General features: G+C 34.0%; 2 protein-coding genes across 4 annotated transcripts; one reads left to right on the top strand and one right to left on the bottom strand.

Moving 5' to 3' along the window:
• The first annotated feature begins 6,029 nt into the window (after positions 1–6,029).
• LOC127083802 (glutathione S-transferase DHAR3, chloroplastic) lies at positions 6,030–9,228 on the top strand. 2 transcript variants are annotated; one of them, XR_007788539.1, is made up of 7 exons: positions 6,030–6,349; positions 7,266–7,356; positions 7,503–7,646; positions 7,827–7,944; positions 8,041–8,181; positions 8,627–8,779; positions 8,895–9,228. XR_007788539.1 is itself a non-coding variant. In XM_051024140.1 (6 exons), the coding sequence occupies exons 1-6, from the start codon at positions 6,136–6,138 to the stop codon at positions 8,711–8,713; spliced, it is 795 nt and encodes a 264-aa protein (XP_050880097.1). In that variant the 5' UTR covers positions 6,030–6,135; the 3' UTR covers positions 8,714–9,228. The 2 variants fall into 2 exon arrangements, 1 of the variants encoding a protein (XP_050880097.1); XM_051024140.1 differs by having other exon boundaries at positions 8,627–9,228.
• A 36,344-nt stretch (positions 9,229–45,572) lies between these two features.
• Positions 45,573–51,338, bottom strand: LOC127083801 (TATA-box-binding protein). 2 transcript variants are annotated; one of them, XM_051024138.1, is made up of 10 exons: positions 51,048–51,337; positions 50,720–50,847; positions 49,958–50,045; positions 49,577–49,648; positions 48,691–48,741; positions 48,563–48,607; positions 48,363–48,455; positions 46,389–46,490; positions 46,224–46,297; positions 45,573–45,888 (listed from the first exon to the last, which is right to left on the bottom strand). In XM_051024138.1, coding segments are annotated over exons 2-10 (603 nt in total). In that variant the 5' UTR covers positions 50,797–50,847; positions 51,048–51,337; the 3' UTR covers positions 45,573–45,887. The 2 variants fall into 2 exon arrangements, with proteins under 2 accessions (XP_050880095.1, XP_050880096.1); XM_051024139.1 differs by lacking the exon at positions 46,389–46,490 and having other exon boundaries at positions 51,048–51,338.
• Between the last annotated feature and the right edge of the window lie 20,751 nt (positions 51,339–72,089).

The raw sequence follows: 72,089 nt of genomic DNA, 5'->3' as shown, positions 1-72,089 counted from the left end.
GTCATTAGTGAGTTTTGTGGTGTAAGTGCAAAAATGATATTTTCTCTCCATGCACTCTCATGCACGTGAACAGTGCATGTTCAAGGTCAAAAATGCCTAAAAATGAGTTCATGCACATGTTGGAATTGGTTTGGTATGCATATGTTCAACCAAAATGAGTTTATGAAATTTCTTCCAAAAAATCTTCATGAATGAACCAATGCCATGCAAATGAGATTTTATGTCAAGTGATGGTATGCTTGGAAAATACATGTTACAAGGATCAATATGCAAAAAGAACCACTCAAATTGGGGTTTTGGTTTGAAAGTTATGCTCATTTGAAGTTTGAACCACACTTTGCCATGATTGAACCATATCTCCTCAACCACACATGAGAAATTCATGATCTTGGACTTTTTGGAAATGGGAGAGAAAGATCTTCAACTTTCATGTTGGACAAAATTTCATTTGAAGCTTTCTTGATGATGTAATCTTGAGTTGAAGTTGGTCCAAAACCTTTCCATTTTTGGAAAGTTCAAATTACAGGTCACTTGCTATTTTTGGAAAGTCTTGATCTGACTTCAAATCCTTCAATGTTGATGTTTGAGAGGTCAAATGAGACTTGTTTGCACATGAATGAAGCATCACTAACCATTTCCCATCTCCAAATCCATAGTTGACTTGACAGTTGACTTTTGTTGACTTTTGTGGGCCTTAGATAATTTGTACATGGACTGATGAGTTCTGAGCCTTCAATTCTTGGTCAACCCACTTCAAAATGATCCTTGGGTCATGTGAACCCCTTGTACCAACCTAGGGCTTTGATCTCATGGACAATGTTCTTTCTTGCTTGCACAGTTGAATCTCCTGACCAGTCTTGTCTTGCCTGATGACATGATGGACTATGCAAATGATAATGCAATGTTAATGACCTAAACATGAAATGTATATACAAATGGGAGGTGCAAATTTGAGGTGCTACACTCAGTCATGAAGTTGGGATTAAATCTTTCTCCGATTGGTCGAAGACCAGTAATTGCAGTTATGCCGAAGAGAGTTGGAGTTAACATTCCATAAGGAAAATGGAAGTTTTTATGGGTATTGTCCCAAAAAATATAGAGAGGTTATTAAAATGGTTTGGAAATAACTAGGGCCAACCTTCGATAATTGAATCATGTTGAAGATTTCCATTTCCTTCTATATTTGGCTTTTTTGTTTTTCTATTTTTGCAAGCCAAGATAGATATTTTTCGGGTTCTTTAAATAAAGGGCAAGAGTGAAACACTCTAAGATTAGTACTCAAGTAATCTAAAGTAATGGTTGTTTTTGTAGGCTCGGTCCAAGGCTTTGCCTGGGTATCAATTGTAGTAGTTGGTTCTGCACCTACAACTTCATTTCTAGACTTGGGTTTTCTCCCAACAACTATGGGTTTGTATCGGTGGTATGTTGGGAAGTATTCTTTAAGTTTTATAGGATTAGTACTAACATCTGGTAAAGGACCAACGATAACATGAGTTTTTCCATAAATAAAGATTGGGATTAATACCTAGGATTGATAGATGTGCCTTTTCTCTTTTTCAAGAGGAGGTTATGGGATATACTATTGATTTCCAACAGCTTTTGGGCCTAAGATTTTGTGAACAACAGGGAGAGATGATTGTTTCTTGAAATATTTAGGATATTTGCTCTTAGACGCCATTGATGGTGAAATGAAGAAACCTTGCTTTATGGAGCTCGCTTAAGCAATGAAGGGTTTGCTTTTGCACTTTAGAAAGAAGAAAAGATTTCAAGATACTAAAAAGTAGAGAGGGAAGTGAAATGAAGTATTTGTAGTGGAACAAGGAAAACGTTTCATTTTAACCATTCTGACAGTTGTCAAGATCGTGGGACATGTGTTGATCGGATAAGGAATGATGGGACGATCACAATTGGTGTAGCCCACTATCTCATAAGAAATAGGGTTGTGATGATTAAGTTTTGGGTTTTTGCACATCTCGATGAGACATATGAAGCGGCGCGGGACTTTGACACATTTCAAAAAAATGTCTTCTTCTCCATACAGTAGAAAATGACATTTTTGGGGGGCAATTTGTAGGCTGGGATTTCTACATGCATAAAAATGCTAAGAATTGGTCATAGGATTCAAAGAAATATTCTAAAGAAGAATATGTTGACTTAGACAAAGAAATTTGTGGTCTAGAACTTAGAGATGTTTTGGCATATATTGGATTTCGACGAAGCGTACTTGGAGTAGCGTTCGACGTAGTATAACTCAAATTTGAGGCTAATAACTATTTTTTGGCCTTATCCGTTTCTTAAAGAGGTGTGGAGAGCTTTGAGCAGCGTGATGCATGCAAATTAAAGACGTGGCATCTTATGGAGGAAAGGACCGTTGAATAGAGGTTATTTTCAATTTAATATAAATAGGACACTTAGTCATTAGGAAAATGGTGTTTTCAACCTTGTACAAAAACTCTAAATTTACTCAAAGTACATGTGCGTGAGAAATAAGTGTTCCTGAGTGAAAATGTACGTGTGAATACCAGATTTTATTCTTCTAACCAAGTCATTTAAAATTATGTTATTTACATTTACTACAACAATTTCAATATTTAAGATTTCGTCATTTATCTTGAAGTCATTTACTTTATAAGCCTTTACTTCTGCATTTTGTTAAAGAATTTGTAACATTCCTTTTAACAACTTTGAAGAATATTGTCGAAATATTCATAATTAACAAACCCATAAACTAAATAACAACACCTGTCCTAGGATCAATCTAGTCGATCTTGTAAGTAACCAAAGAAAATATAGAATTTGGAGGACTAGCGCTTGTTTAACAATTTCGACGGTAAACAAAGGGAAAGGAAATGAGAAAGATGAAGTTCATGTAATAAAATTTAGAATTTTTGGAATTTTGGTTGATGTTAATCAATTGACATCATGTGTTAATCGATTGCATGCATATAATTTTGGGAAATTTTTTGGAAAATCGAACTATATCAATCGATTGATTCCCTGAATCAATCGATTGCATACAACCAAAATATGAAAATTTGGAAAGGAATAATGTAATTAGGATTGAGGTCAATTGATTGCACCCCGGTGTCAATCGATTGATGCTAGTGTAATTTTGAAAAATTGCTTAACTGAAACCTAGTATGTTGTTCGATTGTTTTTTCCCATAACTTTAGTTCCGCAAGTCCAAATGAGGTGCGGTTTGGAGTGTTGGAAAGCTAACGTGTATGGTTATCCCATAATCATGAATTATGATGATAGATAGGTGCTAGAGTTTGTAAAAATTGGTTGTTTTATTGGTTATGCACTACTTAGAGATAACAAATTATTATTTGATGCAATCGAACGAATTAATGATGAATTGATGTTAAGATTATTTAACCTGATTGAGTGCTTTGGTGATGTTCTATGGTGATTAATTATATATTATTGATGTGTACTATTGTTATTATTGGTGGATAGTAATTCAGAATGGGGATTACTATTGTGTTTCAATGCATGTTGTTTATGGTCAGAATGGGGCCGTAAGCATTATTATTGTTGTTGAATGTATTTGAATGTATTTGTATGGACATGCATCATTGTGTCGTGTAGTTGAAAGAGGCATGTTCGCTAGTTCAGAAGGGGGACTAGTGGATTGTCCCAAGCTCGGAAGGGAGGCTTGGAACTTAGAAGGGGGGGCTCATGGGTTTAGGGGGGGGGGGGGGGGGGGGGCTTGTTCTAGAGAGAGAGAAATGTTAAGTTTGTACCACATGCATATTGTCACGTTGTGTCGTGAGTCACTTTATATATAATTTCATATTATTGTGAATGGGTTTGAGACTATGATGATGTTAGTTGTGTATCGAATGTATGACATGTTGTGTGTTCTCTACCTTTGTATCCTTTACATTGTTTATATTGAAGTTTATTTCTCACACCTTTTGCTTAATGTTGTCCACCATAGACATCTTGTAGATACTCAGGAGTAAAGTTGTTGTTGTTGTGTGTGGAAGATGGTTTATTAGAGTTATTCTTCGTTTTATTTATTGCTTTAGCGTAATGTAGTAGTTTTAGTGCTTTGATCTTGTAACATCGGGAATGGGGAATTTGTTATGTTTTGAGTTAATATTGAATTTGGTGTTTTAAAAGTTTAATACTTTTTTTAGAAAGTTGTTATGAAATGATTTTCTGCAGCGTGTTGTCGCGTGTTTTTGATGAGTTTGAAGGGTTGTCGTTGGTGACACCTTAAATTAGCCTTTTTTATATACGTTTTGGGGTTTAGGGTGTTACATCAGCGCACTACTTTGAATAGTGTCAAAAGTCTTTTAAAAAAATGCCACATGCCTCCATCAGTGAAGACTCGGTCGAAAGTAGCATTTTTTTTGGGTAATTTGTTAGTCAATATTTTCGACATAGGTAGTTTGACGAAGAAAGTTAATGTCGAGAAGAGATATGGTCATGCTTAAAGTTACTTGGTGATATTTTGTTCGACCAATGATTGGTCAACTTCAACATGCTTGTTTTCACATTTGTGGGACTTAGCATATTTTGGCAAATGTTGGAGGACGGCTAACTTCGACTACGAAAACTTACAAAAGGATAAGATCATGTAACTGCTATCTAAAGATTTTGGATGTTGAAGACATGTGGGAGTCAACCATTAGCCTCGAGACCACGTAGGAGGTTACGTGTTAAGCATGCAAATCACAACCGTTGAAAACAGTTATATCTTAACTAGTATAGATATATTCTATGTGTAGGGATTAGGGTAACAAATCATATACAAAAACTCAATAGAAATTAAAGTACTCGCGTCAAATAGAGAAACAAGTTTTTAAGGCAATGTATGATTTTGTACACCAGTTTTTTATTCATTGTGAAACCATTTACAGCATTTCTTGAGCATTTACTTTGTTTTCATCGTCTTTACATTTATTTTACTACAATTCTTGTTTTCAACCTAGTCAGTGTCTTTACTTAATTCACAGTTTATTTGTCGAACTAATGAACATTCAAAAACCACTTATATAATTTACGCACAATATGTCATAGGATTCTATAGTCGATCCTGCAAGTAACAATCTTTAAGATTGTCGTCTATTTACCAAAAATCACAGTAAACAATAAGAGTCCAAGCTTTTCCTTTCATTTTTTTTGTTTTCTAATCATTTAGTCTTATTTTTTGTTTTTTTTATAAACCACTAATATATTAAATAAAAATAAAAGAGTACAAAATACTAAGGGGGAAAAACCTGACTCAGTAAAACCATATCAAAAGTAGTCAATATTTCAAATAGAATACAACTATTACAACAATGATCCAAAAGAAGAAATAAAAACACGCAAAGTACATACGCTGCCTAGCGAACTTGCATACAAGGAAGAAATTTAATAGCAAAAGAAAAGGTATTTTGTGGGTCTTCATAATCTTTAATAAATGGTGAATGAATCAATCACCAACACGGACCAATTCACGGACCAACAACTCTCTGTAATAAATTAGGTAAGCATACAAGTTTTTTCAAGCTAAACAAACTTATATCACAACAGACTTTAACAAAATACAACACTATGACGACAAGGTTATGAAAAAGAACAAAATCGTTTTTGTGATAGCATCAACCCGAACACTTTGATAACTTTAGATCTCAACAAATTTAAAACGAATCAAAAATCAAAAGCAAGACACACCATCCCCCATTAACGAAATCAAAACAGGAATCGATGAAACCGAAAAAAACCTACACGACGTTGAGTCTAACACTAGCCAATCTGCAGACAGGAATCGATGAAACCGAAAAAAACCTACACAACGTTGGGTCTAACACTAGCCGATCTGCCTGCGGCGGATGTTTGCTGGAACCAAATCATTAGAAACAAAGGGACCAATCCATCAGAAAAGAGCATAGAGCGAGGTTTCTAAGGACCACCGATGTAATTGGGAGAGGTGATTCCAAAGTTCAAGTTTAGAGACCTCTAAAAAAAAACTTTCATTTATTATACTTTTTATTTTGTTTTAAAAATAAAATACTGTTTTTATTAGCTATGCCGTGGAAACATGGTACGATGACACATAAACATTTGCTAGAACAAAACACAACCTCATCATCAGCTTCATCTTCTATTCGAAGCTACAAACAAACGTAACCGTTTTCAATGTCCGCTGTCAGAATTCAAGTTTCAGCGTGCGCTCTTTCCGCCACCGTCAACCACCTTCGTTATCGTCCTAACTACGTCGTTTCAACAAGCCGCTTCAACAACCATTTCAGCTTCAGACCCCTCAGAGTTTCAATGTCTTCCGTTCCTCCTTCCGAGCCCTTGGAAATCGCTGTCAAAGCTTCTCTCACCACACCCAGCAAGCTCGGAGACTGTAAAAAAAAAACTTACCTATTCACTTTTTTATTCATTTTCAACGTTAAGCTTCTTTTTTGTGATATCTGATTGAGATTGAAATGAAATTTGCATTTGAGACATTGATTGTATAGATATTAGATAGAAAGAGCAGAGTAACATGGTTATGATAATGTTTAGGAATAAAAATGAGGAACAGAAATCATGATGTATCTAGACTTGTAATGTGTCCATGTGCATTTTCAATTTTCACTAAATTTGTCAATTTTTTTTTAATCATAAATTTTAATATTATGGTGATACAAGCTCAAATTTAGATTATTAGCTCATATTTTTGTGTATATATGTTTAAGACAGTATTCTCAAATAGCGGCTACAGCATAGTGGAATTTGAACATTCAACTATTGTTCCGTCGGTAATTCGCTATTAAGGCTCTCTTTGGTAAAAATAGTTAGATAGCTGATAAGCTAGCTGGTAGCTGAGAAGCTAGATGGTAGCAGCTAGCTGATGGCTGATAGCGGTTAACTTATAGCTGATAAACTATTGTCAATATGCTATTTAGTATAAACTACTGTCAAATGGAAGCTATAGCACTTCGGTGTAGTGGAATTCGGACAAACCACTATTATTGTCTGCGATTTGCGATTGACAATACTAAGATTGAAGTAAAATTGTATAGTTTCTCATGTCTGCAAAGTTTTGAGCTGATATTGACATAGAAATTGAGTTATTGATTTTCAAATTTCTTGTAATTTGTTTTAATTCTAGGATGTAGGTAATGGCAATAAATCAGTCTTTGTCTTGGAATCATATAGAGTTAATTATGCATATATTCTCTATTTGAGAAAACAAAGAAGATTTATGTTTGCATTTGAGGCTTAAACTTGAAGTATCTATAATCACTTTGTGACCCTTTGTTAAATTTTCTATTCAGGCCCTTTTACCCAAAGGGTATTGCTGACATTGGAGGAAAAACATTTACCTTATGAGACGAAATTGGTGGATTTAAGGAACAAACCAGAATGGTTGGTTATCTTCTAGTCCATTTCTTCGTGCTAAGTTTTTTTCCCTCTATCGTTGAGAGTCACTTAGTCCACAACTTTTTCTATCATGATTCATCGTACTGCATTAGTATTTTGTTTCCTTCTAATAATTTGTTTTGGTGATTCAGGTTCCTCGAAATCAGCCCCGAAGGTAAAGTTCCTGTAATAAACATTGATGGGAAGTGGGTTCCTGATTCAGATGTAATCACACAAATATTGGAAGAGAAGTATCCTAGCCCACCATTGGTGACTCCACCAGAAAAGGCGACAGTGTATGTTTTTCGCTTATAAATTTCCTCAATGTCTGGTGATACTTTGAATCTATAAATTTACCTATCTTGTACATGACTGAGTTTTTTGAAAAATGAATGGTGATTCTTTAATGTTTACTTTACATGGTTATATTGAATTTACTATGATCATGTGATGTATGCGAGGGTTTTTGTCTATAGTGGATCAAAGATCTTTTCTACATTTATTGGATTTCTCAAGAGCAAAGATCCCAATGATGGAACAGAACAAGCATTACTGGATGAACTAAGCATCTTCAACGATTACCTCAAGGAAAATGTATGACTTTTTTCTGCTGTTTTTGTCTTTCTGCATTTTGTCGGCGACTTTTTCCCTATAAATCTTAAAATCTATGCAAAATACTTCTTCTCACAGGGTCCTTTTATCAATGGGAAAGACATATCTGCGGCTGATCTGTCACTTGGACCGAAGTTATACCATTTGGAGATTGTTTTAGGGCATTATAAGAAATGGGCAGTACCTGATTCACTTAACTTTTTGAAATCTTACTTGAAGGTACGTTCACGATAAATCTCCCCAATCAACAATATCTATCATTTTCTTGTACTTTTAGATTATTTTCAAATCTAGAGTTGAATGCAGAACATAAATGTGAATTGTTGATTAAATTTGTGGAAATCACGTCCAAAAGATGTTCTGCATTGTCCATGCTTAAAGATCATCATAAGCTAATGAGTGAAAATGGTTTATCAACAAGGAAATCTTATTTCAAATGTTTTCACTTTTCAATAATGTGCTTTGGCCTTTGAAAACCTTTTTCTTATATAAGTATACAAACTTTGGCCCGGGTCCGGTTTTGCAATTTTGTACTTCTTACTCAATACTCAAATGTATAACAGAAGCCCTTTTGTGCAATTACAAATTACTAAAGGGGCGCTGCACAACAGTCACAGCGGGTAAAATACTAAATTTGCAATTGCTAACAATGTTGAACACACAGGATATTTTCTCGAGGGAATCATTCATCAACACGCGTGCATTGCCGGAGGATGTCATTGAAGGTTGGCGTCCTAAAGTGGAGGGTTGATAATATCCTCTCGGACTACCCTTTTCTTTCACTTGCCTGAGACCCTTTAAGTTACATCCAACTCTAGTTGAGTATATATTCAGCAGCATTTTATTATAGAGTTGAATACCGATATCGCTATGTGTATTTTAGCCTTGATTATTTATTTGCCATGAACTAAAGCATAATTGTTGTTTTATAGTTGGTCAGAGATTGTAACATGTTAGGGAGAGGCCATGAAGACTGCGTGTAGAGCAAAATAGTTGCAATCTGCAAATAGAAACTAGAATTGCATTCCTTAAACTAGTGCTGCACTATGCAAGAAATAATTGTGCAGTTGGGAATGGGATATGATGTGCCATTGACCTTGGTCTTAAATAAAAGGAGGTAACTTTCCCTACCCTCAACATCACTTCAAAAGTTTGCATTTGATAAATAAGCAAATTTTATGTGACTGTTGACAAAAAACATGTATCTAAGAACAATGGTCCAATTAAAATTTCGAAAGTATGAAATATCATATATTTTTTAGCGTCTCTAGTGAGGAGAACGAGGATAAAATAGAATAAATATTTATTTTATTGTGTTTGATGCACACAACAACAATTAAGTCTTATTCCATTAAGTGGGGTCAGCTACATGAATCAACTTTTGTTATAATTTTCTATCAATGACCATGTTTATATTCAAATCATTAATCACGAGATCTTTCTTAGTAAGGTTTTCATCTTTCTCTAGTTGTTTGACTTTTCTTCATCTAACTCTTATTATATAATCTACAAATCTTCTCTTTATATACACAAACCATCTAATTTAATCTTTCACCATCTTTTTTATTATAGGTGTTACTCCAACACACTCTAATATTTTTATTTTTAACCTTATCCTGTTGAGTTTTATTATACATCTACTTCAACATCCATGTCTCTGTTACACTTATTTTATCATCGTGTTGATTCTTAATCGCTCAATATTCTGTCTCGTACAATATTGTAGGCCTTATCATAGTTTGGTAAAAAATTCCTTTCAATTTGAGCGGTGCCTTTGCGTCACATAAAACACCTGAAGTTCTTCTCTATTTTAGTCATTTGATTTGAATTCGTTGGATTACATCTGAAGGTTCAAGAAACACAAGAAAGGGAGATTTGAATTAGGTTTCTCGATTAAAAACTTTTAGCAACCCAAGAACTCAAACAACAAAGATAAGACAAAAATAAATAACATAAGTATTTTTATCATAGTTCACTATTAACGAATCTACATCCAGTCCACCCACTGGAGTGATTTCGCCTTCTCAATAAGGACTTAATCCAATAATCAAACTGATTACAAAACTCAAAGACAACTTGTCTAAGACTTTTTGAAAATTCTGACTATAACCTAGTCTCTCAAGGAAATACAACTCAAAGACTAACCGTCAAATAAGGGTGTTCATGGGTGCGGATCGACCCACAAACCCGCTGACTCAAATCAACCTAATCCATAAATTACCCGAACTCATTCATTTACGGGTATATCCAATCCAACCCATAACAACTCGTATAGTTTTAGTTCGGGTATCGGGTTAGAGTTTTGCAACCCGCAGGTCTGTTGACTCATCTCATTGATGTGGATTTTGTAATTTATTATTATTTTTATTATTATTTTAAATAAAAAAACTAAAACTAATATCTCACTAATAACCATAATTTTTTCAAAAAAAACTATTCTCCACCAATAATACTACTAGACCAATGAGTTTACGTAATTCTAAGATTAAATGTTATTTCTTATTTTATTTTGTATCATTTTCAACTTATGTATTTTATGGAAATAACGTGTCTTGTTGAATTTTATACTATTATAAAGTGTTATGTCGTATAAATGAATTTTATTAGATATAATATGATGTGTTTCATTGAATTTGAGTGTTATAAATAAGTATGATTATATTGAGTTGTGTTACATTATTTTAAAACCGACAAAAAGAATCATAAAAAAATATATTTTTTATTTAAAACCCAACCCAACCCAATCCATTGATGAACGAGTCGGTTCAGGTCGATTTTGACAATGAAATTGTGGGTTAGACGACGGACGCAATCCATTAACGTTTGAACGGGTTGGGTAACAGGTTAGGTCAAACCCGATCCAACTCAACCCACGTACACCCCTACCGTCAATAACTTTTTGAGAATTATGACTGTAACTTAGTCTCTCAAGAAAATTAACCATAGGTTAAGATACACAAGACTGTGTTTACAATATGCTTCTAAAAATAAGCAGATAAACAAGTTACAAACAAGTATTACACTTAAGAAAATATTTCAATAAAATGTTTTAAGTGTTAGAACGATAGAGTTCTTAGCGTGAAACACTTTTCTTTTTCTTTCTCATGTATGAGTGTTTGATCAATATGTTTCAGTGTTGTGTAATATCATTATCCTTCCAAGCTTCCAAGACCTCTTTATATAAGAAAGAATAGATCTGTTGGAGGGTGAAGTTAAAATATCCTCAATATAACAGCTATATGAAGGTCACTTTATTCTACAATATTAGAGTGGCGCTTGCAACATAGAGTTGGTAAGGATGATGGGACGTGAGGAACCTACGAGGTAGAGAGTACAATCTTTTCATGCTTTTCAGTGGAAATGCTTTTGTACTTCTGTTACTTATTTCAGTCGTTGACTTTTAGACCTTAACCTCTAGTTAGCGGCTTCACATATAAGTTCATGAAGCTTGAATAAAGCTAGAGTCTGGTGAGAATAAGACTTCAGAGTCTATAGAGTTAAGAATCCCAAGACTTCAGAGGCTTGAATTATCAGAGTCATTATGAATAGTTTCTTTGCAGAAGCGTTGACTTGGTAATCCAGATGCTTGACTTGTATTTGAACATGCATTTGATCTTCCTTTGGTTCAGAGTGCGTCTATAGTTCAGAGTCCAAAGTTGACTTCTTCAGAGTCGGAATCTATTTTCAACGACCTGCGCACTTAACAAAATAGTTTGAATACAAAATTGTTCTCTATACAAAATAAGCTTTGTTATCATCAAAACTCAAGGATAGTTGCAGAACCAAACTTGTTCCAACAATCTCCCTTTTTTATGATGACAAAACCATGTATTTTGATGAATAGTTTTTACTTGGATAGTCAAATCTATAGAGCATAGGAGTTAGGTTTGTAAGCCCTCCTGAGTTTTATACTTATCAAAATTATTCTTAGCTTCTTCAAAGTGAGGTTTGAAAGTTCCCCCTGAGATTAAGACTAGAAAAAAATTATTTTTCAGAAGTATTAATCAGCATTTAATAAATCTCAATAAAAGTTCAAGGCATGATAGCATGGTTGGGGTTTATTATGAGTTTGATATATATCAAAATCATATTCTTTTTCTCTCCCTTTGTCATCAATCAAAAATAATAAGATGTAAATCAAAATAAATTTTTTATAGATTGAAGAACAAAGAAAATGCAGGAGATGATGATGAGTGAGAGGTGAACATGGGTTTAAATAAAGTTAGAAGGGGAGTTAAAAAGATCAAGAAGAAATAGGGTAGAAAGCTAAAAAGAGGGTAGACTCAACAGTTATCTATAAAATCCACAATAATAACGTTTAAGACAATGCATACAACATAGCACGTTTGTCAGAAGACATTATTACAGAACATTGAAAAAGAACAACAATAAAAACTTTTAAAAAAGAATTTTGAAAGGACACGTAATAAAAGTAATTTTGAAAAATAAAATAGTGATAAAGTGGCTTGAATGGTTAATTACATCTCTTTAGTTCTCAAGATGGTCCAAGTAGGCAACAGTCAAACTTGGGAAGATGTGTGTTGAAGACCAAAGATTATCTCTCTCTTTTGTTCATTGGAGCTCATTAAATACAACAGGCTTTGCTTAATTCCAACGCTCTCTTATCATATACCCCAAATTTGCTCTACCTCCTCATTCAATTCACCTGACTTATAGATTTTTTATTTATTTTCATATGTTCCTATTAATTATTCATTTTAGGTAAGTCATTCATTCATTTATATATGGTGACATTTAAAGGTTCATGATGTTTAGATTTCGACTAGATAAAGTGGATTGTCTCAGCACTTGGACTATTGATGGTTTGATCTGATGATTCTTTTGGATTAGGGTCCTTTTATTGGTAATCAAATGAAACCACACATTTTGTCTTGTTGTGCTTACTAGTGAGAAATCCATCAATTCATCATATGAAAGTATGGAATTGAAAGGAAAGAGAGATAAGAGGCATTTGGATCACAAGTTGATTTTTGGTCAAAGTCAACTATGGAAGGTTGTCTTTTTGACCAAGTTACCTTGACTTTCACATTTCACTACTACTCTTTTAGCTGCATTGGCCATTGATTAAAGCATGACATTAAAGATTTTTATTCATGGAATTAGAGAGAAAAAAAGCAAAAGGTCATGTATTACGTGGGAAAAAAGTCAACATACAAAGTCAAAGTATTCAAATACAAGTTTCATTACAAGAAAAGTGTGCTACACAAACCTAAAGGGAAGGTACAATGAAAAATATACAATTTGATACATTTGATTTTTTGGTCAACTATTGACTTTAGGTCAACAGTTGGCCAATGGCCCTAAACATTGGAACATGACCTCTAGTGACTCTCATCTCACTCCTTTCATCAATCCAATTGGGTTCTCTTATCCCTATTCAATCAGCGTAAGTACAACAACTGCCATAGGTCCAACAGATAGACTAATGGTCAGTATTCCATATGTGCCCAAAATCATATTAAAAAGTATCTCACATAAAAAGCATTATGAACAAGAAGCAATTGAATAAGATTATAGATCAATAGGTTCATACAGTGGTTAAATGAATATAGAATCCAACAATTGAGAAACATGTTTATCATAATACAATCTAACCTAGAAGAATTTAGTTATTCATAGTGTAATTAAAAATACCACAATTGATAAACAAAGATAACATAAGAAGTCCGTTGAAGAAATGGCCTTCAATGTCTTCAAATGCTCCAAATATCACTACTTGTGCTCTATAATCCGTGCTTCAATCTCCCAAAATCATAACCCTTGTGAAATTGTAGAAAATCCCCTTTTAAAGTCATCAGAATGGACCAGAACATGTCAGAAAAAGGCCTAGAAAAGTGACAATCGTGCGTGTGATGCAGTTTTTAATGCTCTATCGCGTGCGCGATGTTACGCGATGGTGGATGTAATTATTTTTGAAGTTTCACTCTGTTTTTCTCATTTTCACTCAAATTTTCACTAAGTCCATAATTTGCACACTTAGTTATTTTTCCTTTATTCTTTGGTTATTCTTCCTCATATTTTCTCGACTTTCACTTGTTTTGCTCCAATTCTTCGACTAAATATATGCAATGAGGGACTATTATTACAACCCCAAACTTGAATTGTTGCTTGTTCTCAAATAATTCGCCTGCAACTGCATATTTCAACAGACAACAAGTCGCACAATAACAATCGAACATCACCAAATTAAATATTTATTTTACCTGACCATTGTTCTAGCTCCCAAATTTTATCCGACGAATTTGGAAAAAAGTCCTCAACATTGACGAGTACTCAACCAGTCTCTCAACTAACTATAACTCACTCAATGGATAAGGTTATCTCTCAATCATTATACAAAATCAATTAAACTTAGCTTGATCATGTTCTAATAGAGTTCATCATAGAAATTACAACACACATATTAGAGGATTTTTCAGGTTGTAACTTGGCTTATGTTAGGGTAGGATATTTTTAGGAAAATAGGTTTAAACCTTTGGATTTAGGTTCCTATTTCTCCTTCTACCATCATACGTCTTTGTTCATTTTTTCTAGTACTAGAGAGTTTCGATCATTCTTATCATATCATTATTTTATTTTCTCATTCATTTTTTGAAGAAGTGTCTTTTTCACTTCTATTTTTACAACAATTTTTGAAATTTTGGATCATATTATCTAGTACCCAAATCCCAAACTTAAAATTTTGCTCATTTCCAAGAGCAACTCAAAACTTAGTTTTTTTCATATACTTTAAGACTATACTTCTACCTAACTCTAAAGAGATGGTGGAAAGAAAAGATCTTTCGAGTAATATGGCTAAGAATTTTAGACTACATTGCCGAAAGAAAGGCTTAGGATCAAAGTGTTTAGAATTGGATATACCTATTACTAAATGATGGTTTACAAAGGCTCAAAGTTATAAACAAAAAATTGCCTCAGTGTATTGTTCAAACCAGATAACTTAATCGGAAATAGATCAAACCAGATAAAAGAATAATGCACGGATACACTCATAAAGAAAGAAAAGTGAACAATGAAAATATTTAGCTCAAACCTTACTGGATGAGGTATATGTAGGTTGAGTACAAGTCCGTTGATTCTTTTCTCATCATTCGCCTTCAAGTTACTAGTTGCTATTGTGATTATCAAGTTTCTTTTGGATCCTCAGTTCAATGCTAAAGTGCAAAACTTGCAATCTGAAAGAAATAAAACAACTACAAACTTGTCTATTAAAGATACTTGAGATTTTCATGGAAAATTTATGCTTGAATAGTTACTTCCTCTTGGTATAGTCTTGAATAAAATAAAATAAATTATGTAAAACAAAAACTAATTAAAAATAATGGTTGCCTCTCATCCAGCGCTTCTTTTCCGCCAATAGCTTGACGACTCATTCTCAAAACACGTCAGGCGCAAGGGATACCCTCACACCGGTAAAAACTCCTTTTTTCATTCTCTTATGAACTTTACTACCTTTCTCTTTCAATTGATAGCATGTCTCAAGATCTTTCACATATAAAGTCCATTGATATGCATTAAACACCACTTATCCTTATTAAACTTTAAAATCAATTCACATGTCTCTGCATCTATTTTTGCCTTCCTGATTGCCAGGAATGGGCGCCCGAGAATTACTGACCCTTCAGAATCATTTTTCATGTCGATCACCACAAAGTTTGCAGGGAAGGTCAAACCATCGACATGAACTAGAACATCTTATACAATACCAAGCAGGCGAGTTGTAATATCCCAGATTGTATCAAAGATATTATTTAAAATGCTATTAGAAATGCGGCTGTTTTTTTTCTCTTTAATTATAAGATGGAATAATTATGACGATAATTAAAATAAAATTCAGAGAATAATAGAATTGATAAAATTTAGAAATAGTTTGTCTGAAATTCCTAGCGGAAGGACATCCATATCCTCATTTCTAAAAGAGTTCAAATACTAACAATAAGTGAAATAAAATAGTGTATCGTAACGACTTAATTGTGAAGGTCAAATTCCATATCCACTTTGAATCATACTCACCATAAAAAAATATCATAAAAAAATATCATAAAACAATAACAAAACTTCGCCCATCAAAATATATTTAACATTTTTTTATGTAATTGTTTATTTTATGAGGGATGAAATGTGACCAACAACACTATATGAGACAAAAATGATTTGGATATGCAAAACTCATTCCAATGGAGAATTATCACACAAGTTCCTGCCACAAATGCCTAAAAAGTGTCAAATTTACCACAAAGGCTACTGCCAAAAAGGTAAAAAAATATCAAACTTACCATAACGACAAAACACATTGGCTCTAACAAATCTTATATGATGCATGTCTCAAAGGTATAAAACTAATCTCCGACAATATTATTTACCAGTAACTAGTCTATTATATATGCATTTATCGATTTATATTTCACTTAGGTTATTCCACACAAGTCACACTTATTCATATATTATATACAAGTCACACTTATTCGTATATTGTTTTATTTTTCATGCACCTAAATGTAATATCATGATTTGTACCATACATATAAATAATAGCCTAACCGTGAGTGACGTAACACTCCATTACCATCACTAACCACGGATCGTTATTCATAGTAATAAATTTCCTTCTTTTTCTTTGTTTAGAATTCAACGTTACATCAATATATTTTAAAATAATTATTATTGACATAGTAATCCAAACAGAGTCTTCGCACCCAATTTTTTTTTAAATTAATAGCAACATAAGGGTGTACTCATAGTGGAAACGAAACCAGAGTAAATTAAATTCAAATTAATTTCACACAGGTTATAAACATAGTGGACAAAATAATTTCACACAGGAAATATTAATATATTAATGCTTATATTTTTCTTATAGTTATTTTAAGTTTAATAGTGGACAAAATATGTGATAGTGAGGAGAATCTGACTATTTTGTGGTATATCATTTGTGGATTGGAAAATTCTAGACCGGATATTTTGTTGTGTGAAAGAGGAAATTGAGTTAAGAGATATTTTTATAAAGTTGAAAGTAAAGAGAAAAGAGGACGAGAATTACACCGGTTAAAACAATTAGTCTGAAAAAATATAGGAACAACTGTGACTTTTTCTATTCACACTTAAGCCAATCACCCACATTTTTAGGAACCAATACCACTTAGTCACCAATTTAATTTTTCCACTAGCACCCACGGATAATTATAATACATTACTAACTATTTTAATTTGTGTGGCCTATAATATTCAACACAAATTTCAACCTATACTATTAAATTTATTTTATTCAAATTTACTCATATGACACTAATTCATCAACATCACCTTATTATCATTATTAATAATATTATTATTATTATTATCATATTTGATTAATTCACGTATATCATTATTATTATTATTAACAATAAATTGATTGATCAATCAAGTTAATAAATTAATAATATTTTCATTAACACTTAATTTATAAAATAACAACACCATCTATGATTATATTTTATAATAATTAATATATATTCATTCAAATTTAATTTAAAAGAACAACAACAACACACTTGCTCTTAACTTTAAGATTATCTAATATATTCATTCAATTTAATTTCTACAATGCTAACCATGGCAAGACACAAATTCTTAAATTTTAGTTTATTAAGAATATGAAGTTCAACTTAATTAATTAAAATAAAGGATGTTACACAAGTCACTGATGAATCGGCCAAAGTGAGTGTCATATTGCTCGGTACGATCTCTCATATCTCCAATTCTTTAAATTTGCTCAGTGGTATGACATTGATGCTCGATCCTAAGTCACATAAAGCATGTGGTATTTTCATCCCCCAATGGTGCAAGTGATGTTGAACTCCCTTGGATCCTTCATCTTTGGTGGAACTTTCGACGATTTTGTTGTCTCCTCTTTCTCTGTCATGTTGACCATTCCTTGAGTCAACTTTTGCTTTCCACCTTTCACCAATACTTGCATAAACTTAGAAAATTTGGGAATTATCTCTAAAATTTCATAAAAAGAGATACTTACATGAAGTTGTCTCAACACTTCTTAAAATTTTTCAAACACTTCAATCTCATCCTCATGTACCAGTTTCTTCTTAATGATGGGATATGGTAGTTTTATGTAATCTGGTAACTGTGAGTTTAGTTTATTCAGAATTTGATCCTTTGTTCTCTTTCAAGGAGAATTTTTATCTATAAATTGATCAAGGGTGACTCATCTTTCCTCTTAATCACATTGATTCTCACTCTCCTCCTTTTCAATTTCCCTTTCCTTTTCTTCAATTTTATCCTCTTTAACTTTTTGAGCTTCCTCCTTACTAGTAACCATCCCAAAAAAAAAAATCCCCAACCTTGCATGTTTCATTCTTAGGATTATCAACAGTGTTACCGGTGAATCCTGCACTTGAGCTTGGTAAAGCAACTATTTTTTTGGATAATTGACCAATCTGAGTCTCCAAATTCACGATTGATACATCATGGTTTCTGCAAAGTCTCTTCCAACTGTGATGGCTTCATTTGAAACGAAGATTGTTGGCTTTGTTACATCCCTTGGTTGGCATTTAAATTCTGATTATTATTCCAACGGAAATTTGGGTGATCTTTTCAACCCGGATTGTATATGTTTGAATACAGGTAACTCTTTTGAAAACCTGCAAATTGGACTTCCTCACTTGTCCCTTCCAACGAACATCTTCCATTCGCATGTTCTCATCCATAAAAATCACACCTAAGTGTTTGTACCTGGCTCACATTAGCTCTATAAAAAACTTAATGACTTCTCTGCAAGTGTATCGATAATTTCGAAGTAATAAAAAAGATCGAATCCACAAGGACTGCCTGCTAGCAAGATAAAATATTTGCAATTTATAAAACTAATTAAAAAGGGGGGTTCGAGTTTCAGTGTGAAAAACGAGAAAACAATGTCACGAAAGCGGTCAGGTTGTGTGTTAGAATCCCCTATTCCTCTCTTGTTGATGTTCGATGCTCTGTATGAATTATCTAATCATTATAACCTCACGGTGAATTAACAAAACCATTAAAATCGATCCCTCATGAAATAACTCACTAACCACTACTCGGAGCTTTCTATTCCTAGTCCGACATCGCAAGCAGGGTTAGGTGATGTAAAAACGTTAATTCTTTATGCCACTACTCAGGGTCTCCTATACATATTCAACCAGCATAAGTACAACAATATCCCTAGGTTCAACACATAGACTAATGGTCAGTATTCCCTATGTGCTCAAAATCAAATTAAAAGAGTATCTCATATAAAAAGCATTGCAAACAAGTAACAATTGAATAAGATTATAGATCAATAGGTTCATACAGTAGTCAAATCAACAGAGAATCCAACAATTGAGAAATAGGTTCATCATAACACAACCTAACCTAGAAGAATTTAATTACCCATAGTGTAATTAAAATTACCACAATTGATAAACAAAGATAACATAAGAAGTCCCTTGAAGAGATGGCCTCCAATGGCTTCAAAGGCTCCAAAAATCACCACTTGTCCTCTCAAATTCATGCTTCAATCTCCCAGAATCGTAACCCTTATGAAAATGCAGAAAATCCCATCCTTTTAATGGCGTCAGAATGGACTAGAACGCGTCAGAAAAAGACCCAGCAAAGTGACCATTGCGCGCGTGATAACTTACATTGCGCGTGCGATGCAGCTTTTAATGTTATATCGTGTGCCCGATGGTGGATATAATTATTTCCGAAGCTTCAGTCATTTTTGCTCCTATTTCACTTAAATTTTCAATAAATTCACAATTTGCACACTTGACTATTTTTCCTTCATTTTTTGGTCATTCTTCCACATATTTGTTTGACTTTCACTTGCTTTACTCCTATTCTTCGACTAGATATATGTAATGACGGACTGTCATCACTTATATAAATAAGTTCGTGTGTGTGAAGCCATTCTGAATGTTTTATTTTCCATCCTACATTTGTTTTTACATTATTACTTTTATTCTTTTTCTATTTCCTTTTTAATTATTCTTGTTTTAAAATGTCATTATTAATTGTTGTTGGATTTAATAATGAAAATAATTCTAAGCAACATTATTTCACTTATCTACACCCTTCATTTCATGTTACACCCCTTCTTAGAAATAAAATCAATAACAAGAATAACTTGGGCCAAGTGACCATGGGCCATGTGCCCAATTGCTATTCACACATCAACTCTTCTCTCTACACCCCTGGCATTATGGTTTTATTTATTTCTTTTTTCTTAAGAATTTCTTTTTTAATCTTTTTTTATCAAAATGACATCTAGTTATAATTAGGTTTTAGTCTTATATAAGTTTAGGATTATTTTTCTCAATTAGGACTAGATTATAATTATATTAGAAATTAGGGTTTTTATGGCATTAATCTTGATTTCTCTTCATTTCCTTTAAAATTTTCATGATTTCTATGATGGTCACTTCTTGGTTTGTATGGATTGTGGTTGACCTAGATTTTCCTTGCATGATCCCTCTTTTGATTTAATTAATTGATTAAAATCATTTTGATTAATTAATTAAGTTGATAACTTTAGGACATTAGCCATGTTAATTAATCTTTTTTATTAGTTAATTGTATGATCAAAACCCTAGAAAATAGATAAACAATTGCATGACTATATTAGGGATTTCCCATTTTAATCATGTCAAACTAAGATTCTTTTTGCAAATAAACCTAAAATACTTTAAAAAAATACTATGTAAATTATGCACCATGAGCCTTAAGAAATGGAGAAGGAATAAAGGGGTGTATTCCTATCCTTATTCTGAATATCTTTAGATACAGGACGAATGACCTAGTTGTTCAAAGTATTCACCTTCATTCATAAACTTTAGTGCAATTCAAATCAGGGAAATTTTTCATAATTAAAGGAAGAAAAAGGAGGAGGATGTAGACTCTCTCTTCTCGAATGTTCAAACACTGTAGAGCTCCCTGTCTGAATATTCATCTCCAGACTAAAATCAATCACAACCAATCAAAATTCAATTTTCTCGCCTTAGGACATTCAAAACTTTTCATAAAGGACATGTTATTTCCATTCTACCCTAATACAAAAAATTCTTAAACCTCTCACGCGCGAGTACACACGCAACGTTTAACTGCTAAAGCATGAACGTTAACATCGTTCAAAAAAAACAACCAACAAATACTTATTTTCTACACCACAAACTATGAGACTTATTTTCTAATTGTACTATGGGAATACATAGGCACATGATTTTGAAATCTTGGCGAACACATTAATTAAAAACTTATTTTTTTACCTTGATTAAAACCTAACACAAGTAACCTTTAGATAATAATACCTATCCGCGCAAAACAATCAAAATGGTTCCCGTTGAGTACAACAGTAGTGAGGGGTGCTAATACCTTTCCCTTGCATAACCGTCTTTCGAACTCGGATTTGGTTGTGATAACCATCTTCTTTTTATTTTAAGGGTTTTATCAATATTTTCCCTTTCCTTTGGAATAAATAAAGTTCGGTGGCGACTCTGTAATTTTTATGGCGTGACATCTCTATATAAAGGAGACTTCATAACAAGCAGGATCACAATCGTATCTTTTTCATGTAGTTATTTTCCATTTCTCTCTAAGCATGAGTAATTCATCAAAGAATGCTAAGAAGGGTTATTATAAAGAAATTAACAATGCCATTGGACAACCCAAAGATGTTGAGAAGAAAAATAAAAAAGATGATATGCATAAGTCCTCTGAAGGTTCCAAAACACACATTGGTTCATCTGTTGGTGCTTATGTGGGAAGAATTTTAGTTACAGGAATGAAGAACCTCAACAAGAAGAGAAATCCAATTGAAGATAGTGAAAATCAGATACTGATGAGGGATGGATGACCTTCCTTGGAATGGGTGGTTTTCATCCTAATGTAATCTGAGTGTTGTGATATTTGTAGTGATTTTTCTTGCTTTTGAAATGATTTTGAATCTTGTAATGTTTTCTGAGCAATAAAAACCTATCCTTTCCTCATATCTTTTGATTAGAGTTTCTTTCTACTAGTATATTTTGATTTATCCATTGGTGTTTATAGATATGTTTTCAACCATTTCATATGAGTTTTGTTGTGTGTGAGAAGTGAGTGAATCGTGGGTTTAAAACAAAATAATAATTAAAAAATTTGAACACACACGCAAGCTGACAAGGGAGGTGAGTGAAATGATTTTATCTTTTCCCAAGAAATATAGTATCCCAATGGGTCACTTCAAACGTTTAGATGGCTAAATGTATGACAACTATCTTAATTTAGAGTCACATGAGCAATGCTTAATTTCCACCATTAGTAACAAAAACTCAGAGTCCAGAAGACAGAAAATCCCATATGGGTTCTGACTTTGGACCTTTTGACCCAGAGAGCCTCCTAACTTTTGAGGGCTAACTGGTTCAGAGTCAAATTAACTCAAAATCATATTTTGACTCTCTAGAGTCTACACATATTTAGAAAAAAATTGTTTTATTCTGGACAAAGTTCCATTCTCAAAATTTTCAAAATAAAAACAAATTTATCTACGGCATGGGGTTTTGTGAAGATATCAGCTCATTGATGGTCTGTATCTATAAATTTTAAATTAGTTACACCCTTCTGAACATAATCTCTTATAAAATTGTGTTTAGTCTTAATGTCTTTAGCTATGGAGTGCAAAATTGGATTCTTGGATAAACAAATTGCATAAGTATTATCACAGAGAATAAGAATATTACTCTAATAAAGTTGATAGTCTTTTAGCTGACTTTTCATCTAGAGTATCTGAGTGCTGCATCCAGATGCTTCAATGTATTCAACTTCTGCTATTGACAATGATATTGTTACTATCTCTTATTGGACCAAGAAACTGACATCTTCCATTGGTGTTCTTCCTTTCTAGTCAATCTCTAGCATATTCAGTGATAAAGTTCCAAAAGATGCTATAATTGCATATGAAAAATTGGTACTTATAGGCTTTCACTAACATGTTCTAGCATTAAATCAACCAATTATCACTTAGAATTAACTTGTGCTACACAATTGGTAGTGTCCTTTGATCTTTTGATTATTGTGTAGGAATCAATGCAATCTATCAAAATGAAGACACAAAGAAACAAGATGAGTTAAGCATATTCATTAGGAGAGTAAGAAGCAAGGCCAATGCAGGTTCGCTAAGCGAGCCAAAAGAGAAACAAGGCAGAATAAAAATCAAAGTGTAGAAATTGGCATGTTCACTTAGCGAGAGGCAGCGAGTAACTAACAAAGAGAAATGGAATCAAAAGTCAGCATTCTCTCTTAGCGACGAAGTAGCAGGAGATTTCGCTTAGCGAGCCTCCTCTCGCTAAGCGAAGTTTGGCGGTTTCAAAAATACGGTTTGAAATTGCTTAAGGATGAAGAAAGGACGGTTTACTAAGCGAGACATCCTCGCTAAGTGAAAGTAGAAGGACAACATTGCTATAAATAGAAGTAGAAACTTTACAATAGGGATCTGGTTTATTATTTTAGACAGAACAAGCATAGAATAGTGAGAAGAAAGGAACGTTGTAGGATACGAGCTGGATACACATCAAATTATCGGGAAATCACATTTGTTGTTGATTCATCTCACTTCCTCCATTTTGTATCAAGCTACCATGATTATGGATAGCTAAATCATCCTCTTGTGTTAGGATTGAATGTAATTCATCGAACCGTATATATATTTATTCATCATAGTATTATATAATCCAATTGTTTATGATTATTAAATGTTATATTTATTTTAACGATTAAATTCTTGGATTAGAATTGTTATTGAAAAATACTTTCGAATCTTGATCTAGGATAACATTCTATTAAACTCTAATTGCTAGACATATGGTTAGAGTTCAATATCCACTCAAAGTATTGGTTTTAATTCTTCTTGATTGTTTAATAGATTGAGAAATCATCGATTAAACAATCTGGTAGAAATCTCGGCAGAAGTTTAGACATAAACATTGTAATGAGTGATATGTGATGATAAGAATAAACATTCAGGTTATATATAAAAGTGATCAATGAATACATGTGCATTCGGCGGATGAAATCCAATCCCAACATGTTTGATTATCTGAGAAATTCATTTTATCATTTACTGTTTCTTACATTCTATGATATTTACAAACAAAATACCTTTTAAAATTACACTTAAAACATTATTATCTGTTGAAAGGCAGTAATATCACATCAGCCCATGTGGATACGATATAACATACTTACTTTTGATTACTGAACATCAATTAGCACCTCAATAACCTACTAACTTGTACTCTTTGGATTTTGTATAAATCAAGCCAAGGTTAGTGATACCTTTCAGATATCTAAAGATCCTCTTAACTTTTGTTAAGTGTGATTCTCTAGGATCTGATTAGAACCTAGCACATAGACATTTGCTGAATAAAATATCAGACCTAGAAGCATTCAATTATAAGAGAGAATCAATCATACCTTTATATACCTTTTGTTCTACCTGTTTGCTTTCATATTTCTCCAGAATGCACGTTGGATGTATTGGAGTCTTTGCTGGTTTGCACTTTGACAAGTCAAACTTCTTCAGAAGTTCCCTTGTATAATTGCTTTGATGTATGTATGTTCCTTCTGAAATTTGGTTGATCTAAATCCCTATAAATACTTTAATTCTTCCATCAGACTCATCTCAAATTCTGCCTACATAGACTCAGAAAATTCTATGCAAAGAGTGGTATTACCAGAACCAAAGATAATATCATTAACATGAATTTGCACAATTAATATATCATTTTTGTATCAAAACAAAGTTGTATCAACCTTCCCTCTTGTAAAATAATTTTCAAAATAAAATTGCTTAGTCTTTCATACCATGCTTTATGAGTTTGTTTCAGACTATACAAAGATTTTTGAGTTTATAAACAAAATATAGGTTTTTGTGATTTTCAGAAACAGGAGGTTGATGCACATAAACTTCCTCAGTAATGTAACCGTTCAGAAATTCCCTCTTAACATTCATCTAATATTGAATGATGTTATAATTTATAGCAAAAGAAATTAAGAGACAGATAGATTCTAACCTGGCCACTAGTGCAATGGTTTCAGTATAGTCAATTCCTTCTTATTTAATATAGCCTTGTGCAACCAGTCTGGATTTATTTCTTACCACTTCTCCTTGATCGCTCACCTTGTTTCTGAAGACCCATTTAGTTCCAATAACATGAGTTACTTTGGGTCTTGGCACAAGATCTCATACATCATTTATGGAGAATTGATTTAATGCATCTTGCATTGCCAGAATTTAGTTCATGTACAAAAGTACTTCATCAATGGAAGTGGGACCTATAAGGGACATCAAACCTGGAAGCATTTCTTCAGATGGTTTGAATGAGGATCTAGTTATGATGGGTTATGTCTTATCTCCCATAATCAACTCCTCCGGATGTGCAAATCTTTTCCTATGTTTCCTCAGAGGAGCTGGTGTGTCAACAACTTCTGATTCTGATTGAGCAATCTTAGGTTGAGTGCCTTCAGAGTCTTTTTCTTTAGATTCTTTGCCTTCAAGGTATGAGTAGCTAATCTCCAGATCTACAAACTTATCAACTAGCTTTGACATTTTAACATCAAGCTTATCATCAAACTTAATATGAACTGACTCCTCAATAATTCGTGTTTTAGTGTTGTATACTATGTAGCCTTTTAAGCATTCAGAGTATCCTAACGTGATACATTTTTTTATTTGGAGTCAAACTTGTTTAAGTTCTCTTTAGTGTTTAAAATAAGACATGAACAACCAAAAGGATGAAAATATGAAATGTTGGGTTTTCTATTCTTCTATAATTCATAAGGAGTCTTACCCATAATAGATCTTATAAAGAATGTAACACGCTGTGTTGACTACTTGTTCTCATAAGTGTTTATCAACATTAGTTTCATTGATCATGGTTCTGGACATTTCTTGCAAAGTGTGATTTTTCCTCTCTACAACTCCATTCTATTGAGGATTTCTAGGGCAAGAGAAATCATGGGAAATGTCATTTTCATCAAAAAGTTCTTCAAAGTTTTTGTTTTCAAATTCTCCACCATGATCACTTATGACTTTAACAATCTTAAATTCTTTTTCATTTTGCACTTGGGAACAAAAAGTAGCAAACACAGAATGTGACTCATCCTTGTGTTTTAGAAACTTTAATCAAGTCCACCTGTTGTAGTCATCAATGATGACTAATCCATACTTGTTTCCATTAACAGAGGCTATTTTCACATATCCAAAAAAGTCAATGTGCAAAAGCTCCAAAGGCCTAGAGGTTGAAACAACATATTTATCTTTGAAAAAAGTTTTTGAAAACTTGCCTTTTGGCATGCCTCACAAAGAGAATTAGAAGCAAACTTCAGATTTGGAAGGCCTCTGACTAAGTTTAGCTTGTTTAGCTTTAAGATTCTTCTCATGCTAACATGACCTAACCGTATATGTCAAGTCCATTTCTCTTAGTTCACAGACATGAGGTATTTAACATTTTTATTTTCTAAATCAAAAAGTCTAATTTTATAAATGTTATTTTTCCTCTTTCCATTGAAGAGTACAAATCCATCCTTCTAGCTAACAACCTTGCATGACTGTTGATTAAAGCTAATATAATAACCATTATCACTTAATTGACTTATGGACAAAAGATTATGCATTAATCTTTTAACTAATAAAACATTATTAATAGAAGGGACTGAGTCATTTCCAATAGTTCCAGAGCCAATTATCTTACCCTTTTGATTTCCTCTAAAACCGACATTGCCTTCAGGCTTAAGTTCCAAACTTTGGAACATATGCCTTCTTCCCGACATGTGATGTAAGCATCCAGAGTCCAGTGCCAAGATTGGTGTTTCAACTTGGTCGTTAAGGATTTCTACAATATAGATTATTTTATCTCTAGGTACCCATATCTTTTGGGGTCCTTTCTTGTTAGTTCTCCCAAAGCTTTTCTTAACCCAGGGTTTTTGTGCAGAATTATCATGTGTGTGCCCATAAGTGAAATGGGAGTATATAGGTTTTGCTTTAGTTGCCTTCTATTTTGAATTAGGTTTGACCCTAGAATTTTTAGGTGGCATATAACCAAGACATCTCTTCCCATTTCTGCTTACTCCAGAGATCATAGAAGCCATTTTGCTTATGTCTATGTTTCGTGCAAGAAATGTTTGAAAAGTTATGTCATGTTTCTTAATGATAGATTCAGAGTCCAAGGGGGCTTCTGAAAGAATCTCTTTTTCAATTTCTTTACTCTTGCTTTTGAGGGCAGAGTATCTTTTTCAAGATTACAAATCTTTTCTTTTAGAGTGGAGTTTTCTTTCTTCAGCTCACTATGGGCTTCAGAGTTAGCTTCATGAATTTGTTTCAAATCCTTAAATTTGTTATGAAGACTCTAATATTTTTCAAGAATTTCAGTAAGACAAGACTCTACTTCAGAGCGAGTTAGGTTAGAAAATACCTCGTCAGAGTCTGAGTCTCATTCTGAATCTGATCTTGATTCAGATGCTTTTGTGCTAGCCTTCAGAGTCACATTAGTCTGCTCTTCTTCAGAATCATCTTCAGAAGCTAATAAGTCATCCCATGTTAAAATTAGAACCTTCTTCTTCTCTATGAAGAATTTCTTTTTAGGCATGAGTTTGGGACACTCATTTTTGTAATGTCTAGGTTGTTTTCACTCAAAGCAGGTAACATCCTTGCCAACTCCAGACTTTTTCTACCCATAGGTTGACTCAAATTGTTCACTTGTTCTTCTCTAGCCTCTAAACTTTTTCTATTTATTCTTCCGGAGTTGTTTGACCCTTATGGAGAGTATGGACATCTCATCTTCTTCTTCGGAGCTTTCTTCAGACTCTTATTCTTTAGCTTGAACAACTTTGGCCTTCTCATTCTTGCTTTTGGACTTCATAGCCACATACTTGACTTTCTTTTGAGGCTCATACTTTTCAAGCTCAATCTCATAACTCCTTAGAGAACTTATAAGCTCCTTCAGATTCATTTTATTCAGATCTTTTGTCACCTTTAGTGCTGTCACCATTCGTCTCCATTTCTTAGGCAGACTTTTGATGATTTTATTAACATGATCTGAAGTGGTATAGCCTTTATTCAGAAATTTTAATCCATCTATTAGAGTTAGAAAGATTAATAATATATCCTCAATAATTTCATCCTCTTTCATTTTGAAAGATTCATACTCCTGGATTAAAGCCAAGACTTTAGTTTCTTTAACCTATTCATTTCATTCATGAGACATTTTAAAGAATCAAATATAAGCTTAGTAGAGTCTCTATTTGTTATTTGTTCATACTCTGAGTAGGAAATAACATTCAACAATAAACTTTTGGATCTATGATGATTCATGTGATCCTTTTTTTGTTCTTAATTCATTTTTCTTCTTTCAAGCTTAGTACCATCTGCATATGTAGAATGCCTATAACCATCTATTTCCATATCCCATAAATCAACATCACAACCAATGAAGAAACTTCTGATTCTATCTTTCCAATATTTAAACTTTTCTCCAGCAAATATTGGAGATTTTGCAGAGTAATGATCTTTATCATTGTTTGCATATGCTATTCCGTGTTTTAAAAAAAAAAGATCTTTATCTGAAACGGTTAAGTGTTTGACACAAAGTCAATACCAGAATCGGAGCTCTGATTCCAATAGAAGGTTCAACAAACACAAGAAATGGGAGTTTGAATTAGGTTTCTATATTTAAAACTTTTTGCAACCCAAGAATTCAAACAGGAAAGATAAGACAAAGATAAATAACATAAGTGTTCTTATCCTGGTTCAATGTTAAAGAAGTTATGTTCAGTCCACCCGTCTGAGTGATTTCTCCTTCTCAATAAGGACTCAATCCAATAATCAAACTGATTACAAAACTCAAAGACAACTTTTCTAAGACTTCTTGAGAATTTTGACTATAACCTAGTCTCTCAAGGAAATATGACTCATAGACTAACCGTCAATGACTTGTTGAGAATTTTGACTATAACTTAGTATCTTAAGAAAATTAACCAAATGTTAATATAAACAATGTTGTGTTTACGAGATACTTCTAAAAATAAGCAGATACACAAGTTTAAATAAAGTATTACACTTAAGAAAACATTTCAATAAAATTTTCTAATTGTTAGAATGATAGAGTTCTTAGCTTTAAACGCTTTCCTTTTTCTTTCTCATGTATGAGTGTTCGATCAATATTATATAGTGTTGTGTAATGTTGTAATATTTCCAAACTTCCAAGACATCTTTATATAGGGAAGAATAGATCTGTTGGAGGCTGAAGTTGAAATATCCTCAATATAACAATTGTATGAAGGTCACATCATTCTACAATATTAGAGTGGCACTTGATACATAGATTTGGTGAGGATGATGGGGCTTAAGCAACCTACAAGGTATAGAGTATAATATGTTTCGTGATTTTCAGTGGAAAGGATATTTACTTTTGTACTTCTGTCGTTTCTTTTAGTTGTTCACTTTTAGACATTAACTTATATTCAGCGGCTTCGTATATAAGTTCATGAAGCTTGAATAAAGTTCAGAGCCTGTCTTCAGAATCTATGAGAATAAGACTTCAGAGTCTATAGAGTTGTGAATCCTGAGACTTCAGAGGGTTGGATTATCAGAGTCATTTTCAGAGTCATTCTAGACAGTTTCTTTGCAGAAGCATTGACTTGGTAATTCAGATGCTTGACTTGTATTTAAACACTCATTTGATCTTCCTTTGGTTCATAGTGAATCTATAGTTTCGAGTCCATAGTTGACTTCTTCAGAGTCTGAACATGTTTTCTCTGATCTGCAAACTTAACAACATAGTTAGAGTACAAAATTGCTCTCTATACAAAATAAGTTTTGTTATCATCAAAACTCAAGGATAGTTGCAGAACCAAACTTTTTTAAAACAACATCCCTTTTTAAAATTCAATGGATTACATCCCTTTTTATTTCTCTGTCATTAAGTATTATGGATCTGTCTGATTTGATGGATGATATGATCTTTAAATTTCACTTCAAAGTTACACGCATGAAAAAATGCTAACATTATTTTATTATGATAGACACATCATATTGACATGATATTTATATGATATGATTAAATGACAAATGACAGTTATCTTTGTGATATATATATATATATATATATATATATATATATATATATATATATATATATATATATATATATATATATATATATATATATATATATATATATATATATATATATATATATATAATTTCAAAATTAATCTTGTGAAAATTTTATGCATGTTTTTGCTAAATATCTTTTTTCGTCCTTTATCTTTACTTTGGTGTCGCTTTTGGTCTTTTAAATTTTAAAATGACCAATTTGATTATTCATTTCTTCAAACAGTGTCACATTTGTCATTTATGTTAGCTCTATTAGTCAAAGTCAAATATAGTAGTCACGTCATGTACACTTGACGCTGATGTGGAGACTAAATTATAAGAACACAACACGTCTAATTGAATAAAGGGAAAGACCTGATTTCTCTTTTTCATTTTTCCACTCACAAAAGGCTAGCAGAGGAATAGCTCATGGAGAAGACGATGAAAACGTTGGAGAGAATAAGTGTTTAGGCGAAATCTAAGGTGAGTAGAGCATTTTCTAGGGAACACGAGTATGAAGGCGCATTTGAAGATTCAGTTTTCAAACCGGTTACTAATTTGTATCCCATTTATAATTTTGGTTTTAGGGTTTTTTTCATTTTCAACTGTTATTAGAATTTTTTTCGTTTTCAATTGTTATCTGTTTTAGGTTTTAGGATTATTTTTTCAACTATTTAGGGTTTTTCAGGTTTTAGGTTTTTTTGTTTTCAGTTTTAGGTTTTAGTATTTATGCATAGCTCTATGTTAAGTTTTAGTTTTAGGTTTGAAGGTTATCCTGATTTTTCACCCCCTTTCTAATTATAATTTTGTTGGACATAGGTAGTAATGGAATAAGATTTTTTTTTGTTGATTCATCATGGTGGTTCATTTTTGGATAATGAACTAATTGTATATTAAGGAGAAATAGTTACTAATTTAAAACTGATGTTGACATGTAGAGGTATTTTAAGTTGGTAGGTATTGTGAAGGAACTATGTATTAGGGAAATAGATACAATATGGTACAAGGACCCAACATTTGGGATGAATATTTTGATTGATGACATAGGTACATTAGATATGTTGAACTCTTTGTAAGGTGCATTTGAGTGTTGTTATTTATATACAACATGATATGTCTGAGCCTGAGTTTTATGAGGGTTCTCTTAAGAAAGAAGAACTAAATCTTGAGGACATTATAAATCTTAAAGAGGAAGAAAATTTGCTTGCTAAACATTCTGAAGAAACAATTAGAGAGGATTGTGAGGTGCAAGGTTGTGAGGTTTAGGATGATGGTGTATAGGGTGGTGGTGTTCAGCATGGTGAAGGACAACATGATGATGTGTAGGGCGTTGGTGTTCAAGAAGGTGGGCGATAACATGATGGTGTTCAAGATGGTGAAGGGAAGGATGGTAAGGTGTGTGATGGGTTGCACACTAATGAGAGTGATGCATGTGTGAAGAATGAGGGTGGCATGGTTGGTTATGTAAATTCTAATGATATAGAGGATGAGAGTTTTAAGTATGATAGTACATTGAAAATTAAATTTGATGGTTGTGATGATAGTGATGATTTTATGGATGAGGAAATTGATCATTTAACTGATTATGACAATGCTAAAAAGGGTACTAGCAATAAAAAGAACCACAAGTGGGAAGAATGTAACCCAAATGGGAAGTTAGTGGGAGTGAAAATGATAGTCAGTAGATGGAAAGTGGATGTGAAAGTGATGAGAATAGTGGAACAACTAAGAATAAGTATCCAATTTTCAAGTTGCAGAAAGACATGACTAATTATAAGTGAGAGTTAGAAACATATTTTAGTACCAAATGTGATTTTAAGGAAGCAATAACAACCTATGTTGTCCAGTCTGGTAGGAAGCTAAAGTTCACTAAAAATGACAAAAAAGGGTTAGGGTTATATGTATAGAGGATTATGAGTGGGAAGCATATTGTGCCAAGTTGGCCAAAGAAGAATCTTGGCAACTTAGGAAAGTAATTGACACTCACAATTGTAGTAGAAATTATAATATCAAGTTGATGACTACAAAGTGTTGAATAAGTGGGTTCAAAATTACTTAAAAAATAATCTTATGTTGAAGATTATGGATATAAAGAAAAATGCACAAAGGAAGTGGAATGTAGGGATCAATAAGACAAAAGAAATTAGGGAAAGATTTGCAACAAGAGACATGGTAGATGGTTCATTCATAGGGGATTATTACAATAGAATTTATGAATATCATCATGAAACTCTAAGAGAAAACCATGGGTCAACAATCAAGTTAAATGTCCAACCTATGCAAGAAGGAATTGGTGATATAAGACCTCATTTAAGAAGATTGAACATATGTTATGCATCATGTAAAGAGAATTTCAAGTTTTGTAGACAAGTTATTGGTCTTGATTAATGCTTTTTAAAGGGTCTTTGTGGAGGACGAAAATTGGCAGCCATTGATATAGATTCCAATGATTAGATGTTGCCAATAACATTTGATGTTGTTGAAGGGAAAACAAATGATAGATTGACATGGTTTTTGGAACTTCTGTTTGATAATCTTGGAGGTGGGAATGCATGTCTTTCCTACACTTTCATTTCTGATCAACAAAAGGCATATAGTATTGCACGTTTCAATATTATTTATGTTTTATTGTAATTATAATTGTATTCCTGTATTTTATGTTGTATTACAAGGTCTTTTACGTGCTATGGATAAGCTTCTACCTGGTGTTGAACAAAGGTTTTGTGTGAGGCACTTGTATAATAACTTTAGGAAGAAGTTTTCTAGAAATATGTTTATAAAAAAAAGGAATGCTGCAAAATCAACTTATCCACGGACATGGAAAAGAGAAATGAAGACAATGAGAGTGGTGAATGAATAGACTTTTCAATGAAGACTACACCCAGGTTTTGGAGTAAATAACTGTTTATGACTTATACAAAATGTGACTTTGTTCTTATAAACATTTCATAAGCATTTAATAGTGTAATTCTTGAATCAAAGATTAAACCATTGATGACTATGGTGGAAGAAATGAGAACCTACGTAATGGAAAGATGAGATTACTAGTTATTTTATACATATAGGTGAGATTTTTAAATATTAAAATCTTAATAGTTTTTTAATTTTTAAACTTTTTAAATTATATACATTTCAAAATTACTCTTCTGAAAAATTAAGACATGTTTTGAATTTATTTTTTTACTTTTTAATATCAAATACATTTTTGTTTTTATTTTATTATATTTCATGTTTATATTTTAAATTATACTTTTTATGAATGAATTAACATTTTTTTATTATATTCAAATTTTTAATTCAGCTCATTCAGAATAAAAATGTTAGTTAAAAAATATAATAGTATAATTTTCAAGATTAATGTATTATCCTATCTTCAATCAAGTACTATATTAAAATATAATATAATACAATCATTTTATGTTATCTCTTAATCCACCACCCATAGCCAAAATTTTAAATTTTGAAAAAAGAATTGCTCTCTAGAATCCATTGGGTGCTCCTCCATCACTGTGAAAAGTCACGACTGCCTATAGAATTTGGAGATGCATCTTTGGAAGCAATATTTTTACACAATCATTAGCGTAAATTGGTGAGATACCCTTATTTTGTCAAAATTTATTTCGGAGATGCATCTCCGTATCAACATTATGATGAGTCCGAAGGTACATCTCCTTAAGAACCCTTAATTCAAAACTCAATGAGTTTTACGGAGATGCATCTCCGAAATATGATATGTTAGGTCAAACCAAAAACAATTGCATAATATTGAGAAAAAAACAGAAATTAACATTCAAATATTTAACACTATATAGATAATCGTTAATATAAATTTAACATCGTGTGTCATTACAAATGGGTGGTTCAGGATGTTGCAACATCTTTAGAATATCTTCGATCGATCTTGCAATCGTCGCATTCACTTTAATCGTACCCTTCGATAAGTGACAGTAAAATGTACTCCATATAATCTTTAAATCTTCATTTGTCTTCAGTTCAAGCTTAGTGAACCATATTTTCTCTTCGTCGTCAATCGAGGGTGAACGATACTCGAGTTTGACAACTCTTTGATTTTCTGTATATCATAGTAGACTACTTAGTTTGAATTTCAGATCGACGAGAGGTGTGCCCTCGGTGATCCTAAATTGAAATGGGGGGGTTTTGCGCCATTGAAATACATAAATGCAAAATGAAGATATGTATTCATTCTGGTGTGTTGTGTTTTTGTAAAGAACATGGGATGAAAGACCCCCTATTTATATAAGTTTTAGATCAATTTAAATCTTAGAAACATTATCCTCTCATCATAACATATTTTGGAGACGCATATCTGGACATGCCCTATTTTTTTACAAAATAAGAATTTGTTACGGAGATGCACATCCGTAAAGTCCTCTGTTTAGCTGTTTTTACAATAAAAATGGGATGTGTCTGGAGATACATATTCGGAAACACCCCGTATAGCAATGTTCATACATAACTAGTATATATGCATGGCCAAATTTTGAAATAGAATAAGTGTCTAAAAATTATCGTCAATTTCTATAACACTAATGAAGAATATACATTACGTAAGTCTCAAATTATATTGATATTACATCATTGACAATATTACATACAAAAAATGAGTTACATTGTTAGATAAAAACTAAAATTGCATCAAAATATGTATCACCACCTAAATCTATATCTATTGGTGGTTCCTTCTTTGACCTTTCCTTAATTCTCTTCCAATGTCGCTCAACTTGGTGAACTCTTCCATTATTTTTAGAAAGTGATCTGGATAAGTTTCAGCCTCTTTTGTGAAAGGTGTCATCCACTTCGGTGATGTCTTTGGTATAGGACACCCTGATTTGAAATAAAATTGAATAAAATGTTGTGTTTTTGAAAGTCACCAATACACATGATGCGTCTGGATGATTTTGAGGTGGCATACTCCAAAGTGGGAAAAATGTTTTCGAGAAACCATAACGTGTCAAATCAATACACACACTATCCATTTTTCAAACGGTGTCAGACCACTAACACAAGGAACAAGAGCACTGAAAATTGCATCGTAATTTTCTTTTTTCCTATATAGTGACATGCATGATTCCTTATGCGTTGTCAACTCTTGCATAAGGTGATGGAGGAAAAATTGGTGGTTATGCTCTCCTTTATCGAGCAAACCCAAAACAGTTCAAAAATCACAGTTGACGTCACCTTTAAAATCTACAATCTACTCAATGTATTTGTGCATAAAAAGCGGCATTTCTTCAATGTGGATGTTTTTTGGTACCGGTGGTAGAGGAGATGGTTTTCTAATGCGAGCACCCTTGAAAATAATTTTTTTAGATGTATGAGTTGAAAAGAATCCAGAAAATGTGAGTCTACATGTTCAAAGTAAGAAGGATATTGTCTCGTAGAATTTACCTTTTTAGGGGCACACTTTGTATTAATCGATTCCGAAGGTGGTTTCAAATTTGTGGTTTTCGGATAGGAAATATTCGTCAATTGCTCTTTGATGTGAAATTTCATGTTATCATCTCGTACACGCCGTCCTGAAATGCATTATAGATTCGGCATATAAATCTTATGTGAAAGAATTTATTATACCATTCTAAGCATCTATTATCTTTTCCAACATTGCGCCAAGTTTTACCATTTCTCTATCTTCACCCTTGATTTGTTTGGTGTCTACCATATATTTGAGTTGAATTCTCATATTTTTGGTTATGTGATACTTACAAAGTAATGCATATGATGTAGAAAGCACTTTTGCAATTGAATTTGTCAATGCGGTGTCGTGATCAGTGACAATTACATTTGGCATGTTTTCTTGATCCTTCAACATAGTTTTTACATTTCCAAAGCCCGTGTAATGTTGTCCTCTTTTTCGAATTCCAAAAATGAAAAACCCACTGAAAAGGTTTTCCCTGTCGAAGTAACATCAATAATTTCAAGAAGTAGAAACGAATATTTATTAGTCTTATATATTGAATCAATTATGAGCACAGTGGAAAATATGTTGAATAACTTTATGGAATCGGGATGGCTACAAAATATATCTCAAACTGTGATTTATACTCACAAACTCTGTACCTAGAAACATAGTGGTCATCATCCACAAACTTCAATAGTTATTGCATTTCAGATCTTGGACATTTTACCTCCTTGTTGTTTCGGGCACACACATTATATACTTGCTTGATATTTGAAACATTTTAAGGCATTTTCCGTTTCAAAGTTGCAAGTATGTTTTTCATCTACATCATGTTTAATGTCATGTCCGAAACAAGTTCCTTCTCCTACGAAATAAGGCGACATACAATTAGATGCTTGACTAGCTTGTGACACAAGGCATGATTATGTATACCAGAAACCACATTAAATTTACATGTATCATTCGTCTTACGGTATCCACGGAATTTAAAGAACGCTCACATTTTCTCGATCCGGTGTCATCGTGTTTCAACTTTTGAATTAGTGGTTGGTATGCGCCACTTCTTTCGCATATCATTGTTATAAATGCTTGCCTTCTATTAGAACCATTGTTAGACCTTCCGATTACAACGCCAAAACCCCAATTTCCCGGCCTCCATGCAGACCCATTGTAGCATATGTTCACAGATAATAAATTCTTGTTTATTTATAAATTATTCACGAACATCTACCTCGATAACAACCGGTCTAGCACCCGGTTTAGTATTATTTTTCACTTTATTTGGTTTAACATCATCCTTCATTTCATCCAGTTTAACATCCATCCTCACAATTGCTTTGGAAAACATATATGGGTTCATCATATCTAACATCAATCATAATAGAAAAAAATATTCAACACTCAAATAATCACGCAACTACGAAGACGCATCTTAGAAACACGTGAACCTTAGTCTAAAGATGCATATTTGGACTCAACATTCTTTTTTCAGCTCAAAAAACAGGCTAATGCAAGGAATGAGAGAACTTAATCTTAAATTCCAGTTTCTTCTACTCCCTTTGATGTGATAAAATACAAGAATGATGTTTTGGTGTTCAAAAGTTGATTGAGAATATAAGAATTTTTTTTTCAGGGTTTTGAGAAAAGAGTTGAGTTTGGTCATGAGGAAGAAGAACATGCAATGTGATGTTTTATTTAATTTCCCGCTTGATATTTCTAGATATACATCTCCGAAATTGACACTAAATCATTAAATAAACCAGTTTGGTGAATATAAACACCATAAATGAGTTCAAGGGGTTTTACGCAGATGCATCTCCAAATTCACCCATGAAATTATACAAAGATGCGTCTTCATGCCAGATTTTGAAAAAAAAAATAGGATGGCTGACTGAAATGCATAAGCTGGTGTGATTTTAGGTACGTCTAGGGATTCATCTTTGGATCAGATAAGGATACTTTTATATTTTCAAAGGTGTGGGTGCACCCCATATAATGGAATGAGTATTTCTCTTTTGAAAATAGTTATTCATTTGGGGAAACTAGCCTATCAAAATCTTTCAACCAGTTCCATCAAATTATATTTAGTAACATCAAAGATTTCACTGTTGATTTTTTACTTTCATAAAAGTTGATTGCAATTGAATCGTGACACATTTTGAAGTTTGGCAACCGAGCTAAATTCTTAGTCTTTATTTGGGAGTTTGGAAGGAATGGAAAGAAGTGTTAACTGATATCTTGCATATCACTTGTATATATATTTAATGGCTTTTTCCATTTCTATCCTTAGAGTGTGGATAATGTAATATAAATAGTCAATCATATTCTATTTTACATAGTTAGTTATCAATAACAAACTTTCTGTTATCTTCTTCTTCTTCTTCTTGGATATTGCTTGTTTTCCATTTTCTCCATATGAGCATTGCTGTAATCTGTTTTGCCACTGCACTGTTTCATATGGACATTGATATGGTATCAGAGCTTCACCAGCTCTGGTAGCCATTGTCCTTCTCCTTCCTTCTCCAACCAACTGCATTTCTGGTTTTTCTTGCAGATTCTTGTTTCCTCCCATTCTCGGTTTCCATGGCTAACCAGAGCTTCACCGATTTTTCCACAAATTCGTCGAATCCATATTACCTACATCCGAATGAAAATCCATCAATTGTCCTCGTTACGCCTCTTCTTGATGATAAAAATTATCATACTTGGGCGAGATCGATGCACATTGCATTAATCTCCAAGAACAAGGATAAGTTCGTCGACGGTACACTCACAAAACCTCCTGTTTCTGATCCCCTATACGCCCCTTGGTTTCGGTGCAACACAATGGTTCTGGCATGGATTCACCGTTCTATTTCTGAATCTATTGCTAAGTCTGTGTTGTGGATCGAAAGTGCAGCTGGAGTATGGAAGAATTTGCAGCTCCGTTTTTCGCAAGGTGATATTTTCCGCATTTCAGATATTCAAGAAGATTTATACAAATTCCGTCAAGGTTCCCTTGATGTTTCAAACTATTTCACTCAATTGAAGGTCATGTGGGATGAACTCGAGAATTATCGTCCCGTACTAGCATGTTCTTGCGCAATACCTGTTCTTGTGGTGCCACTAGTTCAATCAAAAATTACAGAGAGCAAGATTATGTTATCAAGTTTCTTAAAGGATTGAATGAAAAGTTTACACATTCCAAATCCCAAATAATGATGATGCAGCCTCTTCCCACCATTGACAAAGCCTTTTCATTGGTGATTCAACAAGAAAGAGAGATAAACTATGCAGGATCATCCATGGCCATTCCCACTATTTCAACCGCCAAAGAATCAACTGCATTTCAGCTTCACAGTTCTCATTCAGCACATGCTAATGGCAAGAATGGTCAATTTTTCAGAGGCAAGCCACAAAGTGGAGCTCGAGGACACAATCGTGTTTGCACACATTGTGGGAGAACTAATCACACAGTTGAGACTTGTTTCCTCAAGCATGGATATCCACCTGGCTTCAAAGGCAAAGGTAAAAAACCAATCTTCTAATACTTCAAATCAGAATGTTGTTGCATCTGTTCATGCAGGGTCAGACGAATCTCAACCAAGTTTTGGTTTTACACAAGATCAATACAACAACATTTTGGCCTTAAACCAACAGTCCCAACTCACACCTCAAGCCAACTCCATATCTCCATCCCCATTTGGCCTAAATTCCCATGCTTACAATGATCATGGTAAGAACCCTAATCTATGGATATTTTATACTGGTGCAACAGACCATATTGCCTATGACTTAGCTTCCTTTGAATCATATAAACACATTATTCCAGTCCATGTTAGTTTACCAGATAGTTCTCAAATTATTGCTTCTATGTCTGGTAGCATAGTTTTATCTCCCACCCTCACTCTTCATAATGTCCTCTATATACCCACTTTCCATGTCAACCTACTCTCTATTGCTAAACTTGTCAATAGCAATGACTATCATGTTAAATTCACTGCTAATTCTTGTACCATTCTGCAGAACCATTCCAAGGCAGTGATTGGTACAGCTAACCTGCAAAGAGGACTGTATGTACTTGATGCTACTCCTCAATCACAAGCCCTTCATTCTAATGCTGCTTCCTCTTGTAATCTTTGGCACATAAGATTAGGCCACATATCTAATGATGGTTTAAAATACATTTCCAAAGCTTTCCCTTTTATCCCTTATGTACACAATAATACTCCCTGTGATTCTTGTCATTTTGGCAAACAAAAGAAACTTTCATTTCCTAACAGCACTACTGTTACTTCCTTTCCTTTTGAAATACTACATGCTGACTTATGGGGGCCTTTTGCCACCACCTCTAAATTGGGACATAGATATTTTTTAACCTTGGTTGATGATTATACTAGGTATACATGGACTATATTCCTCAAAACCAAAGACCAAACAAAGAATAGCTTAATACAGTTTGTAGTATACATTGAGACTCAATTCAAAACTTCTTTAAAATGCCTTAGATCTGACAATGGAAGTGAGTTTATAGCCCTTACTAATTACCTTCTACCTAAAGGTATCATTCACCAAAAGTCATACATTGAAACACCCCAACAGAATGGGGTAGTAGAGAGGAAACACCAACACATATTAAATGTAGCTAGAACCCTTTTGTTTCACTCTTCAATTCCATTAAACATGTGGAATTTATGTATCCAACATGCTATACATCTCATAAACCGACTCCCTACTCCCCTACTGCAACTCAAAAGTCCTTATGAATTGCTACATAAACATCCTCCCATTCTCATTCACTTAAAATCCTTTAGATGTTTAAGCTATGCCACTTCATTACAAGCTCACAGAACCAAATTTGCACCTAGAGCTAGAAAAGCTGTTTTTCGTGGTTTCAAGGAAGGGACTAAGGGATATATTCTCTATGATTTACAAAACCACAATATCTTTGTGTCTAGACATGTAGTTTTTATGAAACTTACTTCCCCTTTAAAACCCCTAATACATCTGCACCTGAACCTGAAGACACAACTCTCATGGCCTGTCCCACCTATGATGATCCACCTATCCAACCTATTTCCTCTTCCACAACTCATGACAGGATTTCACCTCAATCCCATATACAGCCTGCTGTTGATACACCTTAGCAGTTGGTAATTAATGACCAGTCCCACATCAGTCCAAATTTACAATCTGTCATGAATGACCAGTCCCACATCAGTCCAAATTTACAACCTGTCATGAATGACTTTTCATAAATGTCTCACTCTAGCACTTTGTTAGATGCACATAGGTCTGATAATCAAACTATTCCTATCATAACTTCTTTAACACCTTTATCATTACCTAATGGACAATCCCATGTTCCCCCTGCTACAACTGTTTCCTCTGCTACAACTGTTTCCTCTACTGTACCCACCACAACACAACAGCCTGCTACCACTGAAGAACCACATGTCCCCTTACTTGAACCAAAGCCAGCAACTAATGTTGAGATGTTACCTAATCGAAATTCTACTAGAGTTTCTCATCCTCCAAGTTATCTTGCAGATTACCATTGCTATAACACCATACATCATTCTCCTATCTCTCTTAAAACCAAACCAAAACTTTCCACTGTTGCATATCCCTTATCCTTTGTGTTGACTTATGATCATTGTTCTCCCTCTTATAAACACTATTGCCTTGCCATATCATCTCATGTTGAACCAAAGACCTTTAACCAAGCCAATAAACATGACTGTTGGAAGAAGGCAATGGATGCAGAGTTGATTGCTCTTGAGGAAAACCATACTTGGCAGATTGTTGATCTACCTCATGGAAAAACACCCATAGGATGCAGATGGGTTTATAAAATCAAGCATAAGGAAGATGGCTCTATTGAAAGATTTAAAGCCAGGCTGGTGGCAAAGGGGTATACACAAATGGAGGGTATTAATTACTTTGACACATTCTCTCCTGTAGCCAAGATTACTACAGTCAGAGTTCTTTTATCATTAGTTGTTGTTAAAGGTTGGCACTTAGAACAGCTAGATGTGAACAATGCCTTCCTTCATGGTGATTTACATGAAGAGGTATATATGACCCTCCCTCCTGGTTTATCTGGATATGGTGAATCTAAGGTGTGCAAACTGTAGAAGTCTTTATATGGCCTCAAACAGGCCAGCAGGCAATGGTATTCCAAACTATCCACTTTCCTTATTTCTCTTGGATACATACAATCTCAGGCTGACCATTCACTTTATGTTAAGAAATCCAAACATGAATTCACTGCATTATTGGTCTATGTAGATGATGTGGTATTGGCAGGTAATTCATTGTCTGAAATTCAACAGGTCAAACACCTCTTGAATCAAAAGTTTCAAATTAAAGATCTTGGTCAGCTACATTTCTTTTTAGGATTTGAGATTGCTAGATCTCCTACTAGCATTTTTCTTAATCAAAGAAAATATGCTCTTGAACTCTTGGAAGATGCTGGTCTCTTGGAAGCAAAACCTTTTGCAGTTCCTTTCAACCCAACGTTGAAATTATCAACTAATGAAGGCAATGTTTTAGAGGATCCTTCTGTATATAGAAGGTTAATTGGCAAGTTGATTTATCTCACCAACTCCCGCCCTGACATTGCATTTGTTGTACAACATGTGAGTCAATATGTATCCAAGCCACGTGCTCCTCATTATCAAGCTGCCATTCAAATTCTCAGGTACCTCAAATTTGTCCCAGCCAAAGGCATTTTCTTCTCATCCAACAGCAAACTATAACTTTTTGGCTTTGCTGATTCTGACTGGGCTAAATGCCCTGATACTAGGAAATCAGTCACTGGATATTGTGTTATGTTAGGCTCCTCCTTATTATGCTGGAAATCCAAAAAGCAACACACAGTTTCTCCTTCTTCCACTGAGGTTGAGTATCGTGCGTTAGCTTCTATCACTTGTGAATTACAATGGTTACATTTCTTATTTCAAGATTTCCTGGTTCACTTTGAGCAGCCTGCATCTGTGTTTTGTGACAGCAAGTCTGCAGTTTACTTAGCACATAATCCTACGTTTCATGAACGTAGCAAACACATTGAATTGGATTGTCACGTCATACGGGAAAAGATCAATTCAAAACTTATTCATCTTCTTCCTATTTCGACACATAACCAGTTAGCAGACATTTTTACTAAACCTCTTCATTCACCATCCTTGAAGAACAGTTTGGTCAAGTTGGGAGTTTGTACCATCCACTGCCCAACTTGAGGGGGGTTGTTAACTGATATCTTGCATATCACTTGTATATATATATATTTAATGGCTTTTTCCTTTTCTATCCTTAGAGTGTGGATAATGTAATATAAATAGCCAATCACATTCTGTTTTACACAGTTAGTTATCAATAACAAACTTTCTGTTATCTTCTTCTTCTTCTTCTTCTTCTTGGATATTGCTTGTTTTCCATTTTCTCCATATGAGCATTGCTGTAATCTGTTTTGCCACTGCACTGTTTCATATGGACATTGATAAGAAGGTTTAAAAAAAAATTAAAAATATAAATAAGTCTTTTTAATATTTTTTTAAGTTTTGAAATACTGTAACAATAAAAATTATATTTGAACTTGTCTAAGCCCTCCATAACGCTTCGTCAATATAATTTTTTAGTTTTCAAAATTAGAGAAATTTTAGTTTTTGAATAAAAATGAATTCCTCGAAATTCTCACCATCTAAATTCTTCTATTATTTTCATTCAATTCTTATCTTCTCTTTCCAAGTCTTCTTCTCCCTTCCACTCCAAACTTCAAAAAAAAAACCTTAATATTCATTAACGTAAACAACTAAAATTACATGAATATTACTACTACAAAACTTGATTAATCATCATCTCTTTTTTTTTCTTCTAGAAGTGGTCTCATTAGATTAACTAGTTTAATAGAAAAATGGATTAGAATTACATATAATCGAGTTATCCAAAATATGTATGAAGAGGTATTCACTAGTGTGCTGACACATGGTGGAGAGACGGATAATTTTTCCATTAAAATATGTTTTATTAAGGTTCAACCTTAAATTCCTATCTTTTTACCTAAATTTTGAATGTACTTATGGAACACATCCAAGAGCTAACACTTATATTTGTATTTTTTTGCAAATGATATAGTCATACTTAAAGTGCCGAAGGAGGATTGAAATGAGAGGTTTGAGAATTGTAGGCAAACTTTAAAAATACATGATTTTCGTCTCAATAGAAATAAGACAGAGTATATGAAATATAAGTTCAACAAAATGAAAAGTGTTTCTAATTTAGAGGTGAAAGTTGAAAATCATATCATCCTTCAAATCACACAGTTTAAATATTTTGAGTCCGTAATATAAAATGATGCAGAAATAAAAGGAAAGTGTAAATCCTTATATTGAATAATAGGGTCATTAAAAAGTTTTTTCAATTCAAACTCTAAAAAGCAAAAATCCATGTATTGTCTCCAATTTAATGTTTTCACATTCATGTGGAGATTAGGAGTCGATTGTGATGTTGTTTTTTATTTGAAATTTTTTTCTATTGCTTATTACTAAACATCTCTTTTAAATACACAATTAAAATCACATTTATAGACGTTTCATACTAATACTATAAAATTGATAGAAACATAACAATTTCAAACAAGCACTACAAAACTCTAACAATACAATTTCTACCATTAACATAATTTCAAGGTCAATAAGGTAACACTATATTTTCACTCTTTTTACAATAATAAAATAAATAATAAAATTTATAAATATTTAATTAAAAAATTAACTTTTAAATGATCACCAATAAATAAAAAACTAGTAACAAAGAGACAATTCACAATTAGAGAAGGACTTATTATTTTATTAAAAATATTTATTTTATTTAATATAGTTCCTAATTTTTAGTAGTATATTCAATATACAAATATATTGTTAATAATATTTAAAAAATAAATAGTTACTATAATTAAAGTGGGGGCATAGGCCCACCCTTTCTCCCAAATATGTTGCATTTGATATTTGATGTACGGTAAGACTAGACATTATAAGATTAGAAATGAAAATATTATACTGTTAGGATAGCACCACCTATACTAAAAAATAATGATTAGAAATGAAAATATTATAAAGTGTTAGAATAGCACCATCTATACTAAAAAATAATAATTAAAATAATAGATTTAAGAGATTTGGATATATATATATAAAAAAGATATGTATATTCGGTGGTAAAGAAAATAAATTAAATGACGAAAAGTAAAAAATCTAAAAGAAAAGAAAAATCTAAAAAACTAGAAGTTATTAAACTAGATCTATCATCAAACTGACGAAAAATTTAAAGGGTAATGCTAACTTGTGCCCCAAGGGCACATGTTAAGAAACCTACAAATAGAAAATTTGCTTTGAAAAAATAAATAAAATTATTAATGATAAATTTCTAATAAATTCAATACACATTTTCCAAGAATTTGTTTCTATATTCATCTCTTAACTTGTGCCCTTGGGGCACAAGTTAGCATTACCCAAATTTAAAAACCAAAATAATCATCAAACTGGACAGATCATTAAACCATTGAATCTCTAATCAAACCGCGTGATTAAACTGAATAATTCAGTTGAATAAACCATTGAATTACTAGTCAAACCGCGTGATTAAACTGAATAATTCAGTTGAATAAGCCGATCTCTAATAAAATTATATAATTATTAAACATATCAAATCGGATAACTCGGTTTCTAAAAAAAAACACATCTACAAAATTTCAAATTTTCAAAATATCATAATTTATAAGTTAATTCTTTAAATTTAAATTATATAAATCCAAATAAATTTTGAACAATATTTAATTTCAACATACACTGAAAAACAAAATAGTTAAAAAAATTATGAAAACTGGTGTCGCTTTGTCTAAAGAAAAAAAAAAAGATTTTCCAAAACATTCATTGATTAACCATGTAACAGTACATGTTTTCCTATTACCAAATGACAACAGAACACTAATAATTGGCAAATCATCATCATCATCTGCAATTTCAAGCCTAACATTACCAACGAAAAATCTGAAATTCCATTCAATAACTTTTAACATTTTAAGTGAAAAAATAAACTAAATAATTCCAATAATTCATACTTCCTTTACAATCTAAAACCTTTTTAAAGTTGGACAGACGCTTTCCTATACTACAAATCATAGTCAACTCATGGCACTCTAATACTGTCCTCAAATCTAATTTTTTAGTGTTGGAAGAAGAGGAAGAAAAAGAAAAGGGGCTTAGCTCAACTCAAAATTCCAAATATTTGCAGTTTTAAATTTACACTTTGATTGAGCCCTTGCAAAAGACAACCTTCATAGCCGGAAAACCTTGCTCTTGCACATGACGAAGATCTGCCATTGTTATCAAACATCCAAAGACATTAGAACTCAAGATATATATTTCATGACAAAGACATAACAACCAAGAAAAATGTTCACAAGAAACATGCATTTCAGTTTACTTTTGCAGATACATCATGTTTAACATCGGCACTATTCTTAATATACAACACAACAAAATCTACATTAAATATTTCGTCTTTCCATTAAAAAATTGATGGCCAAGTCTTACTTGCAGTTACAAACTGACAGCTGATGGAAGAAAGCAAAACAAAAGTACAGTGATTTGTTCACGCATATATCCACTACCAATTGAAAAGGTAACTGAAATAGAGCTACTTCCATACCATTGTTGGTTTTTTCTGAACTCAGTAAGCACTGGATAAATGTTCTCAAAGGCTGTGTAAATCTCATTTCTCGACTATAGGAAGGAAATGAAAACATCAGTAAAATAAGTCAGAAAAATAACAAAATATAAAACTACATAGGAATATCTCAAGATCATACATTACCTTGGTTCCTTTCAGAAAAACTTTTCCAGAGTCGAATATATATAAGACTATATTTGGTTGTTTCATTTGGTAAATTAGCCACGGAAATAACTCTGGGTTATACTACAGCAGGAACAAACAAACAAGCTTTGTAACATAAGTAAGACAAAGGAAATTCTTTGGTACCCTGAAACTTGTTAGGTACCGGTGAGGCAGTGCTCTGTAGGTCGAATTAATTCATTTTTAATTTTTCAAAAATAACTAAATATAAAAATTGACATGGTACTAAATGGTTGGATGTTGGATACACACCCAACAAAACTACAGAGTATGGGAGTGTTCAGCTATGAAAAATGTCTTTTGCAATGAAAATCTCTAAGTCAAGTTTAACTGATAAAGAAAAGGAATAATGGATGTTTGACTGTCATCAAAATAAGGATTGGTTTTACACTCCGTATCCCCCAGTCTTCAGATTGAAGGCGTCTCCAACACTGATAGATGTGGTTACAATCAATTAGTTCCCTTTTCTCAAATTATTAATGGTGTCCTCACGTTTTCGTGTTTGTGCTTCGTAGGTTTTGCATCTATACTATTCAAATATTTGTTTTCCAAAGTTAGGACTGTTGGGAAAAAACTGAACCAAAACCATACATGAAAAACCAAAATTTCTATGTCAGATCAGAGTTCCAAACTGGCTTTGTTAATCTAGGTTCGCAAACTTTTAACTTAGAGCAGTTTGAAAACTGAGCTGGGAGCCACTAAACATCCACCATTACTACATTGAACATTTCCCGCAAATCCCAAATCAACTTGGTATAGTTAGCCTCAGTATGCAAAATCAAACCCTAGTTATCCTCAACGAACCTGATCGCACCATCTCCTTATTTACGAACCCTAAATTACAAACCCCCAATTCCAATCTAGACATCTTCACTGGCACAAACTCTAATGCCTCATTCATCAAACAATATGGAGGCTCTCCTCTGCATGCAATTCCCCCCACCCTAAGTGAGGTGTGTGTAAAACGCTCCTGCCGTGATTTTGCATTTTGCAAATTATATAAATTTTGCTTTTGTTTGTTTTTCTGGGTTTTACTATAATTTTGGGTTTTATTATAAGAGGTAATCACTAGTTGTTTGATGAAATACCCAGAGAGGCTAAGATTTAGCATCTTCTCATGTATTGAGAATTGGATAAATCCATTTGGGGTATTTCATCAAACAATTGGTTACCTCTTAGAGAAAAAAAACTCCGAAAAACAAACAAAAGCAAAAATATATATAATCTACAAAATGAAAAGCACATCAAAAGGATAGTTTTACACATACTCACTAAGGGCGAGAAGGGTAAATTTGCAAGCAAAGAGAGCTTGTCTCTTAAATTAATGAAGCAGTAGGGCTAGGGCTTTTGCAAGTGAAGATGAATGGTGTGATGAGGATAACTTGCTCAATTTGCATACTAAGCTAACTGCAATGAGTCGATTTGGCATTTTGCATGAAACATTCGATTTAGTAACTGATGTTTAGTGGCTTTCAGTTCTGTTCACGAACTGCTCCATGTTTAATAGTAGTCCTTTCTAGAGTACTTGAGAATGAGGTATATAATTAAAGGAAACACAAAAATCATGCAAAATGATAATGATAAGTATTGTTAAGGCTTGTGGTAAAAGAAAACTTACCAAAGGCCTCTACATGCCCTAATAAGATTTTTAAAAATAATTAATTCAAAGAAACACATAAAAATCATTTGAAAAGAAAATGAGAAGTGTTGTTAGGCTTGTGGTAAAATAAAACTCACCAGAGGCCTTAACATGCCCTAACAAAACTTCTTTTATAAAAAATCATCATATAATTGACAACAGTCTATCTATATAATAATCACATGCTCCAGAGGACCAGAAACGGATATTAATCAGTACGAAAAATTGTTGTCAATGCCAGTTTTCGATTAAATTCACCAGGTGAAACAGAAAATGATGGCTTCTTTTGTACTTACACTAGTGCAAGAGACATGGGAATTAGCAAGACGCTCAAGCCATATGGGGAACTTGACATTACAAGATCCAACAATTTCCTGAATCTTAAAATCCTAAAGCACAATACAAAAGGAATTAATCAATGAGCAAACACTGAGGAAAATGATAAACAATTTAAGGTGAAGCAGTTTTGGTGGAGATAATGCGAGAGCAGTTGTACCTTAAATTTAGTCGGGAAGCCCATCTTCTGAATAATTGCTACATACTGAAGAAGTCGGAAAAGCTTGAAGCTTTAATATACAGGATGAAAAACGAATGAGCTTAGAAAAGAAAAGAACATTAGTATACCTTACTTGCGGCCAATTTTGACTGGCTCTCACTCTTAGCTCCAGTACAGACCTAATCGTGGCAGTTAAATTTAAAAAAGCTTAAGAAACATGTTTCCACTACAAGCAACACGCTAAAATAATGTTATTGTCAGATTAGTTCAGACGTCCTTCAAAAATAAAATAAGAAAATATAGATTCAATTGGCATAAGTAGTGAAAGTGTTTGTCCATTGATCTCATCAGCATAGTTACTAAAACAAAGGATTGGAAAATGGGATTCAATAATAAAACCATACAACTCCAAATTAATATACAATATTACATAAGTGTTATCTGGGACAAATGATGGAAATGACAATAATATGGATTTCCATGACAAGAGCATGGTTGTCAAATTATGAGTTGAATAAGAATCATGAGGCCTATTGCAAAAGAGTTATGATAAACTACTAAAAAACAACAAAATAAAATTTTTCATACAGAAAACTGGAATAGCTTTTCTAGTATGCCTACTGCTTGTCTAGCACTAGCGGCTTGTCTTATTAGAGCAAAACAGCCAAGTGTCCCAATCACGGGTCTGCTACATCTCTCCATCAAGGCCAGAACATGACAGTATATATGAGCCAATTTTTGGCCACCGCCACTACAGTCCTCTATACAAAATAAATGCCAACACCAGTTACCACCTCAGTGACAGTATGCCTCCTCATCCCTCCTAAATCTGTACTACTGTAATTACAGTAGAATCATAATTCCCATTATTCAAGGACAATTCTGGTGATAGTGATATATGCCTTTATTCCGACACCAAGAAAATATCAACCAAGCACTAGTTGGTTGTGAAACTGTATCTTATGATTCCGTCAAAACTATGCAAAAGTGCCAGAAGCAACAAAAAGAACATACCATCACTCCAGAAGAATTGATTTGTGCTTTTGATTCTGGTGCCCTGATCCTCATACTCACAGAAGGATGACGCTGCAAAGATTCGAATCACAGACTTCAGCATTGCAGACAAATCACCAACTAGCATGACAAAATATCAAGCTTGTAATTATTTATTATTAATTTCAGATGACATAATTGTAGTGCATAAGTGATTGACATCAATGGTAATGCTGATGGAAAATCTTATAGATCAACCAAGCTTTTTCAAATCACATAGAAACAATGAAATTTAGAAAGAAAAAAACTCCAAAAATAAAAAGTAAAAATAAAAACATAATCAACCTACATTGAACTTGGGATTCAAAAACAACGCAATATAACTTAATAAACAAAACTTGCCTGTGGATTGTACTCTGCAGTAGGAGCTTGAAGCTTTATGGATTTAAGGTCCAACTTACAGTCCAAATTGACAGTTGACACAACATTTCTGGCAATACAAATAGTATATACATTTTTAAATATTATAAAGCACACACAAGCAATCATTAACCAGTCAACATATCTGCTATATCTACACACATAGGGTCATCAGTTCCACTCAACTAACTCCCTAGTGGAATATAACTCCCCTCCAATATGAACATGCCCATATTAAAACTCACTCCCAAAGCTTTGAAGACTTAGATTTATTTATTGGGAAAGAAAGAACAGCTAAAAAAATTACATGAATTTGCATGCTCTGACAAATACAGAAAACAAGACTGAACATTTACATAGAAGTCTTATATGCAGGACAGTTTTTATTTAGAAGTAATAGTTTCCTTTGGGTAAATTTAAAAAAAAACAGCATTTGCATAAATAATAAACCTCATCAGAAACTAGAAAAAGTAGTGAATTTCATTATCATTTGCATGTTGTATTCTCAATATCATATGCAGGGGTCACTTGGATTCTATGAAGCACAGACACCTAACACAGCGGACACTTCTTCATCACAAAATGAGCACACCAACATACCAAAAAAACTCAAGCTCATATTACTCATTTGAATCAATCAAAACATACAGCAGATAGCACAGTTATTCATCTTCATATACTTGCAATCAGAATCAAAGGCAGTGAGGAAGCATATAACTGAGTAAAAGAAAACTAGTTACTCACATAATGGTGGGCACAATCCCAGAAGGATGCTTTTCTAGATTCACAGATTGGTTCCCTTCCAATCCTTGGTCAGCCATTTGATGATACTTCTTTTGTATGCTATGCTTCAACACCTCACTGACACAAAACTGAAAATCAACAATAACCACAATGTTTCACATTTAGTCTGTGACAAAATATGAATCTTTAATAAAAAAAATTCAAACTCAGAAATTTTCGCATAATCAGATACAAAAAATTTGGGAGATAGCTGGGTATGAGGAATGAGATATCGTGGTTATATACGAATTTAATATGGTTATTGATAAGAGTGTGATGGATAACGGACCTTTGTTTTCTTGTGGCGGGGAGAAGTAAGAACTAGGGTTTAGAAGAGGTTGTGAATGCAAGAGCGAAGAAACTTGTATATACGTTTGAGTCAAACCGGAGACGATACAGAGGCGAGGCGAGACGAGCCGGAGACAAGCGACGGCGTGATAGAGGCGAGACGGTGAGGACGTAGCTTGAGAGAGACGTGATGGTGACACGACAATGGCGGTGGAAAAATAATGAAGGAAGGGAGAGGACTAACGACTGAGTGAGAAGGAAAATTTTACTCCATACCACTATATTTTTTTCAAATTTTTTAAAATTACACTCATATAACGGATTTTTTACCAATATACCCCACTTTTTCGAATAAATTCCCAAAATAACCCAGTTTTCAAAAAATTTCCCAATATACCCCACTTTTAGAGGGAGGCGCCAATTGGATTGGCGCCCCCTCTTAAAAATTGCAAGGAGGCGCCAATTGGATTGGCTAGGGCATCCAATTGGCGCCTATGTGTAATTTTTAAGAGGGGGCGCCAATCCAATTGGCGCCTCCCTTAAAAAAGCCTCAAATGAAAAAACTTCCAACATGAAAGTTGTAGATCTTTTCAAGATAATGAATTTGGATATAAATTTTGCATCATTTGGATTTTTTATGAGAAAGTTATGGGTAGTTGAAGTTGGACTTCTGAGTTTTTTAACTATTATCTGAGTCATAATGTTTTGTATTATTGCATGTGTTTCTTTTAGGAATATGAATTTTTGTCCAACATAACATTTGAAGTAGACATCTTAAATTTTCCAATGCACTTGGTCCCACCTCAAAATAATTAAAAATGAGTGAGTTATGTCCCTGCGAACTTGACCCAAAATTAGGGTTTCTGTCAAAACAAGTGTATGTGAATTTTGCGAAAAGGGACCAACTTCAAGCCCTTTAGTTTGAATGATAAAAGCCTCAAATGACAAAACCTTCAACATAAAAGTTGTAGATCTTTTCAAGATAATGAATTTGGACTAAAGTTTTGCATCATTTGCAATTTTTATGAGAAAGGTATGGGCACCTGAACTTGGACTCTTTGACATTTTATCTGTTATCTGACCTATAATGTTTTGTATTATTGCATGTGTTTGTGTTAGAGTTATGAATTTTTGTCCAACATAACAAGTGAAGTAGACATCTTAAATTTTCCAATGCACTTGGTCCCACCTCAAAATAATTAAAAATGAGTGAGGTAGGTCCTTGCGAACTTGACCCAAAATTAGGGTTTCTGTCAAAATATGTGTATGTGAATTTTGCCAAAAGGGACCAAATTCAAGCCCTTCAACATAACAATAACAAGTCCTTGAATTAGGGTTTCTAACCTATAAATTTTTGTATTATGATATGTGTTTATTTTAGAATTATGAAAGAAACCTAATGTTTGGAGTTTACACAAAGATAAATTTGACATAATACGAATTGATATTAATAAAATTTGGATTTTACACAATGAATCCTAATGGTGATGACCGGGATCACCTAACCGACCTCCGGTCCCACATCCCCTAGCTACCCTAACCCTTGGCCCTAACCCACGTTGACGATTCTGCACCGGTGTTTGTTCATCTGATGGTCCAGGAGCGTCATTACCTCCTACAGGAGAAGATCCGTTGAGGTATTCAGCCAACTCAGCATAGTCTTCAGTATTCAATGATGGTGTACCGGCGTAGCTGAGCTCATGACCCATGCCAGAGAAGTTGGGGTGTGGTTGACTCATGGATGGGCGACCAGGACGGTTGAAGGGGGACATGGGTGACAATGATGGGTCTAGGAAAGGTTGGAAAGGTTGTTGGGGTGTTTGGAAGAGATATGGTTGTGGGATGTTTTGGTATTGTGATGTTTGGGGTTCTTGGCTACGGTAGGTGATGGGGCGGTTAGTGTTTTGGGTAAGGCGACTTTGGTAGGGTGATGGTGTGGGTGCGAAGCGATGTTCGGTCGAAGGTTGATGGTCCATTTGTTGGTGGTGGTATGGGGGATGTTCTTGGTTTTGGGGTTGGGTGAATGGCATGTTTTGGTTGTATGTTTGTGTGTTTGTGGAACGGAAAGTTTGTCGGATAGGTGGTTGTGAGTAACCGGGCTGAGAATGTTGTTGGGGGTTAGATGTTGAGCCTTCTTGTGTGTAACTTGTCTGGCGTGGGTCGTAGAGGTACATATCATCGGCGATGAATTGAAATCCAACTGATCTATACCAAGCCATATAAGTACGACTTGGTTTTACCTCATTTGGCATGACTGCGTTAGTTAAGACATGGTCATGACGGTGCTTCCACTTGCGACACTCTGATCTTGCGAAGGTTTGCCAAGGGTTGTAGTTCCATTGGTCGTTCACTTTACGCATATGCCATTCTCCTAGGCTAGCTGGGGGATCTGGGATATTCTGGACCATACCAAACTGCAGCTTCACACGATCGGTGTTGTGCAGCTCCACTGTTGTGAACCGTATTATCGGTGTGCATGTTGTCCATACAGCTGTGTCTTCAGGGTTGATCTGATGCTCATGATCCATATTAAGGTATGGACGCCAAATGAACTGAAATGTTAAAGACAATAGGATTTAAATGAATGTAGAAAAAGTCAACATAATATGAAGAAATAATGTAATTATTTTGCTTACGTCTGCCGGTCGAAGGTGATCCAACAGGTTGCGATATTGAGTAATACAGTGTCTCGGACATCTGCTGTAATTCATACCGCGTGCCGACCATCTACACCAAAAAGTTAAAATAAATTAGTTATGGGTAATAAACTGTAAGGAAGGAAGTAAAGATATAGCAATTTAAACAACTTACTTTTTTGCATATGGAAAAGTGAAGGGGTTGTTATTGACCGGTGCTAGAGACGGTAGTCTTGACCATCCCCATGCTTGTAGCAAAACAGCACATCCAGAAAATGTAGAAGTATCTTTGTGGGAGTTTTTGCACAAAGAACTATAGAGATAGGCTAGACATGCGGATCCCCAACTATAACTACCTATTCTATCTATATGTCTAAGTAAAGGTAAGTACATAATATGCATGCTAGAACCACTACCTTCGGGAAATAAAAAGGATCCTAGTAACAATATAATGTAACACCTAGTTTTGATGATTCGAGCATCTTCGGTAGAATGCTCATCTAAATAAAAACTATTATAATATGACTTTAGGCGTGAAAGTAGTATACCTTGTCCCCTAGCATTATCATCTAACAAATCAGTGTTTAAAAGCTCCATGCAAATTGAATTTGGAAAGTTGGTCTTACCATTAACAGCTTTGCCTTCAATTCGTAGTCCTAAAAGCATGTAGACGTCTTCTAACGTCACGGTAGACTCACCGGTTGGAAACCAAAATGTGTGTGTCTCTGGCCTCCATCTTTCGCATAAGGCTAGAATGAACTTGTTATCTATAGACCAAGACATAATTTTGCTAAGGTGACCAAAACCGGCGAGTTCAACATAAGGTTGAATCATCGGGTCCATTGGGACAAATTCGTGGACTCGAGTGCGAAACCTTGAGACATCCTATAATAGAAATAATGTAACACTTGACTAAGTCGGTATTTCAAAATAAAATGGGGTTGGTGGAGATGAAACATAAAAAAGAAGTATAAGAAAAAACTTACGTATGTCGCGATGTTTGCAACTGTTCCTCTGTGTGCTTCGCCCATTGTGAGTAAAGACATATTGTTGGGGAGTTGGTGTAGATGAAAATGGAAGATTTTGTTGAAGATGAAATTGTAAAAGAAGTAATGTAGATGAAGTAGTGAGAAATGTAGATGAAGTAGTGAGAATGTTGGTGTGGAAGAATTGTTGAAGGAGTGGATCAATTTATAGGCAAATGGAGGAGTGCATGAAAAATTGTGTTTGCATGGTGTCTCCACCTCATTTGGCGACCATGTACAATATTAAGGAGGGGGCGCCATTCAAATTGGCGACACCATAGGGTACATGCATGCAAGGCTAGTTCTGAATGCTTGGTTTCGAGGACTGACTCCATGGGGGCGCCATTCAAATTGGCGACCATGTACAAGCCTTAAAGGTAGGCGCCAAACCAATTGGCGCCACCTTCTGCATGTCTGACACGTGGCATTGTTGTCTCCTGCATGCTGAACAAAACACTTATGGATGGCTTGCATGATTGACACATCATCTCTGACCATCTTAGGTGTCCGACACGTGTCTGTCTTGTCTCCTGTATGCTGATGACTACCTTCTTGATAGCTTGCCTGGCTGACACATCAACTCACACTGTCTTGCAGGATTGACACATCATCTCAGACACGTGGCTCTCTAGTATCCTGCATGCTGAATACTCACTTCTGTCTTGCATGACAGACACATCAAGTCTTGACTAGCTAGCATGCTTGACACATCAACTCACACTGTCTTGCATGACAGACACATCAACTCTTGACTAGCTAGCATGCTTGACACATCAGGTCACACTGTCTTGCATGACAGACACCTCATCTCTGAAATTACTTGCATGCTTGACACGGTATCTCAGACTAGCTTTAATGTGAGACACTGATACCATCTATTTAAGTGTCTTACTATCACATTCATCTGCACTTGCAAAATACTTTTCATCTCCAAAATACTTTTCATCTTCACTCACATTCATCTTCACTCACATTAATACTTATCATCTGCAAAATACTTAGCATCTTCACTCACATTCATCTGCACTTGCAAAATAGTTTTCATCTCCAAAATGTCATCTTCATCATTATACAGTATCAACGTTCACTGCAACGGTGAAACTTTTGAGTCTGAGATTCATGGTTTTTGTTTTAAAAACACTGATACCATTAGAGTCACGATGAAGAGAAATGCAACCTTTTTGCATTTCAAAAAAAGAATACAATCCTTCATAGCATCAGGTAATGTGTCAAAGATGACATATCAGAATACTATATTTTTTGAGAATGGTCAATGCAAGTTTTTCCCCCTAAAGATACGAGACGATGAAGATGTTGAAAGCATGTTTCTTAGTCATGAACATTCAGGCATGGATTGTATCGAGTTGTACATTACTCTACAGCCATGTATACCGTCTCAACAGTCTCAACTAACAGATCAGGATCCAGCTGGTGGAGATGCTGCAGATGATGCACAATGGTCAGATGAACTCAACCCAGAAGCAAAAGTAGAGGTCGACGTTATTGATGAAGAAGAAGAGGAGACTGAGATACAGGTTGATCACATCCTGAATAACGACGATGAAGATGAGGCTCAACCACCACCAATACCTCCTACTCATGCCTATATTCCTCCTCAACATATGACAAATATGGCTCTTAACGACGATGAAATGTCCGACAGTGTCTTCTATAATCCGTATCCGAGACCAGTAGGCGAATTAAAGGTGGGAGACATGTTTCGTACCAAAGAGGAATGTGTCTTGGCAATCAAAAAATACCACATGAACAACTTTGCTGACTTTACGGTGAAACGCACTGATTCTAGAAGGTATGTTATCGAATGTCGTAACATGCTTTGTAAATTTCGTTTGGCTGCATCTTACAAGAAGAAAAATGACTCTTGGGAGATCGCTTCAATAGACCCACCACACAGTTGCGTCGCAACAACCGTTGAACAAGATCACCGTAAACTGAGCACAGCTTTGATATGTCGAGACATTCTGCCATTGGTAAATAAAGACCCATCAGTGAAGGTGAGTATAATTATATCCCATATCCGAACAACATATAATTATACTCCATCTTACAAGAAAGCATGGATTGCGAGGACAAAGGCTGTTGAGCAGGTTTTTGGAAACTGGGAGGACTCATTCAAGGAATTACCACGGTTTTTATGGGCACTAAAAACTTATGTCCCAGGAACTGTGGCAATTCTGGAGACAGTGCCAGCAATGATGCCAGACGGAACCTGTGCTACAGGTAATAGAATATTTCACCGTCTCTTTTGGGCATTTGACCCGTGCATCAAAGGTTTCGCTTTCTGCAAACCTCTCCTGGAAATTGATGGCACTTGGTTATACGGAAAATACAAGGGTACGTTGCTCATGGCAGTTGCACAAGACGGTAACAACAATGTATTTCCCATTGCCTTTGCTCTTGTTGAAGGTGAAACGGCTGGTGGATGGGGTTTCTTTCTTCGACATCTCAGAACGCATGTCGCTCCACAAGCCAATCTATGTTTGGTTTCTTATAGACATGCTGCCATCGAAAGTGCCTACAACAACCATGACAACGGATGGCATGATCCTCCTTCTACACATGTCTACTGTATCAGACACATTGCACAAAACTTCATGCGTGCTATAAAAGATAAGAATCTTCGCAAGAAGGTGGTGAATGTTGGGTATGCTTTAACTCAACCGTCTTTTCAATATTATCGTGATGAGATTCGTCTGTCTAATGAAGACGCGGGGAGATGGATAAATAACATCCCAGTAGAGCAGTGGACAAGAGCATTTGACGGTGGTCGTCGATGGGGCCACATGACAACAAACATTGTGGAATGCATGAACGGGGTTTTCAAAGGAATTCGAAACCTGCCGATAACCGCCTTGGTAAGATCAACCTATTATAGGTTGGCTTCTATGTTCGCAACCAGAGGTGAAAGATGGAGTGCAGTGTTAATGTCTGGACAAGTATTCAGTGAGTGTTGCATGAAGGTCATGAAAGAGGAGAGCATCAAAGCTACGACACACGCTGTAACAGTGTTTGACCGTCAAAGACAAAATTTCAGCGTCCAGGAAACAATGGGCAACAGCGAGGGGAGACCAAATTTAGCCTACGCGGTTAAACTACACAGAAGTTGGTGCGATTGTGGAAAATTTCAGGCCTTCCGCATACCTTGCTCCCATGTAATTGCAGCATGCGCTTATACTCGTCAAGACGCTTACACCCATTTATCTGATGTGTACAAGGCAAACACCATCATGAATGTATATAGTCAAAGCTTTTCAGTACTACCAATGGAGGATTACTAGCCTCCATATGAAGGAGATATTGTTTGGCACAATGAAGAGATGCGTAGAAAGAAGAAAGGAAGGCCAAACAGCACACGTATCAGAACAGAGATGGGTTCCACAGATAAAATGATAAGATTATGTAGTATCTGTCGTCAACCAGGACACAACAAAAACAACTGTCCCAATCAAGGAGCATCATCTAGATCTTAAGATTTTTGTAACATTTTATCTAGACCTTAAGCTTTTTGTAACATTTTATCTTGATCTTATGCTTTTTGTAACATTGTATTTCTGTAACAATCAATCAATATATATCATTAAGTTCTTGTTACAACGAGTTTCATAACCAACACCAGTACAAAACATATGAAAACATAAATAATTCTAACTGATTACAACAATCAAATTAATGTCGTCTCGACCAAACATCATTTCCCTAGCATCCTTATCAGTCTTCATTCGCACCCAACCAAAGATACTGTCAAGTCTCTCAATACTTCTGATTTTTTCCCCTTCTGGTATTTTCCCGTCTAACCATCGAACCAGCTCCCTCTTCAGTTGATCTAACGTGGTGATGTTCCAAAACAGCATCAGCAATTGAGGTTTGTCTCTCGCATAAATCACCTTACCGTATCGGCGACGAACATCAAACATGATAGCCAAATGATTATATGAGTTGTGGAACAATAGGTCACACAACGCATCTATTTATAAGACAAAAAAGGCATTTTATGAGGGACTCGCCAATTGAGTTGGCGCCTCCTTTTAAAACATACACATAGGCGCCAATTGGATTGGCTAGGGCACCTACCCTAGCCTAGGGCACCTGCCCTAGCCAATCCAATTGGCGCCTCCATTCAAGTTTTAACAACAGTCGCCATATGAACAACTTTCATGTTCATCAAAAATCCATTTGAAACTTGGAAGCTCATCATTCATTTCAAAACATTATAGATCATTTTGACAGAAACCCTAATTTTAGGTCAACTTCGCAGGGACCTAACTCACTCATTTTTAATTATTTTGAGGTGGTACCAAGTGCATTGGAAAATTTAAGATGTCTACTTCAAATGTTATGTTGGACAAAATTTCATAACTCTAAAAGAAACACATGAAATAATGCAAGACATTATAGGTCAGATTACAGTTGAAACCCTAATTTTAGGTCAACTTCGCAGGAACCTAAATCACTCATTTTTAATTATTTTGAGGTGGGACCAAGTGCATTGGAAAATTTAATATGTCTACTTCAAATGTTATGTTGGACAAAATTTCATAACTCTAAAAGAAACACATGAAATAATGCAAGACATTATAGGTCAGATTACAGTTGAAAAACTCAGAAGTCCAACTTCAACTGCCCATAACTTTCTCATAAAAAATTCAAATGATGCAAAATTTATATCCAAATTCATTGTCTTGAAAAGATCTACAACTTTCATGTTGAAGGTTTTTTCATTTGAGGCTTGTTTAAGGGAGGCGCCAATTGGATTGGCGACCCCTCTTAAAAACTACACATAGGCGCCAATTGGATTGGCTAGGGCAGGTGCCCTAGCCAATCCAATTGGCGCCTCCTTGTAATTTTTAAGAGGGGTCGCCAATCCAATTGGCGTCTCCCTCTAAAAGTGGGGTAGATTGGGAAATTTTTTGAAAACTGGGTTATTTTGGGAATTTATTCGAAAAAGTGGGGTATATTGGTAAAAAATCCTCATATAACTTCTAGAATGACATCTGATGCATATGTGATGTATACCGGATGACTTGCAATTTTACTTTCTTTGGAATAACTTGAAATAAGTGTTTTGGTTTTGTGTTTATTTATTTATTTTAATATATATTTTAGTCTTTTAATTTAATTTAATATTTTTATTTTTTTAACTAAAAAATATTATAAGTTAGTCTTTTAATTTCAATTCTGTTATCTTATTTGATCAATTTTTAAAGAAAAAAAATATTAAATTCGGGTGATTTAGCGTGACAGCAAGGTCATTGGTATAAATTTGAATTAGCATATATAATTATTGGTTAAATTGCGGGAATTTTGTTTTCGGGGCAACTCCATAGTTTAAACAGTTTATCAATTTTAACTACATATATTGACTCAGATTTGTACCAATGGCGTGGTGTGATGTCACGTCACCAGAAGTTAACGTTTTTTTTGTTACAAAATAGGGTAACAAAAGTGAAGTTAAGGGCCTAATTTGTCATATTTTTTAGTTAATGGACTAAAACGGAACATTAAATTAAGTTAAAAGACTTGGTGATTAATTATGCTTTATTTTTTAATATATCGGAGAATTGGACCAATGATTTTCGATTTGAATATATTATGTACCGAAACACTTTTTGTTAAGATATCTAGTCTTTAATTTTTTTTTTATCGAAAAACTTAATGTAAAGTTATCCGTTAATCAATTTTAAAATTATTTAAATTTTTTTATGTTGCAAGTATGAAAATTCTTCTACAAATATGCGATAAAAATCAAATATGTTTAGATACCTTTTATGCATTCTCAATTACACAAAGATTCAATAGGGGAGAAGAGGTGATAAGGTGGATTAAAGAGACTTAAATTAGAAATAAAGTAACTATTATCATCACTCGCATAGTATTATACCCCAAAATTTGCCCTCCCCTTTTTCATTTTTTATCCAATCTATGATTTGAAATTCATCTGCACTCACTCATGCCTCATTCACGTGCATCATGCATACATATTAACACCTTTTCATAACCATCATAGATTGAAAGCTTGTGGTTAACAAAGCTAAAGTTTGCTTGTGGATCAAGCCCTAGGAATGTGGCATGGCTTTTCATATGGGATTAGTGGAGTGAAACCCTAATTTCATGCTCTTTTAGACTTTGGTTCAAGAAGGTCACAATCATGACACTTATCTATGCATCTGAAATCCTAATCAGGGAATGTGTGATCTTAATCTGCCTTATGGCTTAATTTGTCACCCTTTGTTTGATAGAAACCCTAATTCATTGGGGAAAGATGTTTGACTATCATATCATGCAGCATCCATCATCCATATGCCTACATGGTTGGTATTTCATCTGATTCAAACATTGCCTAGTTCATTGACTTAGGTCTCTTAGTATTTGCAAATGCATGGGTCTATATGTCTTGATTCATTTCATTCACGTGGTATAGAGGGTCAAGGGTGACTAGTCCATTCAGATATTGATTCTATTGATATGCATTGTGGCTTAACCTTTAGTCTTGTTTCATGTGGATCACGCCTTGATTGCATTATGTATGAAAACCCTAATTCAAACCTCACAGTTGACTTTAGTCAACTATTGACTATTTGGTCAACTAGTTGACCAAAGTCAACCATTCATTTTATAGACCCTTTTGATTCAAGTCATACATTAGATTCATCAACCATTGATCTTTCTTCCCATCTCGATCTAAGTGTTAATCAATAGTCCATTTTAAAGTGGTTACAACAATTTTCCAATCACTTTTAATAGCTTTGTCTTAATTCAATCATATTTCTGTTTTCAATCCTTGTTTCCATTCAAAATTTAAGCTTAACTTTTTTCTTGAAACCATTTCAGAGATAACTTAATCAAGTCTCAATCCATGCTAAGTATAACTTTAAATTAGGAAAAACTATTTCATTAATATTTTGAAAACCTTCACTAATATTTGAAATCTTATTCAAACTTTTCCAACATTTAAATTCACATTACATTTCAATTCATTTCAACATCAATTCAAGTTTCAATTCATATTCCAATTTTACACTAAAATTTTAACATACATTGTTCATTCCAAATCTCAAACCAAAATTACATAAAACCATATTTTTGCAAATTCCACTCACACTATTTTTTAATTACATTCCATATTTTCCAATTTCCAATTCACAAAAACTACAAATTCAAGCCACTTCCATTTGCCAAGCAAAACCATTTCCATTTGCCAAGCAAAGCCATTTGCCAACCATAAAGCCATGCTTAAGCTTAAAGACCTACAAACCAACACACAAATGTCAGAATTGATGTTCAAGTCATACACAAAACATTAACCTAAGTCATTCAATGCACATTCCATAAGATATTCAATGCAAACATTCCATAAACCATTCATTCAAATATTCATACACCTTCAAACTTTCCAATCAATATGCATTAAAACATTTCCATACAGCTTCCAAACTTTCCATATCATAACAATCAATTCAATATCAATCAACATGACTCTATTTGATTCCTAACCGAAGTGGAGAAATTAGTTAACATGGCAATCCATGATTCATGATACCACGACTACAACAGTTTTATTTCTAGCAAATTCCAACTGACAGCATGTTAACAATTCGAATTCCAAATTCTATGGTAATGCATACATTCAATTCAAACAGACCATTTCTCAACAAGTTTTAAAACAGATCAGTACTAATTAATAGCATATTCAACTGATTTGGAAAACCAATCAGAAATTGCTAACTAATTGCCCAACTCTAATGAACCAGCTTTTAATGATTCTAACTAATTGTTAACAAGGCTTTAACTTAACTAAATCTGCATTAGCAGGTCACCATTTAATCAGTGACCATTCGCCAAACTTCGACCTACGATGGACAGTTTCATAACAGAAAATGATTTAAAATTTCACAACAAACTCCATCTCAACACTAACAACTCGATATATCAGTTAAATAGAAAATTCTACCATCTTAGCACATTTCAGAAATAGGTCAGAAGTACTTTTCATTTACAGTTCACCAAAAATTTCAAATGAATTTGAATTTCCATTAACAAGCTCATTTCCACTGGCACCTAATTCATTTAACAAAAGTTTATTTCACTAACAGAAGATGGATTTCGTTTGCATTTTCATTTCAATTTAAGTTTCTAACAAACTAATAATTTACAGTGATTTCAGAATTCATTTCATTTCAATGAATTTTATTACTTTTCTCCGTCATCGTTCTTTACCCATAAATTGTGGAAAATTTCTTATTCACTTTGCAATTGCAAAATACTGTGAATACAATGTTATGAATACTCTATTTACTTCATTACAAAAATAAGGGTTACACCCTCTATTTATAGATTTAGGTTAACTTGAACCTCAAGGCAAAGCCCAAAACTATAAAAGCCCAAAATAGATAACACTACTAAAATAGACATAAATCGAAATCCTGTGTGAGGCAACATGATTCGACACTTCGACACACTAACACAACTTAACATACTAGGTGGTTCGACACTTCCTTGTTCTGTCGAGCAACCTGCTTCAACACAAGGAATTACAATTCAACACACCACCTAATTCATTGTGTCTAAGCTATCTACATTCATCATAGCTCTTAGTCTTCTAATATTTTGACCTGCACTCCCTTCGTCATGATGTCTGCAATCTGATTCTCAGTTCTGCAGTGTTCCACATTCATCTTCCCATCTGCTACCTGCTCTCGAAGATAATGGAACTTCATCTCAATGTGCTTGCTTCGACCTGTTTCACAAACCCAGATGGTTGTGCAACATAAACTTCTTCTTCTAAGGGGTCATTCGAGAATGCATATTTCACTTCCATCTGGCACATCTTCCAGTCGTTCATGTTTGCTAGACCAACAACCAACCTAATTGTTTTGATCCTAGCAACAGGTGCAAAAACTTCATCAAGTCGATTCCTTCTTTCTGAAGAAATCCTTTCTCCATAATTCTCGCCTTATGTCGAGTCACTTCTCCTTTGGGATTCAACTTCATCTTGTATACCCACTTCACATTGATTTCCTTCTTGTCTTGGGGAAATTCGACAAGTGACCAAGTGTTGTTGACTTCGATTGACTTCAACTCTTCATTCATTGCTTTCATCCACTTCGAATCTTTCAATGCCTCAACTGCATTGACAGGTTCGACATCTGCATAGAAAGCATAATGTACCAGCTCACCTTCTTCATCGACCACATCATCTGATGTAATCACACATTCTTGCAACTTTGCAGGCATGTGTCTTGTTCTTTGAGGTCTGCTTGGGCTTGCTTCACCTCTGACTTCTTCTTGTCGAACTTCTCTTTCGACTTCACTAGTTGGTTCATCGCAAAAGATTCTCATTGAATCTTTCTTGACATTCTCTGTTCAATCCCACTCCTTAAGCTCATCTATGATCACGTCCCTGCTGATCACCATTTGCTTATTCATTGGATCGAACAACTTGTATCCTCCAGTTGAATGATATCCTATCAGGATCATTTGACTCGACTTGTCATCAAGTTTTCTTCTCAATTGATCTGACACATGTCTATGTGTTATAGATCCAAACACCTTCATATGACTTAAGTTAGGCTTGACACCATACCAACATTCTTCTGGCGTGATTCCTTCTAGCTTCTTCGTCGGACATCTGTTCAAGATATATGTCGCAGTCGACACAGCTTCTCCCCATAATTCTTTGGATAGATGCTTGCCTTTCAACATACTTCTAACCATATTCATAATGGTTTTATTCTTCCTCTCTGCGACTCCCTTCTGATGTGCAGTGTAGGGTGGCACCACCTCATGCACAATCCCTTCTTTCACACATAATGCATCGAAGTCTTTCGATACATATTCTCCACCATCATCAGTTCTCAAAATCTTGATCTTTCGTATGCTCCGTCTTTCGACGATAGATTTAAACTTGACAAATACCTCGATCACTTCACTTTTCTTCTGGATCAGGTAAGACCACAGTTTTTGACTGAAATCATCTATGAATGTAACAAAGTATTTGTTACCTCCAATCGAATCCACCTGGAGAGGACCACATACATCAGAGTATATGACTTCAAGAATTGTCTTCGACCTGCTTCCTGCATCCTTACTGAAGTTGTTCTTATGTTGCTTCGCCTGTACGCATTCTTCACACACTTTGTTTGGAATGTCGATTTCTGGTAATCCTGAAACCATATTTCTTCTCTTGAAGGTTCTATTTTGAGACATTGGAGCCTTCAAGATCAACCTTCCATTTGAGTCGATAACTCTCATCATCTTGTCTTCGATTGACACCTTGTAGTTCTTTTCGACTAACTGCCTTATGTTGAGCAAATTACTCTTCATGCCTGGTATGTACAACACATTTGAAATTACTGACCTCTTAACATCTTTCCTCATAATCAGAACATCACCAACACCTTCAGCTGCTAGAGTGATGTCATTTGCAAATTTCACCATGTTCTTCATTGAGGGCTTTATGTTGACAAACCAATCCTTTCTTCCAGACATGTGTGATGAGCATCCTGAGTCCAAGTACCACTGGTCCTTGAATCTCTCTTCATCTCTTGTTGTAACCATCAACAACGTCTCTTCTTCTTCATGTTTCGCCAACTTTACATAAGTTTCTTGATTCTTCTGCTTTTCTGGACAATCACTAGAATAATGACCATACTTCTGACAATTGTAACACTGAATGTGACTCTTGTTTGGCTTTTGACCACCACCTTTTCCTCTACCTGCAACACCACCTCTTTGGTTACCTTGGTTCCAGGGTTTTCTCTGATTCGACCAATTTCCTTCTTGCTGATTTCGACCAGTCGAATTATTGTAGCCTCCTCTTCCTTTGTTACCATTCCAGCTTCCTTTGCCTTTTCTTTCTTTTGTTGATTGAGCCTGTAAAGTCATATCACTCTTCGACTTTCCTGCAGCTCTTTCAGCCATTCTTTGTTCATGAGATTCAAGCGTCCCTTGAAGCTCTTCCTTTGTCAATTTTGACAAATATTTCGACTCTTATGTGGCTACTACCACGTGGACGAACTTTGGAGCCAACGACCTTAAGATCTTTCCAACAACAGATCTTGATGTCAACACTTCTCCACATACCTTAATTTGATTCACCAGTTTCGTAACCTTGGTGAAAAAATCAGTTATGCTTTCATTGTCTTCCATCTGAAGCAATTCATATGTTCTTTTGTGAGTTTGTAACCTCACCTCTTTCACCTTCTCCACGCCTCTAAACGATTTCTCCAAAATTTCCCATGCTTTTTTTGCCGACTCTGCATCACTAACCTTTTCAAAGTTATATGCATCAACACATTGATGGATTATAAAGAGAGCTTTATAATCTTTCTTCTTCAATTCTTTATGTGCAACCTTTTCTTGATCTGTCGCATCTTCTACAAGCGTTGTTACTCATTCCTTCACAAGATCCCAAAGATCTTGATAACAAAACACAACCTTTATCTGCTTGCACCAATTCTCATAATTGTTGTTCTTGAGAATCAAAAGATTTGCTGGAAAATTTCAGTTTGGATGATTCGTTGCCATGGTGATTTTCTTCCCATGAATCGATTAAACCGGAGCTCTGATACCAGATGTTGGAAATCCCCAAAACCTATGGAGAATTTCAATCAATCTTGATGAACAATATTGCTATTACCCACACAATAGCAATGAAAATAAAGAACAATGGAGAAGAAAGAGTGTAAAGAACGGTGAAGGAGAAGAGTAATAAAATTCTGCAGAGTTTCTCTCTGCCCACAAACTGTGAAAAACTTCCTATTCACTTTGCAACTGCAAAATACTGTGAATACAATGTTATGAATACTTTATTCACTTTATTACAAAAATAACGATTACTCCCTCTATTTATAGATTTAGGTTAACTTGGACCTCAAGCCAAAACCCATAACTATAAAAGCCCAAAATAGCTAACACTACTAAAATAGGCATAAGTCGAAATCATGTGTGAGGCAATATGTTTCGACACTTCGATACACTAACACAACTTAACATACTAGGTGGTTCGTCACTTCCTTGTTCTGTCGAGCAACCTGCTTCGACACAAGGAATTACAATTCAACACGCGATGATGATTGGACTGAACGCGAACCGATGATGAAACGTTATGCTACACGACGCATTTTGAATCCACGTGATGCTAAAATTGTTGAAAACACGGTGAAAACATTGAGGTGTGATGATGTCGTTGCTTCGTGAATAAGCACTTCCTCCGAGATTTCTCCTTTAACCTTCGGGTTTCAGCTTGCGTATGTATAAGGGATTGACCTGGTCCATTGGACTTGGCTAGATCCAAATCTCGCACATGGCGCCTGGACTTAGCTGGATCCGGATTATTACAAGTGCAGTTTGGGCTTGAAGCCCAAACTTGCTACCACACCCCTAGGTTCACACTGAACCCTTCTTGAACCCAACTGCACTGTATTGGGCCTCTTTTCAGGCCCATAAAGAATTTCCTCAATATACATCCTTTGTTGCATCACACTCCCATTTCATGTTAATTATTTCCTAATCCATTTTAATTAGCTTAATCTTTTAATTAATTTCTGACTTGATCTTTTTGTTCATACTTTTTACATGTTAAAATTAGGTTAGTAGAAATAATGTGGTCATTTTTAGGATTAATTTAATTTTAGCTTAATTTTTGTCATGTATTAACACATTGGTTTTAATTAATTAGTTAGTATTAATTAATTTTGAATGTTCTTGATTATTAATCCCATCTAATCAGTTTTGAGCGCATGACCATTTTACCCTTAGGATTTATAATTTTGATTTTATATGATCCTTTACTTTAGGGTTTTTAATTAGAATTGTATTATTTTTTAGTTGATTAATTCAATAGAGCTTATTATTGTACCTAGATTCAATTATTCATTTCAATCTCACTTTGACCAAATATCACTTTTTATTTTAATTTTTTATTCTAATAACTCAATTTTCACCAAAATAATATTAATCAATTATTATTTTTATTTTTCCTTATTTTTCTAATACTTATATTATTTCAATTATTCTCCTCAATATAAATTAATTAAAATTCTAATTAATTCGACCACTCTCATCAACTCAACCACATGCCACATAATACACACATATTCTTCAAAAATCAACCAAAACATATAACTCACTTAATAATTTAAATAAAATACAACTAAATTTAATTAAATAAATTAATTGAATTTGGGGTGTTACATATGACATGTGTTTATCACAGTGTGTTCCTCATAAAGAAAGCCTCTAATGAAAAATACTCCCTCATGTTGACCCCCAAATTGATAGCATCAACACTAGTATCATGAGTCGTTGGTTCTAGTAAAGGACCAACTCACATGATGGTAGATAGGAGGCATGTCCCGATGAAATAGTGTCAAGGGCTATACGATTGTATGTGGATGAAAGAACTTCAGCTTGAAATGGAGCATTATGGATAAACTCACACTTTAGAGGAAGTGTTGAGAAAAATAAGTTTGAGTTGAAAGTGTTGTATGAAAAAGTCTCACATTGATTAGAAAAATAGAGACTTGAACTTTTATAAGATAGAGAACCTACACATCTATCACCTTAAGATTTTTGATGAATATATGGTGTGTTGTTCGTAAAAAAAAGTTCCCAATAAAAATTGCTCTCTCAGATTGACCCTAAAATGATAGCTCCAACAATTTAAACTTTAATTAACCCCTTAATAAGCATTAAATAACATCTTAGCAATAAAAAATGGTGACTCAAACATATTTCATATAACGAAAATAAAGAAAAGAAAGGGGGACATGTATAATCTATAAACACTCTTATGACTAGAGCTTTGTAAGATTGAAGCTTAAAACTAGTTCACAATATACTTTTGCTTATGTTTTTGATCGAAACAATACGCTTTGAATCATTCAAGAGTAAATCTAAAAATGATAATCTGATACAGATACATAAAATATCCAAAACTTGCTTGCATACCAAATCATTAAGAGATTGTTGAGTATCGAAGTAAAAAATCAAAATCAAAATTTTCTATATGTCCCCAACAAAATTATTTTAAAGCAATATTGTTATTGTGTGACCTCCAGGAACATTTGAGATTCTTAGATGATAACCATTTGAGTCTGAACGAAGATTTAAGCATGATAAGAAAACAATAATAATAGTCTCACTGTTCTTCAACATATATAACAAAAAAGTTCATATTATCTAATACTCCCAATGAAGGTTATAATATAAAAGACTGCGACAATAGAGTATTATAAAGTATGTATACATTTTAAACTATTTTAATGTAGAAAAAACTAGAGATTTAAGGCCTCGAAATGCATATATGAATGCAAAAGACACCTATAACATAGTTACGGACGTCAAATAATCAGAATCAAAATATAAAAGGACAGGTGGGATCTCTTCCAGCTTAACCAGGGATTTGGGGTTCTAATCTAGTCTTGGGCATGCATTATTGTTAAATCTCTTGAGGTAGAGTTTTCCCGTCTATTGCAGTTGCGCGCAGATGATACCTGATCTATACCAACAAAAAATAGTTTTTATGGATGTAAAATTTGAACTACAAATATCATTTTAAACTAAAAGCAAAATCAGATTGTACTTTGCAATATCACAATTAATTCACATTACACAAAGCCTAACACAACTCTGAAAGAAATTGCGAAAGAAAGATCACTTTCATATTTCGTTCATTGATAAGGTATTAGAGAGATATGCTTATTATTGTTTATTAGATGAATACTCCAATTATATAATCAAATTATAATGACACCAAAAGATATGAGAAGACAACACACCTGCTCCTATGGTGTTCTTGCATAACCATTTGCTTAATTTATATCTTATTTTAGAAAGATGTCAAAAGTTAAAACTAATTCTTAATTGAAAAAAAGTGTTACTTCTTAGTAAGAGAAGACATATTGATAGATCATAAAATCTCTCATAAAAGGAATTGAGGTTATAAAAAATAGAAGTAGTAGAAAAACCTTCACCTCCTCTAAATGAAAAAGATATAAGAATTTTCTAGAACATGTAGATTTCTATCGTAGGTTCATAAAACATCTTTTAAAGATGGTGAAATATCTCACTAATTCACCAGTGAAAGACACACCTCTTCTGAAGCTGAAACTATATGCTTGTAGGTACAAATGATCTTGTTACTGACAACATCTAATATCAAATGGCATCCAATGGATTCCTTGAAAATCTGTGATCAAACAATCTATGATAATAACGTCTATCAAAAAACTTATATTAGACATCATCATACATAAGAGGTAAAGTCTCAGACAATGTATTGAATCAAAGATGAATCAAATAAGAAATCTTGAAGTTTCAGCATGTATAAAATCTCTCATCTGTTGTAATGAGATTTGTGGCATATCTTCAAAATCTAATGATATTATGTTAGTTGAACTTTGAAGAAAAAATATCTTTAGATAAAGAATAGGCCAAGTGGTAGGTCAGATCTCTATAAATCCTAATGCAGTCTCTATATCCCTATCTTCTTTTAATTCTGCTATTTATTTATTATCTGCAGTTTTATCTCTTCACTAATATAAATTATTTTTAATGTCAAAATTTTTTAAAAATTAATCATAATTTTTACACTTCACAATTCATCATCTATTGTGTTTGTTGTCATGTGTTCAACAAATGTTATCAGAATGTAACTCTTGTTCAATATTAAACGTCCTGAGAGGAAGGAATGACGTCAAACGGTCCTTTGATATACCATTGTGGAAACTTAATGAAAGAACACACATGGAGATGAAGGGAAGAATTGAAACATGGATAAGATTATTGGCCATTGATATAATATTGAAGTTTGAAAATGAGTCTCTAATTTGTTATTCAAAAGTTTGATTAGACACTAAATAAACTTCCCCTTATTTTAGTGTAAGTGTCTTTGCTAAGTTGAGTTGTAACTACTTCAACAAACTAAAACTAACTAAGAATATTTACTAGTTAAACAAAAACCTTAACAAAGTTAAATTTTAATTAATCCTCGAATAAGCTGTAAATGACACCCTGACAATAAAAAATTAATAAGTTAAAACAAATTTAATAAAAGAGAAATTAAAAAATAAGCAAGGGGATGGAGAAGTTATAAACACTCTTATGACTATGAGTATTGTGCAAGATAGAAGCTCCTTATTGAACCCAACATCTTTATATCAAATTATTCATGAAAATTTAACTATGGAATGATTTTGGAAACTAATCATATCTTTCTCATAGTGTCACTTTTTAAAAAAAACTGTAACAAAAGGGCAAAGAAAAACAATTGAAGATTAAAACAAGCTCACAATATACACTTGTTTGTTCTCTATGCCTTAACAATACGGTTAGAAACATTCAAGAGTAAATCAAAAAATATAATCTGATACTGATTAATAAATATCCAAACTTTCTTGCATACCACATTCTTGAAAGATTTTTAAGTAATAAAATAAAAATAAGATAATTTTTTATATGCCTCAACAAATTATTTTAAAGCAATATCATTTAACATTTAAGACCCTAATATAAGCATGCCAAGCAAATAATAATAATACTCTCACTGTTCTTCAACATTTACAAAACAGAAAAAAACAGTCTATGACAACAAAAACAGCAACGTGGGAAAGTTATGATACAAGACAGTTATTCACCGTTTAATGAAGAGAAAAAAAATCACAGTTAAAGCGTTATAACCACAAACACTGTTATAACACCATTGCAGACGCATAAATGAAAATGAATCAAAATTTGAGGAAATGTTTTGAAAAATTCAAACTGCGACAAGTGCAACCTGTCACACAACACTGGACACAAAACGGGAGAGGGTATATGCCTTTATGTGCCCACGTCGCAATAGCGAATTTATAATCTTGCTCCCAATAATCATCATCATATACTTCTATGGGCATATAAGCAAAACCATCTCCATCAGAATCAGATGTTTTAAATACAAGTGTGTTCCAAAATGACAAATGGTGAAAGTGAGTTAACGCTAATAAATGCATGAGATAAAGTCCCACATTGGAAGACTTACTCACTTTGTAAGTCCTTATAAAGAGTTAATATCATTAACTCAACAAAAGGACAAAAGAGGATAAAGTGCCACATGAACACATATGGTGGTCCCAAACATTATGCCACTTGTTCCAACCTTACAACCACTCGTCAGTGTCGCCATCGGCTTCCACTCCGTGGGTGTAAGGTGCGAGCAATCGGAGCAATCGCGGCCTTAATGAGGCGGCACATCCTGGGTATTCCTGCATCAGAACTCTAAGACAATCGAGAGTGCTTGAAATACTATAAGGAAAGTGTTGCGTTCACGATTCAAGCCTGAATCCTTTTAATCTTTGTCGTGGTTTTTAATATCTAAATACTTTG

The sequence above is a fragment of the Lathyrus oleraceus genome, chromosome 5 (assembly GCF_024323335.1).
Source record: "Lathyrus oleraceus cultivar Zhongwan6 chromosome 5, CAAS_Psat_ZW6_1.0, whole genome shotgun sequence".
Lineage (NCBI taxonomy): Eukaryota > Viridiplantae > Streptophyta > Magnoliopsida > Fabales > Fabaceae > Lathyrus > Lathyrus oleraceus.
Note: the sequence above shows the minus strand (reverse complement) of the source record. Positions and strands in the feature narration are given on the sequence as shown.

Coding starts and splice junctions, on each gene's coding strand:
- LOC127083802 (XM_051024140.1), top strand. CDS start 6,136: ATGTCCGCTGTCAGAATTCAAGTTTCAGCGTGCGCTCTTTCCGCCACC. Junction 7,647..7,826: donor CCACCAGAAAAGGCGACAGT/GTATGTTTTTCG, acceptor TTTTGTCTATAG/TGGATCAAAGATCTTTTCTA. Junction 7,945..8,040: donor ACGATTACCTCAAGGAAAAT/GTATGACTTTTT, acceptor TTCTTCTCACAG/GGTCCTTTTATCAATGGGAA.
- LOC127083801 (XM_051024138.1), bottom strand. CDS start 50,796: ATGGCTGACCAAGGATTGGAAGGGAACCAATCTGTGAATCTAGAAAAG. Junction 48,742..49,576: donor TCAATTCTTCTGGAGTGATG/GTATGTTCTTTT, acceptor TGCCACGATTAG/GTCTGTACTGGAGCTAAGAG. Junction 48,608..48,690: donor CAAAATTGGCCGCAAGTAAG/GTATACTAATGT, acceptor CGACTTCTTCAG/TATGTAGCAATTATTCAGAA.